This window comes from Papaver somniferum, chromosome 3, assembly GCF_003573695.1.
Source record: "Papaver somniferum cultivar HN1 chromosome 3, ASM357369v1, whole genome shotgun sequence".
NCBI lineage: Eukaryota > Viridiplantae > Streptophyta > Magnoliopsida > Ranunculales > Papaveraceae > Papaver > Papaver somniferum.
This window is the reverse complement of record NC_039360.1, coordinates 66,395,852-66,467,940: the sequence shown is the minus strand read 5'-3', so window position 1 is coordinate 66,467,940 and position 72,089 is coordinate 66,395,852. Positions and strand designations below refer to the sequence as shown.

At 38.8% G+C, this 72,089-nt stretch overlaps 1 protein-coding gene and 1 pseudogene across 1 annotated transcript; both read right to left on the bottom strand.

Moving 5' to 3' along the window:
* Positions 1-43,922: 43,922 nt before the first annotated feature.
* Positions 43,923-45,477, bottom strand: LOC113359534 (protein trichome birefringence-like 42). Its single transcript, XM_026603148.1, has 5 exons — positions 45,200-45,477; positions 44,930-45,101; positions 44,592-44,770; positions 44,340-44,501; positions 43,923-44,226 (listed from the first exon to the last, which is right to left on the bottom strand). The coding sequence occupies exons 1-5, from the start codon at positions 45,475-45,477 to the stop codon at positions 43,923-43,925; spliced, it is 1,095 nt and encodes a 364-aa protein (XP_026458933.1).
* A 2,455-nt stretch (positions 45,478-47,932) lies between these two features.
* On the bottom strand, positions 47,933-49,468 carry LOC113356372 (annotated as a pseudogene).
* Between the last annotated feature and the right edge of the window lie 22,621 nt (positions 49,469-72,089).

Genomic DNA, 72,089 nt, shown 5'->3' with positions numbered 1-72,089 from the left:
TCAATTTTCCTTTTCTGAAAAGCTTGCCGGTTCCTTACTCTAACAAGTAAGTAAACAACTTAGGCCAATATCCATATTAGTCTCAGAGGTCATGAGAATGTTAAATTCCGTGGGTGGCATAGCTACTGAAATCAATGTTGATGGATCACTATCTAGATATCACAAAGATAGAGATCAAAGAAATTTATGCACTTCTGCAGGATCAAAAACAATAGATGCACGGAGTACGGTAGAATTCCCCGGTACGGTCATTCGGGAAGTCCCTCACTCTAGGCATCCAATGGAGAAACGATCTCTAGAAAAGGTTCCTCACAATCGCTCTTTCTGATGTTGCGGAACCATGACACAATCTAGGTGCTTCAAGCCTATCATCAAGTAGTGAAAGCTGCGAGTCTTGGCCTCAACGGAACTTCACTCAATTAGGATGAGACAAGGCGAACTAGAATAGGCTGATTGATCCAGGTAGTTCTCCCAAAATCAGCATTCCCTAGAAGCAAAAGATTGATAGTCCATGCGGAAAAGGGGTTTGTGCACCTGATTCGCTAGCTCATCTCCTCCCTCAAAGTAAAGGTAAGACCCTACAGTTATAATAAGCAAGCATATCCTTTTTTCCAAGGTTGGATTACCCGAAGCATCGGATCAATGATCATCCATTCCTTACCTTAAAAGGCAAGAAATGCGGAACTTCAATTGTTCCCTGCCTTTCCAACTGGCAACGGGATAAGTTTTAGCTAAAATTGGCCCCTTATTCACATTGGCTGCTTCATTTCGTCTAGTGAGAACGCTTTCTCTTTATTAGCGCTCCGTGGCTAAAGTACTCGACTTAAAAGAAAAGGACAAAGAAGGGATGAAAAAACCTACGAGCCCTTTGCCCCACGCATCTAACCAGCTCGTGTGGTTCACCGGTTCCACCTTTTTCGAGACTTCAACAGTTAGAAAGTCTAACAGTCACCTATCGGCATATCTTTTCTCGCGTTTCGTAGTATAGACTGGCAAGAAAGACCTCCGACCATGAAATAAAGGATTTTGAGCTTAGATTTGACTGTGGCTACTTCACTCAGCGGTTAGAGCGGGGCTAGACATCGCTCTTGGAGTTGTTCGGATGGGTGTTCGCCCTAAAGTGTTCTCGGACCGCATGCATACATATTCCAGTAGTTGCCGCAAGGAATGACGTCGTAGCTTCTGCAGAAGTAATCACAATCAAAACCATAGGGCCGAAAGGAACTAAGAGGACTTGTAGCTGAGTTCATAAGAACGAAGGTTGCTTTTTGGCTCGCAATAAAGCTAGGGTCCTGATCGAGCCTGCTACACTAGTATACCTCTTCCTATCTATCTACCTCTCCCCAGCTAAACAAAAAAGTATAGGTGAGAGCGGGTCTCCCTGCCTATTCTTTGTGATGATGTTCCATATTCAAATAGCGGAGATTCACGAAGAGGTCTTGTGCTATTTACCAGGGCGAGGGCCCGTGAAGACGCTGAGATTGTTGGAGTGGAACGATAGTTATAAACAACTGACGGTATACGGCTCAAAAATGCGGGGTGTTAGTGTCGCACACTGATTGGGTCCTTTTCAGTCCCGCCACCCATTCGCAGGAACTTCCTTAGTGCGCCTTCTGTTGAAACTCCCGTCTCTTAGCGAAAAGACGCCTCTCTTGTGCTCTTCTAAAGAAAGTCATTAGCGACCTTACCTACGATTAATCACCTACTAAGGGCACCCTGTAGAGATTAGTGCGTGAGACCGCGATCCACAACATGGCAGCCAACCCCAAGGAAAAAAGGAAGCTTAATGAGGAGGACAACAGATCACCTTAAGGTGTACGCAGTCTGGTCACTTAAAAGCTACGCTTTGATAGTCTCTTTCTTTATCGAGGAAAGAAGGAACTCCCGCGAAAGGCTACCCCTTAGATTCAGCTAGTCAGCAAACAATATCTCTTTCTGGTTGTTTTCTCCAAGTCTCTTGCTCCTATTAAGCTCATCCTTAGTCGAACGTTCACTATCTCTTGCTCAATCACCTAGCTTAAATCCAAAACCTCTTGATTCAAGGCTCCTGGTTAGCTATTTACTACTCTCGTTTTCAGCTAAGCAAGAAAGTCCGGGGTTGTATCGCCCTGCCTTTCAGTCGATACACAGTTGAGGAGTTGGTCATCTAACCAAAGAGCATCATGTTGGATTTGAAGCAGCTGCATCCCGTGGGAGGCTGCCATACCGATGGAATCTCTAATGGAAACCTTGTATTGTGTTGTACCAGCGGACCTATTGGAAATGATTGAATTGATCAGATCGCATCAATCGCCTCGTCCATCTTTCTATATTCAGTTCTTTAGCAGCTACCTCTTACCACTCTCTTCCTCATTGATCTGAGACACCAAGATGGGAAAAGGAAATGTGATAGAGCTGGGTGGAGAGGCGAGACCAGTTATCAAGTCAGAGATTGTGGAACTGATCTTTGAAGGTCTGAAAAGACAGGGATGAAGTCACTCAACCAGCGGGAGAGGCGAGAGTTAAAAAATCTACCTCCTGTAAATGGTCCTGGGATGGAAAGTCGGATGGACAATTTAGATTAACAGTGTTAGAAGCATCCCATGAAGATAGAGGTAGAAGTCAGCTGGGAATTGGGTACGAGAATTACCACCCAGAGGATGATGTGGACTATCACATGTACTACCCTCTGAGCTATCCTTGTCTCTCTTTCATCGTATATAGAATAAAGATTCTTTTGACGCCCGGTTCACCAGGTTCTACCAATATCATATAGGGATAAGGCTGACACCTACCTTTGGCAGAGTATCTCACTAAGTTTTGAAAAAGACTTTTCATGTCATTCCCATTTAGGTTCGATTCGGATCCCTCTGTTGTTTCCAAGTGTTTGTAGAGAATATTCTTGGCAAGGAGTTGTGGAAGTGGTCTTGATTAAAGGAGAAAGATCTCTGGACTGATTGGTTGGGCAAGAGATGATGAATGTCGAGAAATTTTAGATCTAGAGAAGCCTGGGAATACTGTGCCTATTGGGTTTGAACTCGCTACATCCTTGATTCACGATCCCGTCTTGGGTCCTGGACCAACAAATGCCGGGAAAACGCCTCAGTTGAAAGAGCAGGCTTCTACACTTCTAAGCAGAAAAAGTCTGAGCGGCTGAAAGAGTAGGTATTGAAAACCGAAGTCTTGCATAGTAAGACCGGGGGTTCGAATCCCTATCCATCTGGTGCTTTAGCGGGGTAGAGGAATTGGTAAACTCATCAGGCTCATGGACACTGGGACTGAGACACGGTCCGGACTCCCACGGGGGGAAGCAGTGGGGAATCTTGGACAATGGGCGCAAGCCTGATATAGCAATATGGCATGAGTGCAGAAGGGAAATTTCGCTTGTCAAGCTCTTTCGTCGAGTGCGCAATCATGACATGACTCGAGGAAGAAGCCTCGGCTAACTCCGTGCCAGCAGCCGCGGTAATATGCTCGTGGAAAATTTGCTTTATTGTGTACTATTCCTGGGAATGCTAGACCTCGAAACCACCAGCCACTCCAACCTAATTCATGATGATCCCACCAACTTCCTGGTAATCTTTTGCATGATGGGTCAGCGAGAAAATGGGGAGAGCAGCTTAAGCTAAGGTAGACCAACACGATCTAGCCCCATATTACCACGCAGAAAAGGAGGAGGACACCAAACAGTAGTAAGTGATCTTGAAATAGCAGGTTATACTGGAAATACTAAAGAAGATAGGTCAAGTGGTCTTGATTCAAAGCAAATAAAGCAAAAACGGCTCCCATAGGCAGTACATAATGGAAATGTGCAACGACATACTAAGTATCATGTAGAGCGATGTCTAGCCCCGAATTTGCCAAGAAAATTCCAGTGAGTCCTCCTACGGTGAACAAGAAGATAAACCCTAGCTAAAAGGAAGCTATCTACCTGCTTTACCCATATCGAAGCCGTTCCTTTCATATCCCTCCTGCCTTCCATACCTTTGTTATACCAATGCCCTATCTCATCCCGACGGTAGTAGAAGGTAATCTGGTAACCCCCCTCCTGCAGGAATTTCCTCTGCAGGTGCCTTGTGCACCGTCGTCGTAAAGTAGTACCGCGAAGCTTTCTGCTTCTACAACAATAGGCATAAAGGCAGTATTAGTTCCACGAATCTCACTGCACTAATCGTCCCAGCATCACTAGGAACTTCACATTCCCCACCAGCAGATTCAAGGCACATATCTGAATCGCGAAATTCTGTCACGTTCCAACTCAAGTAGAAGAACGTCACACTATTATTCGTCGAAAGAAAGAAAACTACATTACATAAGTCAAATCTCATTTTGATTACATAAGACAATTCGATACTCGGATGTGTTTCAAGATCGAAGAAAGGCCCAGGAGGTTGGCCGCCTATCCTAGATCTTCCCATTTCAAATAAGATCCCGGGATCTATCTGGTTTATTCTTCACGGGAATTCAATTTCACCGAGTCCATGTCGGAGACAGCGGGGCATGCGAGTCCTCCAACTACCGCTTCAAAGCAGCGAGTGTAGCATCCCAAGTATACAGTAGTGTGTCGATAGATTTTAATTGACCAAGCCTTCTGGACGCCCCTCTCGCTATGCTCGAACTCCTCCTCTTGGTGCATGTAAAATTCTTCCCTAAAGGACATTCTTGGACAGTCAACTCGTTAGAAGGGAAGGCCTCTCCTAGAAGGTCCACTTGTTCCTAGATCCATTCCGTCTGGTAACGGCCCTGAATTCACCAGATCCTGTACCTTGGGCTTGTTCCTGGAATGAGATAGATCCCATTATAACCCCCACCCGGCTGCTCAATTCCAACCTCACCAACGGCCCTTTACTTTACGTAGACTCGACCAGGAATACATATTACTCCAAATACCGAGCGATCACTCAGCAATGAAACCGCTGGCCGGGGATGAGTACCTATCCCTTACGGGAGGCTAAGTGTTTCAGCCCCTACTTCTTAATCCATTTCTCTACCTTCTACTCTTCCTTGCCACGGGGAAGCTGGTTGTACTTGTCAGTTCGTTCAATTCATACAGGCAGGGTGATTGAGGTGCGTGCTTCGCAAGTTTTTAATCATCCGGTAACTTACAGTTAGTTAGATTCACTATATAAACAAATAGAACACAAGCTCTACCGTCCACTTTTAGCTCTCGGTAGAGTATAGATCCGCTCAAGGTGTAGCGCAGTCTGGTCAATCACACTGATATCTTTAATAGGTCTAAGCCTTGGTTGGGAAGTCTTTAGTCCAGAGGTGGTGGTCCAAGACATTCCCCCAGCTACCGTAGACTTTTCTGTGTGATACATATTTGTTTATTAAACTCTTTGACTTTGGGTCGTAGCAAGTCTTAGTTGTGGGTGAGATCATCTAAGGGAATCAAGTGCGTAGTATCCTGCTGGGATCAGAGACGTAGGAGCGCAACTTTACCTTGGATCAGTGTGAGATTGATTGGGGTTCAACCATAGTCCATATCAAAGTTAGTTTGTAGTAGGCTAGTGTCTGTAGCGGCTTAATACAGTGTGTGTTCAATCTGGACTAGGTCCCAGAGGTTTTCTGCATTAGCGGTTTCCTCGTTAACAAAACTTCTGGTGTCTGTGTTATTTCTTTTCCGCATTATATTTTGTTATATAATTGAAATATCACAGGTTGTGCGTTTGAATCAATCAATTGGGAAATCCAACCTTTGGTTATTGATTGATACTTGAACATTGGTCTTTGGTACCGTTCAAGTGATTTCTCTCGTATTCAACTAGACTCGCAGATTTCTATTTGCTTGAGTAAGTATTGAATCGAGAAAGAGAGATATAACTCTTTGATATACTTTTATTAAGATTGAGTCTGACTGTCTAGTTGATTCTCTTAAAAGTATATTGGAGTTAGTCCATACAGATTATTAATCGAAATATTGGGTGTGGTTGTTAGACCCTCACTTTTTCAATTGGTATCAGAGCAGGAAAACACGTTTAAAGACCTTAAAGTATGTGTTTGTAGCGATATGACTCTATGGACAAGAGTGCGATCTCAATAAATACACCACCAGATCCATGGATTCCAGAATTATCTTCAGAGAAGATCCTATGGATAGTCTCCATTTGGAGACTAACTAGTTCATATGAAAGACTACTCGCCCATATGAACGAGTGAAGCTACTATGGGCAAATACAAAAAAAGACACTATACGGGAGACAATCTCCCGTTTAGTTAAAAAAGATTTGGATTTTGGACCAGACGGGGGACTGTCCCCCGTCCAAAAAAATAAAATCTTCTTAGACGGGGGACAATCCCCCGTCAAACAAAAAAACCTAAAAAAGATACATAGACGAGGGATAGTCCCCCGTCAAAAAAAAAAAACGAAAAAAAAAAAGTTTTTAACGGGGAACTGTCCCCTGTTTTGTACTAAAAGCTTTATTTTTCCTGGCGGGGGTTAGTCCCCCGTCTAGTGTGAAACTCCCAACCACTCATTCATATGAACGAGTGTCTGAAAGGATTTGGGGGAAAAGTGGGTCGAAGCCTACCCATTGGAGACCCTAATTTGCTCAAATTGGTAGTGCACTCTTTCAAATGAAATAGTGACACTACCCATAGGATTTGCTCTCAATGACTGACCTAATAAAATCTGTTGAAGAAATGCTGTCAAAACCTCCACCAGGTTTAAAATCCCTTGAAGTTTTTTCAGGAATTGAAAAGAAACTTGAAAGCCAATCTTCTGATGTTGAGTCATACCTCCAGAACAGGCTAAATCAAGTTATGATGAATATTATTTATGTTGAGGTTGATATTGATTTACTAATCAATGAGTGCAATACTCCTTCTCTGGGTAATCCAATTAGTCATAACAAACTAAACAAATTAAAAGAGGAGTTTAAATCTCAGTTATCTGAGTACATTATCTCAAAGGATAAATTGATTCATTGCTCAATCCCCGATACTTCGTATCAAGATAGTAGTATTATCTTCCTTCATGATGAAGCTAGGAAGTCTCTTTTTACCAAAAGAGTTTCCCTTTGCAGAAATAAAAACTATTTGAAGGAACTGTTGTTTGTAAGTTGGAAAATGAGAAAACATAAAAATAGTCTTTGGAATTTTCTTGAAGTTCTTTGATAAACTTATAAAATAATTTCCTGGGTGTTTTTCAACACGATGAGATGTAACAGTTGATTAATTGTTGGAAAGAAATTATCTCTTGGTTTCATGGTGTAATATAATCCTATGAGCATAATTGATTACATGTGGCTGCTCATAATCATATTTGTTGAGTTTTACTCCAAATAGGATGTTCCTTGTTGTTCACATAAACAAACGAGTCCTTAACAGCTCACGTGTGACTCACACAATATTATCCTAACCTGTCCGTTTTGGAACCTTGTTCCAGAACGTGTTCAATCGGTTCAGGTTCCACTGTTTGACACTTAAAAAAAGGATAACGGATTCTCTTCGTTCACCACGTCCTCTTTGTTAGAGCATTGCTCGGTCGAACTCGCATGCGTTGCTATCTCAAGCATGTTTGTCAATGTTAGTGATCAAAACTATAAGTCTTGATTTCTAGTCTACTATAGCTAAGTCTCGGACTAGGATAAAAAGTGTACTTGAGCACAAGAACTCCATGGCGATCATCATACAAGACGAAGGACTACTCAAGGAACTGGTGGATCTTCATCGACTAAAAGGTATGTGGACACTTGAACTTATCTATCACTCAAAAGTCTATCTACTCTATCTCCTATCTTGAGACAAAAGTCGTTTTGCTATATAGACTTTGATTATACACATTTATTATTTCGATTCGAGTTTATCTCGCCTATCTATTTCTCGAAATATGTGCTGGTAAGCTTTTTCTTTGGCCAAGTTTATCTTTACCTAGTGACGAAAATCATGTTATGTTTCAATCACTTTGAAAATTGCTCTGACGAAAAATGGTTTATGAATAACAACTATATAACGTCCTCTGAGAATGTTTCAATGATTGAAATGAGAGTTTAGATTATATAACCAATGATGGATATAAGCATTGTGTGGTACACATATATGTATAAGTCATTTTTCCTTGAACCGAAGTTTGCGAACTTTGTTGATCAAGAGAACCCGAATAGTGGCGTGGGCTAAGTCCGCGAACTGGCGGAAGTTCTCGACCCGAGAATATCTGCTGGAGTTTGTGAACTCCTTCCGGGAACTTAAGTCCGCGAACTAAGTTTGCGAACTTGAGTTGGTTATATCTAAAAACTATTGTTTGTGAACTTATTCATATTAACTAAGGAATGCTAAATGAAAACCGTGGCTATATAGTTCATGAACCGATTCGAGTGCATCAAATAGTTTTTGCTTCGATTGTGTCTTGTGTAGTTACATAATATTTCCTTGCAATTGAACAACTCTCTAACTGGTTCATTTGAGTCTTTGAACTAGTTATGGTGAAGAAGAACATGGTTGATATGAAAGTGCTCATAAGGCTAACCACTGTATAACTATTGTTGAACCAACAAATGTTCATGTTTGGGTACGGTTACATAAACCCAAAATAGTTCATTTCATTTGTGTGTAACAAGCTAAGTTTTCGATCTAACGGTTGAAAGATATTAGCTTGAATCTAATCAGGTTTTCATCTAACGGTGAATATTGAATGCTTTGTTACCAAGCTAACATTAATTGCAAACCCTGATTTGAAAGACTATATAAGGGAGAACTCTAGCGACTGAGAAACCTAATCCCCACACCTCTTGTTTGATACTAGTTGTATTATCTAGAGTCGATTCTCCTTTAAACTTAGGTTTTCTTCTTAAACCAGGTTAAGAACTTAAAGACTTCATTGGGATTGTGAAGCCAGACCGATACTACTTTCTCGTAGTTGTGTGATCTGAGCTTGGTAATTCTATCGTGTTGAATACAATCATAACGATTGGCTTGAGATCTTTATCTCCGATAGGAAAAATAGAAAAGTAATCACAAACATCTTCGTCTCATCGTTTGTGATTCCACAATATGTTCTTTCGTCGCGTCGATTAAGATTGTTGTGAGGTGATTGATAATACTAGGATGTTCTTCGGGAATATAAATCCGGGTTATCAATTAGTTTCTGTTCACCTTGATTTATCAAAAGACGGAACAAAAACTTGTAGGTTTATCTGTGGGAGACAGATTTATCTATTATGTAGACTTTTCCGTGTGATACAGATTTGTTTATTAAAGTCTTCGACTTTGGGTCGTAGAAACTCTTAGTCGTGGGTGAGATCATCTAAGGGAGTCAAGTGCGTAGTATCCTGCTGGGATCAGAGACGTAAGGAGCGCAACTGTACCTTGAATCAGTATGAGATTGATTGGGGTTCAACTACAGTCCAGACCGAAGTTAGTTTGTAGTAGGCTAGTGTCTGTAGCGGCTTAATACAGTGTGGTGTTTAATCTGGACTAGGTCCCGGGGTTTTTCTGCATTTGCGGTTTCCTCATTAACAAAATTCTGGTGTCTGTGTTATTTCTATTCCGCATTATATTTTGTTATATAATTGAAATATCACATGTTGTGCGTTTGAATCAATCAATTGGAAATTCGACCTTTGGTTGTTGATTAAATTGATTGATCCTTGAACGTTGGTCTTTGGTACCTTTCAAGTGATTTCTCTTGTATTCAATTAGACTCGCAGATTTCTATTTGCTTGAGTAAGAATTGAATCGAGAAAGAGAGATATAACTCTTTGATATACTTTATTAAGATTGAGTCTTATTGATTGTCTTGAAAGTATATTGGAGTTTGTCCATACAGATTGCTAAGCGAAATATTGGGTGTGGTTGTTGTACCCCCGCTTTTTCAATTGGTATCAGAGCAGGAAAACACGTTCAAGACCTTACAAGTCTGTGTTTGTAGCGATCTGACTCTATGAACATAGGTGTTATCTCTATCAACGTACCACCAGTCTTCGATGGCTCTAATTACTTATGGTGGAAAATTGTTATGCGAGCTTTTCTTCGAGCACACGATTTTGAATCATGGGTATATGTTATTAATGGCTATAATGCTCCCGTTGTGGCAGTTGGAGATGTAAACGTTCCCAAGGATATTGGTGAATACAGCCCTGCCGAGATGTTTGCTGCAAAACAAAATTCCGACGGTTTGAATGCCATTATACATGCCATTACCCCGAATCTTCAGCACCATGTGTCAAATTGCACTAAGTCTAAAGAAGCGTGGGATATATTAGAAACCGTATTCGAAGGTAATACCAGTGAAAAGGAAGCTAGGATTCAAAACCTTAATTCTGATTGGGAAAACCTTCGTATGGCAGATGAAGAAACATTTGATGAGTTTAATCACAAAGTGTCTAAAATTGTTAATGTATCTTTTGCATTGGGTAAGACTATTCCTGAAAAGGACATTGTGATGAATATTCTCAGATCGCTACCATCTAGATACGATTCTAAAAAGAATGCCATCGTAGAGGGAAATAACATAGATAATATCTCCCGAAATACACTGGTTTGGAAGCTTAAGATCTTTGATCATGAGCATTCATCCAAATCTAAGGATGTTGAGTTCAAAGCACAAAAGGACACTAAATTACTTGATAAAAGTAAGAAAATGTATATCTCTGAAGACGATCACTCTGAGACTGATTCTTCAGATGAAAATCTTGGCAAATCGGTCTCGATGATCACAAGACAGTTTAGAGATCTTCTGTTGAAAAGAAGTAAACGGTTTTCCAGAGATAAGCCTAAAGCATCAGTCAAACCTCATAATCGTGTTCCTCCTAAAAATAGGGATATTGATGAAACTGATGACGAGTATATGCCTTAGTGCTTTAAGTGTAAAGGATTTGGCCATTTTGCAAACGAGTGTCCAAATTGTAGAAAATACACTGGGAACAAAGGTCTTGCTGCAACTCTTGATGAAATATCTGACAGCTATGATTCTAATGAAGACGAAAAATCAAGTGTTGCACTTCTTGGTGAAAATGTTGATTTTGATAATTGTAGCAATACATACATCAATCTTGATATTCTTTCAGAAGAAAACCCAACTAATCTGGAAGAAAAAATTGACCCATTCTTTGGAAACTCTATATGTATTCAGGTTCCACCATGTGTCTAGCTGCTTGCACATTTCTGAAGCCTGATTTTTATCCAAGATTGACGTGCTCATATTGTTCTCTAAAGGGTCATGAACTTTCAAAGTGTTACAAGTACAAACACCAATTGAGGCACGTCAACAAACTTCAACGAAGAGCAAATCAATTAGTAAACAAGCTTAAACTTGCTCAGAAGACCGCTGAGGTTGAGGTATGTAGGATTTTATCTTCGTTCTAAGAAGTTAGTTTCCAAAGGTCTGTGGATTCCTCTCAAGAGGAAAATGGTGGACTCGTTTTTTACCGTAGCACAACTTGATTGTGTTGATTGGTAAATCCTGTCTCATGTGCCTGATCAAAAGAGACAAGATTGTATACCTCTCAGGCTTTGAAGAAAAGTTTTTTTCCTTCTTCTTTTTTTAGTTTTGTGTCTATCAATTAAGGAGGATTATTCTAGACAATTATACTCTCTTCAGGGTTCAGAATTGTGCGTGCATGAACCTGTTAAAGGTTAACCCTACATTCCTTTTTCCTTCCTTGAAACTTCTTTTTATCTCAAGACCACTTGTTTTGATTGTGATTTCCTCTCACAAACCCATACGCCTATGGAAGCTCCAAGTACCATGTCTTCTGATGGAAAGGATGTTAATATGATTGTCAAGCCACCAATCATGAAGGAAAAATAGAAATCTTTGTTAGCTCCGACATTGAAAAGAAAAAGAAGGACTGTGAGGAAGCCTAGAGTTGTTCCTTCAAATTCTCAGAAGTTTTCTGACGTTCTTGAAGTGTTGAAGGAGATGCAAAAGGAGATTCATCAAATAAAGGCTTTTGTGTTTAAGACTCATGAGATTCAGAAGGCCCTGGTTCGACATCAGTCAAGAAGGTTTATTGATATTAACTCCTATATTCATGAACCTTATGTACCAATGGCTATTGACGACAAGGAGTTCGGGGACGATAAAGAGTTCTTCAAATGTCTTAACGTCTAGTAAATCTTCTATTTTTCTGTTTTGGTTAGAAGAATAACTAGAGTTTGTAATATCCATTATTATGATTACATATAGCTATGTCCAACATTTTCATCTTCATGTTTTTAGATTTATTGATTTAAATTCTAAAATTGTTTGGAAGATGATTTTTGCAGTATTAATCTTTATGGTTTTATATATTGCAAATTATTATGGGATATGTGTGTTTACGTCCGTGAAATGTGATTGTCCCATACCTTGTCAAAAGTTAAGTCTTTTATATGTCGATATGCGCATGTGTTGACAAAAGAAGGAATGAACTTTTGACAAATACAAAAGTTAAGCCTATTATGTCAATTATTGATGGAAGATAGGTTAAAATCTTTTGTTTTCAAGGATTATGTCTATTGTATGCCATTGTGCAAATGGTGATGGAAAATAGAATGAATCCTTGCTTATTCCACGGTATAAGGTCGATCTCCGATCCACAATTTTTGTGTACATACTGTGTTGTTCCATAAGGTGTCTTATGTTGAGCTTTATCGACTGAGTTATTTTTTAGCTTAGTTATCGCTCCGTGAGGTACTTTATGTCGAGAATGTTCAACTAAATTAATCATTCTCGTTTGGTTATTTAGTTGTTGCTCCGTAAGTTCTCTTATGTCGAGCATTACCAATTAAATTGAGTACTTTTCGTGGTTAATTTGGTTGTGTATTCCGATTATATTAATTATGGGTTCTCTTGTGATTAATCTAATTGTGTTCTTTTGATTCCCCATAAGTTCACTTATGTTGAGCATTTCCGATTAAATTAATCATGGGATTTCTTGTGGTTAATTTAATTGAGTATTTTGGATTCAAATTCATACTTGTATGTGATTTGTTATGTCCAAAGAAATCCTTCTTTTCTTTTCAAATTAAGGTCGCTCTTGTAGTTCTTTCGGGAATGACATATTATGGGGGAGAGTTCTTAATTGAACTTGTGCTTAATTTCCAAATCTTTGTGGGGAGTGCGGCTGTGGAATATTATAGGGGTTATCTTGTATCTTTATAAACTCCTCGATGAATGCATTTAGCTTCGGCTATATGATTGCATCAAAATAAGATGATATGTGCTTTCTTTTGGTTATGAAATGTCTCTTTCGGAAATTTCATTAGGATCTCGTTTTCGTACCTTTGCCAATTTTAGTGACCAAAAGGGGGAGAATTAATATGTAGTTCACACTACAAATACATATGGTTTTCGGATCATTATGTAAGGGGGAGTGGTTTCCATGTGAGATGGAGTATTGACTAAGGGGGAGTGATACATATTACCATAGTATTGTTGTCAAAGTTGTGATGCCATTGAACTTTGATACTATATAATGATACTATGACACTATATAACAATGATTGAGAACTGTTGTTTTCTCGTTGTTATAGCTACGGATTTTCAACAACGATGAATGCTAAATGCAAACCGTGGCTATATGGTTCATGAACCGATTCGAGTGAATCGAATCGTTTTTGCTTCGATTGTGTCTTGTGTAATTACATAAGATTTCCTTGTAATTGAACAACTTTCTAACTAGTTCATTTGAGTCATTTGAACTAGTTATAGTGAAGAAGAACATGGTTGATTTTAAAATGCTCATATGGCTAACCATTGGTTAACTATTGTTGAACCAACAAATGTTCATGTTTGGGTACGGTTACATAAACCCAAAATAGTTAATTTAATTTGTGTGTAACAAGTTAAGTTTTCGATCTAACGGTTGAAAGATATTAGCTTGAATCTAATCAGGTTTTCATCTAACGGTGAATATTGAATGCTTTGTTACCAAGCTAACATTGATTGCAAAACCTGATTTGAAAGACTATATAAGGGAGAACTCTAGCAACTGGGAAACCTAATCCCCACACCTCCTGTGTGATACTAGTTGTATTATCTAGAGTCTATTCTCCTTTAACCTTAGGTTTTCTTCTTTAACCAGGTTAACGACTTAAAGATTTCATTGGGATTGTGAAGCTAGACCGATACTACTTTCTCGTAGTTGTGTGATCTGATCTTGATGATTCTATTGTGTTGAATACAATCGTAACGATTGCCTTGAGATCTTTATCTCCGATAGGAAAGATAGAAAAGTAATCAAAAACATATTTGTCCCATCGTTTGTGATTCCACAATATCTTCTTTCGCCGCGTCGATTAAGATTATTGTGAGGTGATTGATAATACTAGGTTGTTCTTCAGGAATATAAGTCCGGGTTATCAATTAGTTCTTGTTCACCTTGATTTATCAAAAGACGGAACAAAAACTTGTAGGTTTATCTGTGGGAGACAGATTTATCTATTCTGTAGACTTTTCTGTGTGATACAGATTTGTTTATTAAAGTATTCGACTTTGGGTCGTAGCAACTCTTAGTTGTGGGTGAGATCAGCTAAGGCAATCAAGTGCATAGTATCCTGCTGGGATCGCGTAAGGAGCGCAACTGTATCTTGAGTCAGTGTGAGATTTATTAGGGTTCAATTACAGTCCAGACCGAAGTTAGTTTGTAGTAGGCTAGTGTCTGTAGCGGCTTAATACAGTGTGGTGTTCAATCTGGACTAGGTCCCGGGGTTTTTCTGCATTTGCGGTTTCCTCTCTAACAAAATTCTGGTGTCTGTGTTATTTCTATTCCGCATTATATTTTGTTATATAATTGAAATATCACAGGTTGTGTGTTTGAATCAATCAATTGGAAATCCGACCTTTGGTTGTTGATTGAAATTGATTGATCCTTGAACATTGGTCTTTGGTACCATTCAAGTGAGTTCTCTTGTATTCAATTAGACTCGCAGATTTCTATTTGCTTGAGTAAGAGTTGAATCGAAAAAGAGAGATATAACTCTTTGATATACTTTATTAAGATTGAGTCTTATTGATTCTCTTGAAAGTATGTTGGAGTTTGTCCGTACAGATTGCTAAGCGAAATATTGGGTGTGGTTGTTGTGTCCCCGCCTATTCACTATTCTTCTTCTTCTTCTTCAACTCGTGTACGAAAAAGAAAAACAACAGTTCTGTTTCTCTCGATTCCCATCAACTACTTTGCTCAATCTTTTTGAGTCTTCCTGGGTTCTTTAGAATCGCAACGAAAAACTACTTTAGGGGTTGGTATCAGCTCTTCTTCTTTTTGCAGTTCCGGTACTTTACCATTAATATCAGTTCACGAACCAAGTAAGTTTCTCAAACCTCTCGTTCACATACTTTACCAAGAATGTTTTAAAGGAAGAGAGCTAATCGTGGAGAGAGTTTGGGTACCCAAAATGGTGATGACTCCTTTTATGATTCAAGTTTATGAATTAGGTTCGTGAACACTAAGGCTTGTGATTACTATGTGGAGTATAATACTAAGAAGCCTATTATTGAAAAAATTTATAATCCTGTTGAACTTAGAGTAGAAGGTCTTCCTAGGTTCTTTGAGAATCATGATTGGGGAATTATTCACCGTCCCATGGGTATTGCCTATATGGGACTGACATCTCAATTTTATGCTAACTTGTACGAGCCCGATTGTGTAAACTTCACCTTCAAGACTATTGTTGAAGAAAAAGTGTTTGTTGTGGATCGTTGATAGACACATCTTTGTGTCTAATTTGTCCTCAATGTCCGTATTGTTGGAACTCTATTTTTGTACTAATATTGTGTTTTTATGTATTTTTAGGAAATAAACATTTTTGGAAAATTCGGCTCGAAAAGTTAATTTTGGCACCCCCGGAGGACAAGTGTTATTCGGACTCTCGCTTTTGGATAAGGGGTAACCTAATTACTAAGGGACACCCCCAGGTCACCCCCAAGGCAGCTGCTATTCGCATCCCAGTTCTGGTTAGGGGGAGGATATCTTCTTCCCAAATTCAAAAACTAAAAATTGGCGGGAAAAATTGTTTTTGAAGTGCCATGACTAAGGTTGAGGATTTTAAGGTGTTCCAGTGAGATTCAATGGCCCAAATTAAATGGGTTTGTTCCTAGGGCCTAGATAGAGCTGGTATGGGTGTTGGATTCGGTCAAAATTGGTTAGATAACCGGTGGTAATCAAATCAGGGAAGATATTCTAAAATAGGAAAAATATTCTATTCTTGGAATTCTTGGATGGAAGAGACGTGCATGGGTTGATTCTATTGGCTGGAAACAATCCCTACAGCTCAAGGATGACGCTTAAGAAGAGATAAAACAGGGAACAATCCGTAAAAAATCAGAGAATTAAAGAAAAAAAATATCGGGAATATTTTCATTCACTGCCGAGTAATGGGAAGATTTTTTGGATTAATGAGAAGTTATTCTTGGTCCAAAGGTGTATAAATATAACTCTTGGGTTAGCATAGAGGGGTGTCGAGAGTTTGGGGTCGAGAGGAGGTCCAGAGAAGCAGAAATCAAGAGTTGATGAAACTCTGTTGTTGTTGCTGCTGCTGATGAAGAACACCAAGAACACGAAGAACGGACCTGCAACAACATTCGTTTTTCTACAGTAATAACGAATCACACCTGTGGGTCGTACATCAGGCAGTCTTATTTTCCACAGCGTTTGCGACACAGCGGCAACAGTCTTATTTTGTCACTGAGGGTCGTAGTTCTCTGGTTTTATTGTATTTCTCATATTCTCATCATTTGTAAACCATTTTTGAGCCATAATAAATTATTTTGAGAGCATTTTTACTATGATGAGTTAAACCGCAACACTGGGACGACGGAGGAGGCCGATCTTCATACATGGGTAATTTTATTAATTCTTTTTAAGACTTTTGCATTGAAAATTAATTGAAATATGATTTGATTAAATTGGGTGTTATTTGATTAGATGGGTCATGCTTAGCTTAGGTGATTTGATGTTCCATGCTTAACATTTACAATCAATGTTTTGAGAATCTACTTTGGCAAAATAAGAGTCCATATATGTTCTTAGCGATTATTGTTGAGAATAAATCATTGAGCCCTATATTATGAAGATTGGCCGAGTCATTAGTCCCAGTACCTCTCTACCAATTTGTCAATATTTTTGTATATAATTTTTATAAATCTAAAAATCCTTCACCTTCACAAGTCTTAGAGTTCGAACCTTCATTACTACAACCCACGAAAAATTATTAATCATTTTGGCGCCGCCGCCGCGGATTTATGCTTAGGTAGAATTTTTAGGTTTTTTTTTTTTTATTATTATTCCATTTGTTCTTTTTTACGTCTCTTTGTATTACAGGTTCGAAGTGTAGCACTAAGGACTTGGAGAGGAAAAAGATTAAAGCGAAAAGCGAAAAGAGAAGAAAAAATGACAATTTTATGATTTAATTTTTAATTTTTAATTTTTAATTTTTTTGTAGAGTGTGTGAGGAAAACTGTAATTTTTTATTTATTTATTTTGGACTTTGGACTTTAAACAATTGGACTTTATTCTTTTTTTTACCCTACGGAAGGGTATTATTAAAAAAAAAATTTTACATAAATTGTGTGCAGGGAAGGACGACGATTACTATATCGTCTCGGCCCCTCAGGTTCGTACATGACATAGGATTCGTGGCCCGAGTAGACTTCAACGGTTCATCCCCCGTCTGGTACGGGAGGTAAGTCCATCGAAACACTCGCGAATCTCCTGTAAGCGAGTTACTGTATTCCTTAAGGTGATTCATTGATTGAGGACGAATTTGGACTGTTTTTAAATTCCTAGTAAAGGGCAAGGCCTGTCCAATACAAGATAAGGGTTCGGATTTCATCACCGCTCCCTTCTTGCCCGCCTTAGGAAAACGAAACCTAACGCGAACCCAAGCTTTAAAATTTAGAATAGAACGAAACCGATAGGGTAACGAGCTAATAGGAAACTCGTTCAAAAAATATTGGTTGCTCTTTAAGCACACTTCAAAGTTCATGATGGTTTCTGTGAGTTGAATGCGTGACTGCGCCGCCTTCTAATGCGGTGAGGCCTTGGGTATCAAAGCTCTACTAAGCTTCCCTCGCCTCGATTCAACTTACATTAGCTCGGATTGATTCCAGAGGGGTTTGCTCAAATTGCAACGAATTCCCTTTCGTAAGATAGAAGCTGGTCTAGAAACAATCTAAGTGGAGCCATCATGCTTTTTGTTTGCTAGATTTTATAGGTTTGATTTGGTCGAGTCATCCTTGTTTGTGATTGTGTAGAATTCCTTTACAATTAAGAATGTCGAACTGGTATGATAGAAGCCAATACAATGAGTATCGACCTGAATTTGAATATGGACATCATCAATTTTATTACCATGGTGGGAATAGTGGTTGGGAACGCCAAACTTTTCAAGGTTATGGTTCATACCGTGGTGAGCCCAATCACTATCCTCACAACCATCAGTCATACGAGAAAAATTCTGCTAATTCCTCTTTACTTGAGTCGACATGTAAGTTAGCTGAGACAGCACGTAAGTTCGCTGAAATGAATAACTTAGTTATGGAAGAAAATAATGCAATGAGTGAACTTTCTTTACCTGATTTCCTAGATTACGTCAGGAATTCATGTGAGTCGGCCCAAAAGCTTTTGTTAGAGACCCAGAATAGAACTTCTCTAAAAGATCTAAATTTCCAAAATAGTGTTTCCAATTTTAACCTTGATGTAAATAGTGAATATTTGCCTAATCTAGAGGACGAGGTTAGAATAAAAGACACTAGTTATTTAGATAAGGTTCAATCATCTTCGTACTATGATGATGAGGATAGCAGTAATGAAGAATCTGAAATATGTAGGCATAGTGATCAGGAGTCTAGTAATCCAATTGAGCTGTATAGTGATTATATTATTTCTAGTTCAAATCCAAATAATTTTTATGATTATTCACCTATTCAAAAGGACGAGGATTTGATTAGGGATACCACCGTTTTAGACGATGTAGTTTTTCCTTTTGATTACGAAGCCGATAGTGGTTTAGAGGAACGGGTTCATTTCGAAAATACTGTTTTAGAGTCTAGCGACTTAGAAACAATAGTCTTGGAAGAAGAAGATAGACCCGTAGAGATGAGTAAAGATGCACTACCTGATAATAACTTAGAAGAATCTCTTGAATATTTTAAGGACTCTGAAGATACGGAAATTCAAGAAATAATTAGAGGTCTATCTAGAGACACTGAAAACTCTAAGTTTGGGGGTGATTATCACTTTCCTAGTGCCTTACCTTTAACTCTCAGAAAGTCCCCACACTTAGGACTTGATATCTCTGCCTCGACCATTTTGCAAGATTACCTTCATACTCGTTTTCCCGAACCTAATGATGTCCAGGAAGAAGTTCAGTCGTTAGAAACCCATCCTCTGGTTGATGTGGTTTTCCCAGGCTATGATACCCAGATTGACTTTGTTTTCCCACCAAATAGTTTTCTTCCAAATGTGGGAACGTTTATATTTCAAATGTGTCGAATATTAAGTTGTGAGACTAAACCTAAATGCTTTAGGAAATTAGAATCGACACATTTGCTTATGAATGACCACTACTCTCATTTTGGTCAATATTGTAAGTCAAATCTTATTGACTTAGAGGATCCTCGGTTATTTAGGTTATTATTGTGCGCTTCTAAGATCATATCTGAGTTTTTCCAGACTCTAGGACCTAATGATTCGGATCCCACCTATGAAGAAACGCAACCTATGAAAATATTTTATTTAGACCCTTTCTTAGAACCTGAACCACAATTAGATATAAATATCTTAATCAGGAAACTAGATAAGGGCATGTTATCCTTGTTCACTTTCTTGGGTTATTGTAGTTTCCTTTGGTCAGCTCTTTTTGGTTTTGAAGACCCACAATTATTTCGGCTGTTTCTTTTTGATTCTATGAGGTGACTAATTCCTTCCGATGTCTGGCTGAAGACTTTAAGCTTAGCACTTCTTGGGAGGTAACCCAATCTCATGCAACACGGTAATATCTTTCCTTATCTCTTTTGCTTCAAATGGTAACAGTTTCTCCTTGTTCATGCTTTTAATTTCATCTTTAGAACATTGAGGACAATGTTAGATTTAAGTTTGGGGGTATGGGAGAAACTTTTTAGTTGCAGTATGAATAAATAAACTCCAGAGCCTAGAAATTTATGCGTATTTAGGATGGCACTAACCAATCTAAGTGGATGGAAGCATTTTGGTTGTAGGAGTTGAGGAACCAATCTGAATAGATGGAAACATCTAAAGAGTCTATTCATAAAAGCACAGAGCTCAGGTGTTAGAAATAACATGATAGTTTCACCATATCTCGTTGAGTCCTTTTCACTTCTATTTTTATTTTATTTTGTTTTTAAACCATATTTCTCTAAGTGATAGGTGGGGCCCACGATTCAAGTTGTTACCAATGTTAGGGTGAATTAGAGTGATTGAGATACCATGAAAAAAAAAAGAAAAAAAAATGGTAGTTACCAAAAAGTTGAGAAAAAATTTTTAAAAAAAAAAAATAAATAAAAAATATTGAGACCAGACCATTTGACCAAAAGGAATAAATTCAATAAAGTCGACCACTGGTACCCTTGTATATGCCAGTTGTGTTGAACTAGAGTTAGGTTATCGACCACTAGTACCCTTGTATATGCCAGTGTGTTGATATTAGTCAGACTAGTATCTCAATCCATTAGGATAGGTTCATTTTGGCGGAGGCCTTCAGACAGATATGGGAAACGCCGTTCACTTAGTAAACATCAAAACCATCTATGTTTTTCTATATCCATCTCTTAATCTTTCCATGTGATTAGTTTGACTCCGAATATGATGTCCATAGTGCAACTATCTGAGTAGAGCTCTGTCACTTATATATGAATTTTAGTATGCTTGAGTGCAAACTCGTGTACATCAATTGGAATTTCGCATCAGGGTACTTCCTCTTGTAGTCAATAAGTATGCCAACCAAGGAGATTCTTTAGTGCCTTCCAAGGTTCGTTGTAGATAGCTAGGGTCTTGAGTATAAAGGTTTTGTGGGTACACCTCTGGTAAACCCTCCGGAGACAACACTCCGCCACTAGGGCCACCTAGTGGTTTAACGGCTTGCTGCACGTGCTAAGTGTAGTCATTTTACTTTCTAGATTAGATTTACTCGAGGACTAGCAAATAATAAGTTTGGGGGTATTTGATAGACACATTTTTGTGTCTAATTTGTCCTCAATGTTCGTATTGTTGGAACTCTATTTTTGTACTAATATTGTGTTTTTATGTATTTTTAGGAAATAAACATTTTTGGAAAATTCGGCTCGAAAAGTTAATTTTGGCACCCCCGGAGGACAAGTGTTATTCGGACTCTCGCTTTTGGATAAGGGGTAACCTAATTACTAAGGGACACCCCCAGGTCACCCCCAAGGCAGCTGCTATTCGCATCCCAGTTCTGGTTAGGGGGAGGACATTTTCTTCCCGAATTCAAAAACTAAAAATTGGCGGGAAAAATTGTTTTTGAAGTGCCATGACTAGGGTTGAGGATTTGAAGGTGTTCCAGTGAGATTCAATGTCCCAAATTAAATGGGTTTGTTCCTAGGGCCTAGATAGAGCTGGTATGGGTGTTGGATTCGGTCAAAATTGGTTAGATAACCGGTGGTAATCAAATCAGGGAAGATATTCTAAAATAGGAAAAATATTCTATTCTTGGAATTCTTGGATGGAAGAGACGTGCATGGGTTGATTCTATTGGCTGGAAACAATCCCTACAGCTCAAGGATGACGCGTGAGAAGAGATAAAACAGGGAACAATCCGTAACAAATCAGAGAATTAAAGAAAAAAAATATCGGGAATATTTTCATTCACTGCCGAGTAATGGGAAGATTTTTTGGATTAATGAGAAGTTATTCTTGGTCCAAAGGTGTATAAATATAACTCTTGGGTTAGCATAGAGGGGTGTCGAGAGTTTGGGGTCGAGAGGAGGTCCAGAGAAGCAGAAATCAAGAGTTGATGAAACTCTGTTGCTGTTGCTGCTGCTGATGAAGAACACCAAGAACACGAAGAACGGACCTGCAAAAACAGTCGTTTTTCTACAGTAATAACGACTCACACCTGTGGGTCGTACATCAGGCAGTCTTATTTTCCACAGCGTTTGCGACACAGCGGAAGCAGTCTTATTTTGTCACTGAGGGTCGTAGTTCTCTGGTTTTATTGTATTTCTCATATTCTCATCATTTGTAAACCATTTTTGAGCCATAATAAATTATTTTGAGAGCATTTTTACTATGATGAGTTAAACCCCAACACTGGGACGACGGAGGAGGCCGAGCTTCATACATGGGTAATTTTATTAATTCTTTTTAAGACTTTTGCATTAAAAATTAATTGAAATATGATTTGATTAAATTGGGTGTTATTTGATTAGATGGGTCATGCTTAGCTTAGGTGATTTGATGTTCCATGCTTAACATTTACAATCAATGTTTTGAGAATCTACTTTGGAAAAATAAGAGTCCATATATGTTTTGAGCGATTATTGTTGAGAATAAATCATTGAGCCCTATGTTATGAAGATTGGCCGAATCATTAGTCCCAGTACCTCTCTACCAATTTGTCAATATTTTTGTATATAATTTTTATAAATCTAAAAATCCGTCACCTTCACAAGTCTTAGAGTCCGAACCTTCATTACTACAACCCACGAAAAATTATTAATCAATCGTCAAGTTATTGCTCATCTCCTGGACTTGACTCATGTTGGTGACTTTCTTTTACCTCCTCCTGAGCACCTGAGACCTTCTCCAAATGTGCTCTCAAATTTACTTCTTGCAAGGGATGTTTCCTGGAGTGAAGGTAAGATTGATGCACATGATGTTGCATTGTTCCTCAGAGCTGCTGGAATATTACTAGTAGCTAAACTGATGCCCAACACACTTGACAGACAGCTATGGACCAAGCCGCTTACATAATTGGTTTATTATGTCGTTGAAGGGAGAAATATTGACTTCTGCGGCCTCATTATTCGTCAGATGATAAGTGTCAGACATATTTCAAGAAAGACTCCTGGATTTCGTTGTCTTATTTCAAGGATCTGCAGTCAATTTGGCATCGTTGCTATTGGGACTAATCTTGGAGTACCAAAAGTCTTAACCATGAAAAATATTGCAAAAATGTCTAGAGCTCCAGCAGCTTCCAATTCTGAACTCCTTCTTCTCCAACATAAAAATGAAGTCTTGAAAGAGCAGCTGGACTATGCTCAGACAACTTATCATGAACTGGCGGAGAAGTTTTATGAAATTGCTAGGGATATGAGATGATTAACTAATATATGTTCTTTCTTTTTATGGTTTGATGGAATTCTTGTGGTCCCTATCCACTGGTACCTGTTTAATCTTCTTATGTTGAACTTAAGTTAATACTTTTGCTTGTAATAACTTTAATGGCACCTTAGCTTTGAATGATCCTTTTTCTTTAATTAAAGTGCTAAATTTGTTAAATCCATAAGGAGTACAGATGAGCAGTTTCAAAAGTTAAGTCTTTCATATGTCGATATGCATGTATTGATAAAAGAATGAATGAGCTTTTGACATTACAAAAGTTTTAAGATTATTATGTCATTATGCAAATATTGATGGAAGATAGGATGAACTTTTGTTTACAAGGGTTATGTCTATTGTATGTCATTGTGCAAATAATGATGGTAAATAGAATGAATCCTTATCTATTCCCCAGTATTGATCTTCCCTAATCCATATTTTATGTATATACTGTGTGGCTCCGTAAGTTCTCTTATGTTGAGCATGAACAATTGAATTGATCACACTCTTGTGGTAATTTAGTTTTGTATTCCGATTGAATTAATCATGGGTTTTCTTGTGGTTAATTTAATGGAGTATTTTTGGATTCAAATTCATATTCGTATGTGATTTGTTATGTCCAAAGAAATCCTTCTTTTCTTGTGAAAGTAAGGTCGCTCTTGTTGTTCTTTCGGGAATGGCATTTTATGGGGGATAGTTCTTAAGTGAACTTGTGCTTAATTGTAAAATCTTTGTGTGGAGTACGGCTTTGAAATATTATAGGGGTTATCTTGTATCTTTATAAACTCCTTGATGAATGCATTTAACTTTGACTATATGATGGCATCTAAAAAGTTGAAATGTACTTGCTTTTGGTCATGAAATGTCTCTATGGAAATTTCATTAGGATCCCACTAGTTTTCGTACCTTTGCCAATTTTATTGACAAAAAGGGGGGGAATTAATGTGTAGTTCACACTACAAATACATATGGTTTTCAGATCATTATGTAAGGGGAGTGGTTTCCATGTGAGATGGAGTATTGACTAAGGGGGAGTAATATATATCACCATAGTATTGTTGTCGAAGTTGTGATAGAATTGAACTTTGATGCTGTATAATAATACTATGAAACTGTATAACAATGATTTAGAATTCTTGTTTTCTCATTGTTATGACTACGGATTTCAACAACGGTGATACTAAACTTACAACCTTTGGGATCATTGGAGTACTTGGAAGTGACGAAGATTTCGGGTAATGTTGAAGAACCAAGAAGATCAGGCATGTAGAAGAGAAGCTACAAAAGTTTGTTTGTTTATTTATGTATTCCATATGTATTGATAGTTTTAACACTAAAATTGACAAAGGGGGAGATTGTTAGAGAAAAGCTTGGTCGAACTCGCATGCGTTGCTATCTCAAGCATGTTTGTCAATGTTAATGATCAAAACTATAAGTCTTGATTTCTAGTATACTATTAGCTAAGTATCATACTAGGATAGAAAGTGTAGTTGAGCTCAATACTCCATGGCGATCATCATACAAAGACGAAGAACTATACAAGGAACTGGTGGAACTTCATCGACTAAAAGGTATGTGGAGACTTGAATTTATCTATCACTAAAAAGTCTATCTACTCTATCTCCTATCTTGAGACAAAATTCGTTTTGCTATATAGAATTTGATTATACACATTTGCTATTTCAAGCAGAGTTTATCTCGCTGATCTATTTCTCGAAATATGTGTTGGTAAGCTTTCGCTTTGGCCAAGTTCATCTTTACTAGTAACGAAAGTCATGTTAAGTTTCAATCACTTGAAAATGGCATTGACGAAAAATGGTTTGTGAACAAAAACTATATAACGTCCTCTAAGAATGTTTCAATGATTGAAATGAGAGTTTAGATTATATAACCATTGTTGGATATAAGCATTGTGTGATAACTCATACATGTATAAGTCCTTATTCCTTGAACCAAAGTATGCGTACTTTGTTGATCAGGAAAACCGGAACAGAGTCCCCGAACCCAGTCCGCGTACTGTCGGAGGTTCTCTTCCCGAGAAAATATGTTGGAGTTTGTGAACTATTTACAAACTTATTCCGGGTACTTAAGTCCGTGTACCATTCCGCGTACTTAAGTTGGTTATTTTCTAAAACCGATTATCGTGAACTTAAACTTATATAAACTAAGGAATGCAAGTTTGCAAACCGTGGCTATAAAGTTCATGAATCGATTCGAGTGAATCAAATCGTTTTTGTTTCAACTGTGTCTATTATAAATATCTAAGCAATTGAACAACTCTCTAACTAGTTCATTTGAGTCATTTGAACTAGTTGTGGTAAAGAAGAATATGGTTGATATGAAAGTGCTCATATGGCTAACCATTGGTTAACTATTGTTGAACCAACAAATGTTCATGTTTGGGTACGGTTACATAAACCCAAAATAGTTCATTTCATTTGTGTGTAACAAGCTAAGTTTTTGATCTAACGGTTGAAAGATATTAGCTTGAATCTAATCAGGTTTTCATCTAACGGTGAATATTGAATGCTTTGTTACCAAGCTAACATTAATTGCAAACCCTGATTTGAAAGACTATATAAGGGATAACTCTAGCAACTGAGAAACCTAATCCCCACACCTCTTGTTTGATACTAGTTGTATTAGATAGAGTCGATTCTCCTTTAACCTTAGGTTTTCTTCTTAAACCAGGTTAACAACTTAAAGACTTCATTGGGATTGTGAAGCCAGACCGATACTACTTTCTCGTAGTTGTGTGATCTGAGCTTCCTAATTCTATCGTGTTGAATACAATCATAACGATTGGCTTGAGATCTTTATCTCCGATAGGCAAATTAGAAAAGTAATCACAAACATCTTCGTCTCATCGTTTGTGATTCCACAATATATTCTTTCGTCGCGTCGATTAAGATTGTTGTGAGGTGATTGATAATACTAGGCTGTTCTTCGGGAATATAAATCCGGGTTATCAATTAGTTTCTGTTCACCTTGATTTATCAAAAGACGGAACAAAAACTTGTAGGTTTATCTGTGGGAGACAGATTTATCTATTATGTAGACTTTTCAGTGTGATACAGATTTGTTTATTAAAGTCTTCGACTTTGGGTCGTAGCAACTCTTAGTCGTGGGTGAGATCAGCTAAGGGAATCAAGTGCGTAGTATCCTGCTGGGATCAGAGACGTAAGGAGCGCAACTATACCTTGAACCAACTAGATGTACATGTTGGGGTACGGTTACACAAACCTAAATAAGTTTGCATTTCATGTGTGTGTAACAAGCTAAGTTTCGATCTAACGGTTGAAAGATATTTGCTTGAATCTAATCATGTTTTCATCTAACTGTGAATATTGAATGCTTTGTTACTAAGCTAACATTGATTGCAAAACATGATTTGAAAGATTATATAAAGGAGAACTCTAGCAACTGGGAAACCTAATCCCCACACCTCCTGTGTGATACTAGTTGTATTAGCTAGATTCGATTCTACTTTAACCTTAGGTTTCTACAGAGACCATGTAGGTTAACGACTTGAAGACTTCATTGGGGTTGTGAAGCCAGACCGATACTACGTTCTCGTAGTTGTGTGATTTGATCTTGCTGTTTCTATCGTACTAAGTACAATCGTAAGGATTGACTTGAGATTGATTTCTCCGATAGGCAAGATATAAAAGTAGTCACAAACATCTTCGTCTCATCATTTGTAATTCCACAATATCTAGTTTCGCCATCATACGATTCAGATTATTTCGAGGTGATTGATAATACTAAGTTGTTCTTCGGGAATATAAGTTTGGTTATTAATTGGTTCCTGTTCACCTTGATTTATCAAAAGACGGAACAAAAACTCGTAGGTATTTCTGTGGGAGACAGGTTTATCTATTACCGTATACTTTTTTGTGTGATACATATTTGTTTATTAAAGTCTTCGACTTTGGGTCGTAGCAACTCTTAGTTGTGGGTGAGATCATCTAAGGGAATCAAGTGCGTAGTATCCAGCTGGGATCAGAGAAGTAGGAGCGCAACTGTACCTTGGATCAGTGTGAGATTGATTGGGGTTCAACTACAGTCCAGACCGAAGTTAGTTTGTAGTAGGCTAGTGTCTGTAGCGGCTTAATACAGTGTGTGTTCAATCTGGACTAGGTCCCGGGGTTTTTCTGCATTTGCGGTTTCCTCGTTAACAAAACTTCTGGTGTCTTTGTTATTTCTTTTCCGCATTATATTTTGTTATATAATTGAAATATCACAGGTTATGCGTTTGAATCAATCAATTGGGAAATCCAACCTTTGGTTGTTGATTGAAATTGATTGATACTTGAGCATTGGTCTTTGGTACCGTTCAAGTGATTTCTCTCGTATTCAATTAGACTCGCAGATTTATATTTGCTTGAGTAAGTATTGAATCGAGAAAGAGAGATATAACTCTTTGATATACTTTTATTAAGATTGAGTTTGACTGTCTAGTTGATTCTCTTAAAAGTATATTGGAGTTAGTCCATACAGATTGTTAATCGAAATATTGGGTGTGGTTGTTAGACCCCCTCTTTTTCACCTTCCTTGTATGAGATGTTTTCTTCCTTTGTACGTATTTAGGTTTAGTAGTTTTTCTTTTTCTTGTAGCCCAAAAATCCAAATATCTCTGAATTTCCACAACTAGGTTAATAGCAGATTTATATTTATCTTCAAAAATCCTATCACATCTTTCTTTCCAAAAAACTCCACATTTTAGTAAGAAGTAATTCAACAGATATATCTATTCTAGGGTTAGCAATCCATTTTTTACATAGATCCAAAATTGGTTTTGAGTTATTCAATGATAATGAGACAGGGTTAGGAGATTGGTTCCAAACTTCTTTAGCATAAGGACAGTGAAAAAGAAGATGTTTAGCTGTTTCAAGTTCTACTTTACACAAAGTAAAATTATGAATGGCATCATTAACCTTTCCAAAAAGTTTAACATTAGTGTGTAGTGCATTTTGAAAGCATTTCCATAAAAAGAGCTTGATTTTTTCTGAGATGTTTAGGCTCCATAAAGATTTCCAGAATGACTCTGGCATAGATAAGCTAACAATCTCAAGTCTGGTTTCATTCAATTTATTGTACATTGATTTAAATGTAAAGTCCCCTGATCTAATTAATGTCCAACAGATTTGGTCTTTCCTAAGAATTTGGTCTTTATCCTTAAATAGGTTTATCTGACTAATTTTAAGCACGATATATGCTGGCAAAATAGATCTGAGTAATAGAAGATTCCATGAGCAAGTTTCTAGGTTCATTAAGTCCGAGACCCAAACTAGATGACTATTGTTAGTTTTACTAAGGTTGCTAATAGTGTCTTCTAGTCCTGGTATCCATTTATCGTTCCAAATATTAATGTTCTGACCATTTCCTACTTCCCATATACTGCATTTTTGAACAAGCTCTAAACCTTGCGTAATGCAGTTCCAAGTCCAAGAGCTCCTTGTTGAGTGTTTAATTCTAAATGGAGATTTATTTCTAAAATACTTTGTTCCCATTGTTTTTTCCACAGTGAATTAGGTTCCTTAATCAATCTCCCTGCTACTTTTGCTAACATTGTGATGTTATACTTAAGCGCATCCCTGAATCTTAATCCTCCTCTAATGATTGGTTTACAAAGGTTTGGTCAGGCCTTTGGGTTATAGCCTTTTCCTCCTGTATTTTCCCCCACCAAAAATCTCTCTGAATTGCGTTAATCTTATTGGTTATTTGTTTAGGAAAAAGAAAACATCCCATTTGATAAGTTGGGATACTAGAGAGAACAACTCTATCTAGAACTGATCTACTTGGTCGCGAGATGACTACTCCTTTCCAATTTTTAGATTTAGTTTTCATTATTTCAAGGATGGGGGCGGAAGTTTTAATCTTTGACTTTTCCATGAAAAGTGGTGTCCTAAATAAGGATCTCTATGGTTTATATGCTTTATTTTTAACATTTTAGACATCATTCTTTGGTGTTTTGATTCCACCTTCTTACTAAAGAAAACATCTGACTTATTAAAATTTATTTGTTGGCTCGAGGCCTTGTTGAAAATTGCTATAGTGTTTAGTAAATTCTTACATTCTATTAGATCAGCTTTAAAGAAAGCAAACAATCGTCTACAAAGAATATATGGTAATGGGTTCACTTTTAGGTGTTATCTTAACACCATACAAAAGTTTTTCGTGTTCTTGAGAGAGAAGCAGCCTAGAAAAGATTTACATACATATTATAAATAAGTACGGTGAAAGTGGATCACCCTGACATAATCCCCTAGAAGATTTGAAAGAGTCACTAGGTGTTCCATTTAATAAAACAGAGATTGAGGTTATACGTTGTTCTATAAGCTGGAAAACTTCAATATCAAAGCCAAAGGTTTTTAAGGCAGTTAGCAAGAAATTCCAGTTTACTCTATCAAAAATTTAGACATATCTATTTTTATTCCTAACCCTTATGTTCTAGCTTTTTTCTTCCAAAAAGAGTGAATGATTTCGTGTGCCACTATTATTATCAGAGAGTTGTCTAGAGGATAGAGAAGTTGATTAAATGGATAAATTCGTTTTTATAAGAAAGGTTTAATTCTATTGGTTAAGATTTTTGTTATTACCTTATCAACTGTGTTACAGAGTCCTATAGGTCTAAATTAACTAGGTTGTTTCATCTTAGTGATAAAAAGAAGATGAGTCTTGTTTAAGTCAGGGTTCAAAGATTTATTTTTAAAGAAGTTTTGCACTGTGTCGGTTACTTGAGATCCCACCAATTCCCAGTTATGTAAAAAGAAACTAACTAGAAATCCATCTGGTCCAGAAGATTTGTTGTGTTTCAGATTTTTTAGAACTAAGTAGATCTCCCCCTAGAAGGTATTTTCAGAATACTGGAGTTATCAACAAAAATAATGACAGGAGAAATATTTTCAAAAATAGGATCTGAAATATTTTGATCGGTAGAGGATTCAGTAAAGAGAGATTGAAAATAAGAGGTTAAAATATTTCTTTTTTCCTTTCTATCTCTGGTTGCTACATTCAGATCATTTATCATACTTTCTATATTTTTCCATTTCCTTCTTCTTAGAGTAACGGTAAAAAAGTATTTGGCATTACTTCACCTAATTCAATTATATTGTCTCTGGATTGTTGTTTAGCTATGGCTTCCTGTTTGAGGGTGAAAACGGTTTCTGCTGATTTTGGTAATTTTGGGTGTATGGGTGAGAAACGAATTTAAACCCTAAACAATGTACTGCAAGGGAGTACTTTAGATTCGAGAGATAAATCTGTATAAATCCGGCCTAAACCAAGAAATGGTCGTTCCATACTTGCTTCGGTCACAAAGTGAAGAAGAAGGGTTGGTTTTGGGGAGAGAAGCGAAGAAAGTGTTGAGACCAGAATAGTTGATTCTGGAAGAGTAGTTGTTTTCTACGACTTGTATCAGAAAGTGGGAAGCTAACAAATGGAAAGCTAGCAAATGTTTTCTGAGTGTTGTATGCTCCTGACCTAAACTTGTTTTTCGGTGGAAATAGGTAATGCCTATTTATATAAGTCGAAGTGAAACGTACTATGGTCTCATTAAGAAATGGAAAACGGGTGAGTAAATAGGAGGAGGTGGTAACCGGTAACGCCTGGAATTGATATTCCATAAAATAAAGTGTTTCACCATTACTCCCTGTATTTACTAACCGCCTCATCCTTATGATACTTTCTTATAACGGGCGTAGTGTACGCCGCACGCTGCAAACAACCAAACCAATACCCAATGAGCATCCCCAAGTTTGTGACATGCGTTGATGTCTAGAGTGTTCTCATTGAAAACATGTAGCATGTTGTTGTCGTCTGGCAAGTCGAGCTTGGGAGACTTGCCGGCTCGGTGACCTTCGACGGTCGGGATTTTGCATCTTAAGAGGAAAGGTAGCCGTTGATTATTGGAACCCTTCGTTTGGTAGCCACTGGTATAAAAGCATGATCGGTATGGCTTTTATATGGCCTGGTTTAGGCGCGGCCAAAAGTTAGGGTTTTGGCTTTGTTTAGGCGCAACCAAACTAGGGCCAAAAGTTGTCATGCGTTAGTTGGTAACCTTGGACGGCTAAGATCTGCATCTTAGATGAAAAGGTGGTCGTTGATCATTGCATGCCTTCATTTTGGCATCCGCATAGGGAAGGCCGGTGTGGCGCGACAAGGTGGTTGGCATGCCATTGGAACATGTGGCATGGCATGCCTTGGCACGGTTTGGCGTGGCCAAAACTAGGGTTTTGGGACAAAGGTTAACATCCGTTGTCTGGCGACCTTGGACGGCTAGGATTTGCATCTAGGATTGAAGGGTGGTCGTTGATCGTCGCACGCCTTCGTTTTGGTAGCCGCATAGGGAAGGTAGGCATGGTATGGCGCGGAAAGGTGGTTGGCATACCATTGGCACATGTGGCATGGCATGCCTTAGCGCGGTTTGGCGTGGCCAAAACTAGGTTTTTGGGCCAAAGGTTACCATGTGTTGTCTGGCGACCTTGGACGGTTAGGATTTGCATCAAGGATTGAAGGGTGGTCGTTGATCGTCGCACGCCTTTGTTTTTTTATCCGCATAGGGAAGGCCGGTATGGCGTGGCGCGGCAAGGTGGTTGGCATGCCATTGGCACATGTGGCATGGCATGCCTTGGCAGGTTTGGCGTGGCCAAAACTAGGGTTTTGGGCCAAAAGTTACCATGAGTTTTATGGCAACCTTGGACGGCTAAGATTTGCATCTAGGATTGAAGGGTGGTTGTTGATCATCGCACGCCTTCGTTTTGGTAGCCGCATAAGGAAGGTCGGCATGATACGGCGCGGCAAAGTGGTTGGCATGCCATTGGCACATGTGGCATGGCATGCCTTGGCGCGGTTTGGCGTGGCCAAAACTAGGGTTTTAGGCCAAAGGTTACCATGCATTGTCTGGCGACCTTGGACGGCTAGGATTTGCATCTAGGATTGAAGGGTGGCCGTTGATCGTCGCACGCCTTCGTTTTGGTAGCCGCAGAAGGAAGGCCGGCATGGTATAGTAAGGCAGAATGGTGCGGACGGCTTGGCATAGTGGGGCCAAGGAAGAATGGTGCGGGCGGCTAGGCATAGTGGGGCCAAGGCAGAATGGTGCGGACGGCTTGGCATAGTGGGGCCAAGGCAGAATGGTGCGGATGGCTTGGCATAGTGGGGCCAAGGCAGAATGGTGCGGATGGCTTGGCATAGTGGGGCCAAGGCAGAATGGTGCGGGCGGCTTGGCATGGTGGGGCCAAGGCAGATTGGTGCGGACGGCTTGGCATAGTGGGGCCAAGGCATAATGGTGCGGATGGCTTGGCATAGTGGGGCTAAGGGTTTGGCATGCCATTGGCGCATGGTGCGGCCAGCATGGCGAGGGCGAAGGCAAGGTACGGTTGGCTTGGCATGGTGGGGCCAAGGGCCTGACATGCCATTGGCGCATGGTGCAGCTAGCATGACTAGGGCCAAGGGTCTGGCATGCCATTGGAGCATGGTGCGACCAGTATGGCTAGGTCCAAGGGTTTAGCATGCCATTGGCGCATGGTGCGGCCAGCATGGCTGTCATGCCATGGCGCGGTAAACGTGGCTGGCATGGTTTGCCATTGGCACAGTAGCGCGGCTGGCATGGTTTGCATGCCTTGGCGCGAAGATGTGGATGGCATGGTTTTCCATTGGCACAGTGGTGCGGCTGGCATGGTTGGCATGCCTTGGCGCGGTGATGTGGCTGGCATGGTTTGTCATTGGCACATTGGTGCGGCTGGTATGGTTGGCATGCCTTGGCGCGAAGATGTGGCTGGCATGGTTTGCCATTGGCATAGTGGTGCGGCTGGCATGGTTGGCATGCCTTGGCGCGGAGAGGTGGCTGGCATGGTTTTCCATTGGCACGGTGGTGCGGCTGGCATGGTTGGCATGCCTTGGCGCCAAAAACTTGGTGGGCCCCGGAAAGGCGTGAAAATTAAAGCGAAATGAAAACGCGGGCCTACAGTAATACCGCAAGTGCACGGTCGTCAGTTGTAGCTCGTGCAAGTACGGGTCGATCCACAGAGATTGGGAGTGTTTTGTTGTTTCTAACTATTTTAGGTTCTAGCTGTTATTGGGCTATGAAGCCTTTTGGCTTAAATTGGGCTTTGAGTACTAATGGGTTTGATAACAATAAAATGAACTGAGCTTGGGCTCAGTTAGTCTTTGAAGTGTAAATGGGCTTTGGCCTTAAACTTAGGCTTTTGATTAAGCCCACAGTTGACTGAATTGGGCTTTTAGCCTTAATGAAATGGGCTTCAGTTTGTACAAACAATGGACAGTGGGCTTAGAACTGAGCTTGGGCTTTTGGGATTGTTGTGAGCCAAGCTCAGTTGCAGCAGCAGGGGAAGGGGAGCAGCAGCAGCAACAGGGTTGCAGCAGCAGCAGCACAAGGCAAGGAAGAAAACAGTGGGAAAACAAGGCAATAAAGCAAAGGCAATGCAGTAAATAAAACAAGACAATGAAGACAATGAAGAAAACAACAACAATGGAAGTGAACCAAGGCCTAAGCCAAGGGCAGGGGAGATGGTGAAGCTAACAGTGGTGACAAAACAAGGCCAAGGCAGTGGCTCTATGCATACAAATGGAATGAGAAGAGAATTAGCTTGCTATGAGCACTAATTTCTCCCAATGCTCAATCAACACAATGCATCCTAAGCATACAAATGGAATGGGAAAGAGAATTAGCTTGCTATGAGCACTAATTTCTCCCATTGCTCAATCAAAACAATGCTTCAAAGCTTCTAGCCTAACATTCCATCACTTCTTGACAATGAATTGAAACACAATTGAGCATTTAAACTAACATTAACATTAAACAGAATTAACACTAACAGGATTATGCACTAGAAATTAACTAGAATTGAAGAAACTAAACATCACAGCATAAAACTAAAATTGACTTCACACACATTAACAGAAATGAAATTGAACTCAAAACAACATACAACATCCAACTGTCAACTGTGATAAAGAACTGGAATTGAAATTGCAAGTGGAACATGAACATAAAACAAAGCATCAAATTGAACTAAAACATGACAGTTGAGGTCCTGGCTAGTCCAGGCCTCTTAAGTATGAAACTGGCTAACCCAGTCTATCTTTCTACACCACACCCATTCTCTATTTATAGTTACAAGCTTCAATTTCCCTAAATACCTAATTCCCCCAAAATTAGGGTTTGTTCTTCCCCAAATTACACAAAATAGAAATTAGGTTGTCTCAATTACCTAATCCATCGTGATAGTCGCAACCCATGATGCCAATTCTCTTTCTCTACCTCTCCATAGCCTTGTTGTCCTCGATTGATGACATGCAATCACTCTCACCAATTCCACACGTCACTGAGGTCGTGTGATGTTGATGAAGGGATTGAAAATCATCATGGATAGTTGGTGGTGAAGGTGGGTTGCGTTTGTAAGGTGATTTGGTGGCGACAGGGAGTGGTGGTGGTGATGGAGTTGGTGGTGAAGGTGATGGTGGTTGCAGAGTATGGTGGTTGCAGAGGGTGAGGGAGAAAGAAGTCGATGGAAAGAAGGAGGGGAGTGTTTGGCGATGGATATAGGGTTAGGTTGCTCGGGTGTGAGGCGGGTGCAGCGAGGTTTGATGATCTGCGACAAGGAGCGATGGATGGGAAGATGGTAGGTGGATCTGACGGCGATGCGGAGGCAGGCGATGAGAGACTGTCGGATGAAGAGATACAACGAAACGAACGGTACTTGATGGAGTTAGGTACTGTAGTGTAAGGCGGAGATATCAAACTTCGATGAACAGCAAGGGAGAGACCGTTGGATTCAACTACCATCTAATCTGAAGGCTTGGAATTTCCGCGCTGTGGTGCTTGGCAGAGACTTCAGATTTTGATGCTCTATGAAGGAGCGACCATCGGATGCTTCTGAGAACTGATCTGATGGCTGAGAACGGAGGCGTTTTTGTGTGTAGAAAATGAGGTTGTGCGCACCATTCTTCGCGGCTTCCTTGCGTGATTTCTCCCGGCTTTTCACTACTTTTCTGCTCTTTTTGCTCCGCAAGTCATCCAGACTTTATTTATTACCTAAAAATGCAAAATTAATTAATAAAAATATTTATTCTTTAAAACAATGAAAACACAGAATATGGGATAAAATGTATAATTAATGCATAAAAGATGAGTTAAATGCCAACAAAAAGGGATAAATATATACAATATTTGGCACTCATCAGCGCGGAGATGTGGCTGGCATGGTTTGCCATTGGCACGGTGGTGCGTATGGCATGGTTGGCATGCCTTGGTGGCATGGTTTGTCATTGGAACGGTGGTGCGGCTGGCATGGTTAGCATGCCTTGGCGCGGAGACGTGGCTGGCATGGTTTGCCATTGGCACGGTGGCGTGAGAATTAGGGTTTGGTATGTACGAAGATGATGTCGGTCAATACTAAGGGTTATGCCGTGGAACATGACACATGTATAAAAAAAAGGTACCTTGGTAATTCTTACGTAGGCATGCTGATTGATTCAATAAATGCGTTAGTGGTCATAGTGACGTCATGTCAGATGTATGGTTTTACGATTTTAATCCTAAGCTAAAAACCACCATCAACATTAAGTCCCCTGCTTAGCTCGGAACAGGAGCATTGTTGCGAGGTAAGCATAAGATGGTGACAGGCGAGGACAAAATCAAAATGAAAGGTCGTGAAAAGATGTTCAGGAAGACCCGGATAACCTTTTTCGAGAGGTAAGGAGAGTTCATGATTCTCGTGTTGGAGGCCTTGCATAGATTCTACTTGTGGTGTTGCTGGCTAGACCGTGAAGTGGTGATATATAGATTGCCAGCTTGGAATGGGAGCCGCAGGCGTCGGTCGGCTTGGAATGGGAGCCGCACGCGTTGGTCGGGCTTGGAATGGGAGCCGCACGCGTTGGCCGGGCTTGGAATGGGAGCCGCACACGTTGGTTGACTTGGAATGGGAGCCGCAGGCGTCGGTCGGCATGGAATGAGAGTCGTACGCGTTGGTCGTCTTGGAATGGGAGTCGTAGGCTTCGGTCGGCTTGGAATGGGAGACGCACACGTTGGTCGGCTTGGAATGGGAGCCGCAGGCGTCGGTCGGCTTGGAATGGGAGGAAACTGGCTTCGGTCCGCGAAATGGTGGAAACTGTCTTCAGTCCACAGAATGGTGTAAACTGGTTTCGGAACTTCGGCTACCAAAAGATGGTGATGATGATGGAACTTCGATTATCAAATGGTAGTGATGGTGCCTGGCAACTTTGTCTAAATTTGGGTTTGGCATGCCGAAACCCTAATTAGCGCCCCTTACTAGAATCGTTGTAGAATTCTCGTACAAACTCGGATTTTGACGTTTCTCCCCTCCATCTAGCCGGAAAAGAATTTCATATCTTCAGACGAGGGAATATTTAGGTTTTGAGCTCGTTTAGGAGGTGAAAACGTCCCGACAGTGAAACTCAAGAGGGATGTTGCGGGCCCGGGGTAACATAGTCGCGACGAGTCATTTATTCCCGTTCATGGGGCAAGAAGGAAACTTTATTTTATGCAAACTCTAGAAACTTCTTCCATATGAAAAGAGGTATTGACCTTCTTCTTTTTTCCGTCGCTCGTCCGGATCCGTGCTTTCGTCTGCAGTGTCTCTCCAGTGGATTCCAAAATTTACCAAACTCCATTGCATTCTTGGGACTGATGGATGTGGTTGCGTTGTCGGTCCATCCTTGATTTTTTGTTGTTCAGTCCTGGACATTCTGATCGCGATGACAGTATGTTGTGGATTCTTTTATGGTCGAAATCTTCCGGAGCCACTGAATGAAATAGATGAGTTGGGAGACGTTTCGTTACCGACATGATGTTATCAAGTCTTTAAGGACTTTGTTCCAAGAGACATCCTTCGAACCATCTTCTGAATCTTGGACTATCGTGTGGAATGAGATGCGGCGAGCAGTCCCCAGTTATATTTCTGTTAGATCCGATGGAACGGCCGAACATGTGAATGTATCTCTGTGGCGTGCTTTTGGAGTCTTCGATGCACATGTACGGCTTTGTGTTGAGAAATTCCCGTAGCTCGTAAAACTTCGACAGTGATGATGTTGGAATCAGAAATAACCTGGTTGAGGGGAGTGAAAGCGTCCCATGCTGGTAGTCCCCATGTGTAGCCTACTTTCATTGCATCGTCTTGACTCCACGTCCACGAGGTTTGATACAAGCTTATTGTATTCTTTTGGATGCGATGCTGGGATGCTCAGAATATCCATGGACGAAATATTCTGGATGGCGAAGAGGTAGAAATGAGAGAGTTATGTTTTTTATCGTGGCTTCCTCTATTTCTTCAAGAAAATGTTTCAGCCGCGTCTCTGGAGTTATCTCATGAGTTTTTGATAGTCTTCGAGTGCGATGAGCAGTCCCCAGTCGCATTTTTCTTTAGTTTCTGAAGTTATTTTCCTCTAAGCAGGCTTGGGATCCTCCGCGGCCTCGCAAAGTGTTGAAGGCGTCTTCTAGACAGAGCAGTGATGATATTCTTGCGCTGCACCCTTGAAGAGTAGATGACCTTGTTGTGGCTATGGCCTTTTGGTTGACTGTGTCTTCTGAGCTTTGACAGTGAAGGGATTCCGTGTATATCCTCAGTCCCCAAGTATGGTTTACATGTTTTCATCTTTGTAGTGATTGCTGCTGTGGTGAAGCTCTGGCTGGTATCAACAAATGAGTGGTAACAGTTCTTGGTAGCAGATGTAATCAGAAGAGACTACATTGTCGTGGTAACAAAGTAGGTTGGATGGAATTGTATGGGCATCCATGGAAGTAAAAGGATTAGCTGGATGCGTAAGCGAGCAAACTGTCCATGATCATGAGTTTTGGCGGGATGGTTCAAAAGGCGGTCATGACTACGAAGATTGGCTGGCTGCGATCATGATCCTTGACATGAGGAGCGTGGATGTACGACCGTTTGCAGGAAGGAGTGGAGGCCCCGGTACGATCCTTGGAAGGAGGAAGCGGCGTTGAGGCGACTTCGTCTCTTGGAGAGGATGTTGAAACTTAAGAAGACAAACGCTGAAGCTTCGGCTTCGATCCTGGAGCAGCTTATGGAGAGAATGCTGAAGCGGAGCGGCTGCTGAAGTGAACAATGAAGCGGAGCCGCTGCTGGAGGACGTTGAAGCGGAGAGGCTGTTTCAATCAGTGTGCTGTCAAACTGGACACCCTTCAAGTGAATAGTGGTTAGGAGTCCCCAGTTCCATCTATCGTGCTTTCCAAGAGAGGTATGGGTTTGGGAACGACTTCTTGGCTGGAAATAGATGTTTTTGGGAACAGCTTCTTGGCTGGAAATAGATGTTTTCCTTACACAGCGCGGTTGAGGGCTGCAAATATGTCTTGACGTTGCGCCTTGGTAAAATATAAAATCTCTCATAAATGTTCCACCATAGACTGCACAATTTTTTGGGCGAAGTCCCCTGAAATCACGCATCTCCTGATGGGAAGAGAGTCTTTGTGAACTCAGGGGGGTTGTCGATCTCCTTGCCTCGATTTTGGAGAAGTCGTTCCTGATCTCTATGTGTGATGAAATTGGATTGTTGATTCCCTTCTACTGAGCGTTCAAGAGCAATGCTGGAAGGATGCAAGCTGCTTGCGCTGGGAAGATGTAAGTTGTTAGCCTTGGAAGAATGCAAGCTGTCAGCGCTGGAAGAGATGCAAGCTGATGGCGCTGGAGAGATGAAAGATGTTAGCGCTGGATGGATGCAAGCTGTTAGCGCTAGATCGGCTTGGAATGGTCGCTGGCTTGGCGTGGACGCTGGATTGGAAAGGCGCTAACTTGGCATGGCGCTGGCTTGGCGTGGCGCGGTAGCAATAAAGTGGGAAAGCATATTTCAGGTATGTGCTCCAGCGTTTCTCTTTCAATTTGTTTTCTTGTTTTTCTTGTGTTGGTGCAAACCTTAGCCATAGGTATGCCTTCCATAAATCTGTATAAATATTGTTCTTTTGAACTGGTGTAAACCCTATCCGTAGGGATTCCTTTCATAAAATTGAAGAAATAATTCATCGTAAACAATTCCTCTTCGAATATCATCGTAGTAGCGTCGGCTACCTCATGAATAGTGACGGGTAATCATTATTATGCAAAGTGGGTACGTACGGGTAGATGATTGATTCCACGAAGAACCGGGCGTTAGGGTTCTCCTCTTTTTTCTTTTTTTTTTGTAAGTCAAACAACGCGCCTGGTTTATGGTTTGATTTTCTGGATTTTTGGGTTGATATACAAGTGTTACCTAAGAGGGTTTTGGATTATTATTTGGGATGAACTGTTTTAGGATGATGCTGTTTTTGGTTATGATTGTAATTGACACAAACATCTCAGGGAAAATATGGAACCTTGAACGTTGTGTGTCGATAGATGACATGGGATGAAACATAACATGGCTATCGGTTTATCATTCCCGTGAAAACTTGAAATAGTAAACCATGTATTTTGTCTAGGAAAGACTTACTCGGTTTTTTGGATATGCTGACGAAAAATGAGTTAGGTGCAAGTATGAGTTTTGTGGGAAGTACCGCGATTGTGGAAAGTCCCCATTCATCCCTGGGTCACTTGATAATCGAGTCGCCGATCCCTGGGCGGATCGTTTGCTTTTAACCTCTGGGAAGTCCCCAGTCGCCCCTTACGGTGTCACGACTGGTAATCGGGTCGTCTGGTAACTGAGTCGTCGATCCCTGAGCGGATCGTATCGGGCCTTCTGGTAGCTGAGTCGTCGATCCCTGAGCGGATCGTTTTCCTCAACCGTCCTGACGTCTGGGTCGAAGTATGAGATCGAGGATTGAAAATTGACATTGTAACCGAAAGACCAATCTCCCACTATGGTCGCCAATTGTTTGAGGGTGAAAACGGTTTCTGCTGATTTTGGTAATTTCGGGTGTGTGGGTGAGAAACGAATTTAAACCCTAAACAATGTACTGCAAGGGAGTACTTTAGATTCGAGAGATCAATCTGTACAAATCCGGCCTAAACTAAGAAATGGCCGTTCCATACTTGCTTCGGTCACAAAGTGAAGGAGAAGGGTTGGTTTTGGGGAGGGAAGCGAAGAAAGTGTTGAGACCAGAATATTTGATTCTGGAAGAGTATTTGTTTTCTACGACTTGTATCATAAAGTGGGAAGCTAGCAAATGTTTTCTGAGTGTTGTATGCTCCTGACCTGAACTTGTTGTTCGGTGGAAATAGGTAATGCATATTTATATAAGTCGAAGTGAAACGTACTCTGGTCTCATTAAGAAATGGAAAACGGGTGAGTAAATGGGAGGAGGAGGTAACCGGTAATGCCTGGAATTGATGTTCCATAAAAGAAAGTATTTCACCGTTACTCCCTGTATTTACTAACCGCCTCATCCTTATGATACTTTCTTATAACGGGTGTAGTGTACGCCGCACGCTGTAAACCGCCAAACCAATACCCAATGAGCATCCCCCAATTTGTGACATACGTTGATGTCTCGAGTGTTTTCATGGAAAACATGTAGCATGTTGTTGTCGTCTGGCAAGTCGAGCTTGGGAGACTTTCCAGCTCGGTGACCTTCGACGGTCGATATTTTGCATATTAAGAGGAAAGGTAGCCGTTGATTATTGCAACCCTTCGTTTGGTAGCCAATGACATGAAAGCATGCTCGGTATGGCTTTTATATGGCCTGGTTTAGGCGCGGCCAAAATTTAGGGTTTTGGCTTTGTTTAGGCGCGACCAAACTAGGGCCAAAAGTTTCCATGCGTTAGCTGGTAACCTTGGATGGCTAAGATCTGCATCTTAGATGAAAAGATGGTCGTTGATCGTTGCAGGCCTTCGTTTTGGCATCCGCATAGGGAAGGACGGTGTGGCGCGGCAAGGTGGTTGGCACGACATTGGCACATGTGGCATGGCATGCTTTGGCACGGTTTGGCGTGGCCAAAACTAGGGTTTTGAGCCAAAGGTTACCATGTTGTCCGGCGACCTTGGACGGCTAGGATTTGCATCTAGGATTGAAGGGTGGCCATTGATCGCGCACGTCTTCGTTTTGGTAGCCGCATAGGAAGGTCGGCATGGTATGGCGCGGCAAGCTGGTTGGCATGCCATTGGAACATGTGGCATGGCATGCCTTGGCGCGGTTTGGCGTGGCCAAAACTAGGATTTTGGGCCAAAGGTTACCATGCGTTGTCTGGCGACCTTGGAAGACTAGGATTTGCATCTAGGATTGAAGGGTGGCCGTTGATCGTCGCACGCCTTCGTTTTTGTAGCCGCATAGGGAAGGCCGATATGGCGTGGCGCGGCAAGGTGGTTGGCATGCCATTGGCACATGTGGCATGGAATGCCTTGGCATGGTTTGGCGTGGTCAAAACTAGGGTTTTGGGCCAAAAGTTACCATGCGTTTTCTGGCGACCTTGGACGGCTAGGATTTGCATCTAGGATTGAAGGGTGGCCTTTGATCGTCGCACGCGTTCATTTTGGTAGCCGCATGGGGAAGGCCGGCATGGTATGGCGCGGCTAGGTGGTTGGCATGCCATTGGCACATGTGGCATGGCATGCCTTGGCGCGGTTTGGCGTGGCCAAAACTAGGGTTTTGGGCCAAAGGTTACCATGCGTTGTCTGGCGACCTTGGACAGCTAGGATTTGCATCTAGGATTGAAGGGTGGTCGTTGATCGTCGCACGCCTTCGTTTTTGTAGCCGCATAGGGAAGGCCGGTATGGCGTGGCGCGGCAAGGTGGTTGGCACGCCATTGGCACATGTGGCATGGCATGCCTTGGCGCGGTTTGGCGTGGACAAAACTAGGGTTTTGGGTCAAAGGTTACCATGCGTTGTCTGGCGACCTTGGACGGCTAGGATTTGCATATAGGATTGAAGGGTGGTCGTTGATCGTCACACGCCTTCGTTTTAGTTGCCGCATAGGGAAGGCCGACATGGTATAGTAAGGTAGAATGGTGCGGACGGCTTGACATAGTGGGGCCAAGGCAGAATGGTGCGTGCGGCTTGGCATAGTGGGGCCAAGGCAGAATGGTGCGGACGGATTGGCATAGTGGGGCCAAGGCAGAATGATGCGGGCGGCTTGGCATAGTGGGCCAAGGAATATTGGTGCGGACGTCTTGGCATAGTGGCGCCAAGGCAGAATGGTGCGGATGGCTTGGCATAGTGGGGCCAAGGGTTTGGCATGCCATTGGCGCATGGTGCGGCCAGCATGGCTAGGTCTAAGGCAAGGTGTGGTTGGCTTGGCATGGTAGGGCTAAGGGTTTGGACGTCTTGGTATGGTAGGGCCAAGACAAGGTGAGGTTGGCTTGGCATGGTGGGGACAAGGGTCTGGCATGCCATTGGCGCATGGTGAGGCTAGCATGGCTAGGGCCAAGGGTTTGGCATGCCATTGGCGCATGGTGCGGCCAGCATGGCTAGGGCCAAGGGCTTGGCATGTCATTGGCTCATGGTGCCGCCAGCATGGCTGGCATGCCTTGGCGCCGTAAACGTGGCTGGCATGGTTTGTCATTGGCATAGTGGTGTGGCTGGCATGATTGGCATGCCTTGGCGCGAAGATGTGGATGGCATGGTTTGCCATTGGCACAGTGGTGCAGCTGGCATGGTTGGCATGCCTTGGCGCGGTGATGTGGCTGGCATGGTTTGCCATTGGCACAGTGGTGCGGCTGGTATGGTTGGCATGCCTTGACGCGAAGATGTGGATGGTATGGTTTTCCATTGGCACAGTGGTGCGGCTGACATGGTTGGCATGCCTTGGCGGGAAGATGCGGCTGGAATGGTTTTCCATTGGCATAGTGGTGCGGCTGGTATGGTTGGCGTGCCTTGGCGCGAAGATGTGGATGGAATGGTTTGTCATTGGCACAGTGGTGTGGCTGGCATGGTTGGCATGCCTTGGCGCGGAGACGTGGCTGACATGGTTTCCATTGGCACGGTGGTGCGGATGGCATGGTTGGCATGCCTTGGCGCAGAGACGTGGCTGGCATGGTTTGCCATTGGCACGGTGGTGCGGATGGCATGGTTGGCATGCCTTGGCGCGGAGACGTGGCTGGTATGGTTTGCCATTGGCACGGTGGCGTGAGAATTAGGGTTTGGTATGTACGAAGATGATGTCGGTCAATATTAAGGGTTTTGCCGTGGAACATGACACATGTATAAAAAAAAGGTACCCTGATAATTCTTACGTAGGCATGCTGATTGATTCAATAAATGCGCTAGTGGTCATAGTGACGTCATGTCAGATGTATGGTTTTACGATTTTAACCCTAAACTAAAAACCACCATCAACACTTCCTGAGTGTCATAAATTTTCTCTAATTCTTATAATTTTCCTTCAGTTTTTCTATTGATAGTCAGCTTTCAATGTTTCTATTTCTTTTAAAAGCCTATTAATCCTTTTAAAAGGAAAACCAAATATATTCTTGTTCAATCTAATAAGTTCAGTCCCAGAGATTTTAAGTTCCGCAGTAGACTAGTAGAAGCTTCTTCTTCAGAGGAAGATTTCCAGGTTTCTTTTATAATTCGAATACAAGATAGGTAAAACAAATTAACTAATGTTCGGTTCATCGTGAAAATGGAACATATTCGTGCTGCTAATTACAATGAGCTCTCCCAAATTCAACTATCATAACAACTCTTACAGGCGTTTGCATTCCTATAAAGGAATTCGCAATACTCATCCGAGGTTGAAGAAAAATAAGTAAAAACAAAAGAAGAAGAAAAAAACCAAAAAGAAGCATATGTAAGTGCATTCTTATGGTTACTATGAAATTTTATTTCGCTGCCGGAGCAAGTGACGCATAAAGAAGAGTATTCCAAGTATCTGATACACCACCCACACACCAATGGCCGCAATCGTGAGCCGTTCCAGCTTTATTCGCGTATTTTGATGGATGAGCATCTATTCTTAGCTGCGACATGGTTGTCACGTCCAATAAAGTAACAGGAGTCGACATCTTACTTAATAATTCCTTGAGTACAGGCACTCCAGGTTCCGGAGCTCCAGGAAATTTGCTACCAGTAATTGGCGTTGTGTGGTCTGCGCAAGTCGTTTTTGGAAAACCCCACTCGTCTCCACTGCAAAAGAGAAAAGAAATAGTCGCAATTAGATATAGCCTTCCATCTTATAAAAAATCTAAAGGAAAATGTAAGATTAAATTCAGCTCTCAGTTAAATCGCGGCAAACTCACTTGAGATGAGCAAGAGAAATTCCTTGATAGAAAACTTGAGTCTTCTTGGGGTCAATATTTTTGTCAACCCATGTTGACCATGTAGTTAATCCTTTTTTAAAATCTTCCATACGATCACCAATATCTTTGTATGTCTGGGCTCCTTCCTGGATTTTATCCCAACTTCAAACAAAACCACAAGAAAAACTGGTAAGAAATCTCAATCTAACCTCTGATGATAACGAATGAAATATTTCCATGGAGATTTCTTACTGTTGTAATTTTCCAGTGTGATGCCACCAATGCCAACTGTTGAAGACCAGAATATCTATTTCTTTCCATACATCACTAGTGCTAATGGTGTCGATCTTTAGAACCCGTTCAGGTTTTTCCTCAAACTCGACAAAGAATGGTTTTTGATTAAAAACTGAAGATATGTCATATTCAGGATCCTGATCAAATTCAAAAAGAAGAGGAGAGGAGATATAATCATGCATCATAGGTTTGAGCTAGCCACCAGAGATTCAGACTTGTCTCAGACAGAGTACGAGTAAAGCTAATTAACAAATGTGGTATAGGATGTTTTCAGAGAAGGGTCTCTATCTACTAACCGTAAAATTGACGGACGAATACTTTTCTCCATAGTTAATGGCATATTTTGCATTCGGGATAGCTGCATGAATCAGACAACTAAAAGACTGCCACTGGTTTTGACTGACCGAGTCACCAACAAACATGATCTTCTTACCCTTAACTCTCTTGACTAAATCTTGGCCATCAAACCTGTATCATTCAAAACTCCAGCATTATTGAACTATTTATATGTGACGTGAAAACATACACAAAAAAGAAAAGAATAGATAGAGAGGTTATATATATACTTAGGTGCAGGACATCCAGTAGGGATCCATTTGTACTTCAGGTAATCTTTGTTAAGTCGACCATTATCTACACAATCGAATCCTTCAGAGATGAATGGACATTTAGATGAATCATAAAGAGGATATGATGGATCAACAACCCAACTTCCTTGAGAATAATCGCAGGTGCCTACCTTGATAATTCTATCATGTACGTGATCAAGTAATGAAGAATTGATAAGTATAAACAAACTGATTAGAAGAAATGCATTATGGCAGCTTCTCAAGGATAAACCCATTTTTGAAACAAGCGGAAAAAGAATTTGTTAGGAACATCTTTTCCAAGTTCCATCTTTATAAGGAATTCGATTTTGGCTATGGAGGTTGTTAGAAATTTACTGTGAACCAAACAGTTTCTATTGTTACGGGTATCTTGCTCTATTTTTATTTTATTTTACCTCTTTTATGGGATTAACGTTTGACCTGTTGAATGTTTTCCATACAAAGTCATATCGAGTTTGACGGATGTCAAATGTGGGTACTAATTCAGTTGTTGTCCGGGCAAATCATATCATAAGATTCATAACTCCAACTTGAAAACAAGTTTAATTGTTACATACAAAGGAGAAGTAGTTCAGAAGACTGATCCTGCAGTTTCAACCAAATATTAACAAGTAGAAGAGTTCATCTAGTCCTACTTCTTCTCTCCCAGTACGAGCGACTTTACGATGGCATCATTTCTTAGATTTCTAGATTTCTATGTGGAATAGTCACACAATGGTGTCGACTGTATCTTTTCATTGGGTATTTATATGAGTACAAATACAGAGAATAGCAGAAAGAATCAATCCTAATCTAAACAACTTATGACGAGAATACAGATAAGTTATAACTAGATACAACAACAATGACTGCACATGACTCGGACTTTGCTGAAGACTTGCACATTGTTATGACTGTTGTGACCTGCCTGGTTGGTGTACCACTGCTGTGGCACATCGTATGTACACGTCCAATACCCCCCCTCAAGTTGGAGCGGGAGGATTATGAGGCTGAACGCTCAACTTGCTGACAAGACGGTTGAAGTGATCCACGCCAAGTGGTTTGGTGAAGAGATCAGCCAATTGAGCTGCAGAGGGAATGTGAGTTGGCTTTATAAGACCAGATAATAGTTTTTCGCGAACAAAATAACAATCGATTTCGATATGTTTAGTCCGTTCGTGAAAAACCGGATTTTCAGAGATGTGAATAGCAGCCTGATTGTCACAATAGACTGGAATGGGCTTCGGAATATTAACACGAAGATCAGTGAATAAATAATGTAACCATTGTAACTCAGAAGTTACCCTGGCTAGAGCTCGATATTCTGCCTCAGCAGAAGATAGGGAAATAGTTGGTTGTTTCTTGGATTTCCAAGAGATAGGACTATCTCCCAACATTGTGAAATATCCTGTCGTGGAACGACGAGTGGTTGGACAACCTGCCCAATCCGAACCAGTGTAACCAGCGAGAGAAAGTGAGCTAGTTGCAGAGAGAAAAATTCCATGACTAACGGTTCCTTTGAGATAACGAATCACACGATGAGCAACATCCAAGTGACCAGAGCAAGGTTGTTGCATAAATTGACTTAAATAATTCACAGAATAAGTGATATCAGGGCGAGTTACCTGGAGATATAGTATTCGGCCAATTAATCGTCGATAAATACTTGGATCAAGTAGAGCATCTCCTGAGGTTGGTAGTAATTTAAGGTTTTGTTCCATATGAGAAGCAGCAGTTTTAGCTCCTAAAAGACCAGAATCCTGAACAATGTCTAGAATATATTTACGTTGTCCAAGAAAAATACCTTTTGGAGAACGAGAAACTTCAATGCCCAGAAAATATTGCAAACGCCCAAGATTTTTGAACGAGAATTTGGCTTCCAGTTTATGTTTTAGTTCTTGAATAGTCAAGTCATTATTACCTGTAATAATAATATCGTCGACATAAACCAAAACATAAATAGAAACTGCTCCTGAGTGAAAAAAGAAAAGTGAATAATCAGCACGAGACTGTATAAAACCTTCCTCAAGTAAGGCATTAGAAAATTTAGCAAACCATTGACGAGATGCTTGCTTAAGACCATATAGAGATTTATTGAGTTTATAAACACGAGTATCTCCCTTTTTCTGAAATCCGGGAGGAAGTTTCATGTAGATATCTTCATTAAGATCGCCTTGTAAAAAAGTATTGTTGACATCCAGTTGATGGAGAGGCAAATTGAAAATGGCAGCAATAGACAATGAAACACGGACAGTAACTAATTTAGCAACAGGAGCAAAAGTATCATGATAATCAATACCTTCCTGTTGTGTGTATCCTTTGGCAACCAGACGTGCCTTATGACGTTCAATTTCACCATTCGGCTTATATTTAATCTTGAATACCCATTTTCAGCCAATGGCAGTTTTTCCGGGGGAAAGAGTAGTCATAGTGAAAGTATCATTATCTTGTAGAGCAGTATGCTCTCTAACTATGGCATCATCGCCCTTCTCACTTGAAAGATTACATTTGCTCCGTTAACAAAGGTACATCTAATTCACTTTATCCTCTTACAAATTACATTTCTTTTGATAAATTTACTCCGCCTTCTTAGATTTCTATGTGGAATAGTCACACAATGGTGTCGACTGTCTCTTTTCATTGGGTATTTATATGAGTACAAATACAGAGAATAGCAGAAAGAATCAATCCTAATCTAAACAACTTATGACGAGAATACAGGTAAGTTATAACTAGATACAACAACAATGACTGCACAGGACTCGGACTTTGCTGAAGACTTGCACATTGTTATGACTGTTGTGACCTGCGCCTGGTTAGTGTACCACTACTGTGGCACATCGTATGTACACGTCCAATATCATTCATACCATCAGCGTAGGGGAACAAGTGTCCTGCACCTGCTAATTCGTGGTACTGGATCCATGGGAGCTTTTCTACAATATAGCGTTGCAGACAAACTTGTACAAGTAAATCTTCATCTCCATGCCATAGGTGGACTGTACCTTCATTGTTACTAAAGGGGTTCTCAAGATCCATGGGATCAAACGTATAACCTCCGAAAGCAACGTTCATGTCGCTGAAAAGTGACACGGATTCACCTTGCTGCGTTATTTGTGTCTGAGGAAACAAGTAATCAAAATGTAAGAACACACATTCTATGCATTAGATTCTGACATGATTGGAAGGTTTCATGGGAAGTACATACCCTGCCTCCCGCTAAAAGCCTGGGAATAAGCTCTATATCCTGCTTGGAAAATATATCAATGACGCGAGATACAACACTTGAACCAGGAAACCACTTCTGAGTATTCCACCAATAGGTGAGGAACGGGGCATAGTGAGACACTCGAAGAGTCCACTGGTCTTGTACACGTTGCAATGCATAGCCTTCTTTAGCTAACTTGGCAGGAAACCCAGGCCACCAGTAATTCACTGCTGGAGCAATCAGTGCTGCTCCTGCTCCTGAAACCCAGGCCACCAGTATCTAGACCCAACTGGTCAGCAAGCTCTTCCACATCTAAAGCAGTACTCTTATCTGTACGTTTTGGATTCGGATCACTTTCTCCATAGCCAGCTCTATCAAAAGACACCATATATATCCCCAATTCTTCAGCCAATTCCTGTTATTACTCACACCCTTAGTCAACCAAACAAATCGAACTAGAAAAATCAACCAAACAAAGAGCTGAACTGAAAAGACAACAAAAAAAAACAAAACAAAACAAAACAGAAAAGTACTTGAGATAGGGGCATTGGATTGAGTCTGAAGGAATCAAATCCATGAATGTAAACAATCTTGTATTTGGCTTCATCTTTTGGAACTCCATGTTCTTTGTAGGCTAAATGTCTCCCATCACTGAGTTTGACTCTAGGTGCCGTAATCGGCGGACCATCTGGAGATCCACAAATCTTTGGTGCTGGAGGTTGAATTGCTTGATAAGCAAATGCAACAAACACCATCAACCCGACTAGTGATATCGTCTTACACATCCCTGAACATTACAGATCAGTACAAAAAATTCAGTTCAAGTCGTATTTCACAGAAAAATTAATAGCTAGAGCAGAGCATACACTTTGTCAAGAATTACTTCTGATTCGATCTACATTGCAAGAAACCGTTTAAGAAGAAAAATCTCAAAGAGATGAAAGACCCACCCATTGGAAGTTGGAGTCCACTGTTCTGCTTCCTTTTTCTTGTGTGAGCTCTAGCTGATGCTGCAGAAACTTTCTTATTTATTCCTACCATTGCTGCAACCAAAAAAGCTTCCCTTATTTATGGATTCAGCAAAATGGTAATGAACCCCACAGAAAACGATTGCTACCAATTGCCAAAGATAATAGACAAACTTGGTGAAGGTGAGGTATATAGACTTAGAGGGATGGATGGGAATGGTGAAGGTGAGGTTTATAGACTTATGAGATGGATGGGAATTAATTTGACTTCACGTCCAACTAGTTTATGAGAATTAATATTATTATATTAATAATTTAATAACATACTTTTACATTAGATACCGTGATTTGATGGGAAGTCAAGAAGTTAAAATCACCATATAAAACAAGATTTAGATTCTCCATTAGATACCTGTTTAACTTGAGAAACGACGAGACAGACTCTGCAAAGTGGAAAAGATAGGAATTGACTATAATTAATTCTGGTCTAAGAAAAGAAAAGCATAAAAGACGAGAATTGAAGTCTGCTGGTCTGTGATTGCGACAACATAAAATGAGACCAAAGGGCAAAATACATGCATCAACGTGAATCATTTTATTTGCATTTCCATTCATGTGGTTTAACCGTCTTACCGCTGTTTCCAGGTGTCATGGGGATGTATGGAAAAAATATAAAGGGATGCAAGCCAAACTCATTGGACGCATGACATTATGCAAGCAGGTACAACTAAAAATATTGAATTTCAATTTCAAGATTTAAGCCTCCAAGTAGAGCAACCCCAACTTGCTTTCAACCCACTAACATTCTAGCAAGGTTGGAATAAATATTGGGTATTCCTACTTTGTAACACTTTAAAAACCAAGATCATCGATGTTAATAACACCAGATATCTAAAACGGATTTTCCGTATGTTTCCAAATAAGCTGATGTCATTTTAGTATAATGATAAAATTATTGGATGGTGATACAAATGATCTTAGTTCGAAATTGTTATAAATACCAAATTTTCTTCTTCTTCATTTTCTAAAGCTTTTAGTCCATACAAATTGAGGTAGGTTAAAAAGGAAATACAAAGACTTCCCAAACAGTAATCCATCTTGGTACTGGTCCCGCTCTTTTCTAAGGAATTGGATGGTTTCAACCAAAGAAAGATACACGAGAACTTCTTGAACAATCACCTATCTTTATATTGCTCTAGCCCTCCCTATCGCGATCCTATTTCCATAGGGAAATGGTTGAGGTTTACCGTTGCCTCGCCAAGCCCATCATGGATGTTCCTCTTTTACCTTGGCTTACTGCAAAAAAACTACACAAGCGGAGTTTAATATCAAATTCTTTATCAATCAAAAATCAAAAAGTAGCATATTACATTTTTGTTACACTCTGAGGTAGCTGGGTTATTTTTTGTAATTGGTCCATGTGCCTTAAGAGTATAGGTCTATAAAGCGGAAGTTGTTATAAGTCGTTGTTTTCTCTCTATCTCTCATCTGTTTGTATAATTTATTTTCTCACTGTAGTTACCTAAAATCGGTGAGAGGCTAAAAGTGGGATTCTAGGGTTTCTGAAAGTGAGTTATGGGAGGTTGAGCACAAACAGTCTTCACCTAAACCGCGCACAGTGGCCGTTCAAAGGTTGCTTCAGTCACAGGGAAGAGGCTTAGGATTGATCTTAGGGAGGGAAGCAGATGAAGAGAGATCAGGGAATTCAAGGGTTTGAAGAAGAATTGCTCTGAGAGTTTATGAGAAAGTTAATCATAGCTTGGAGAAATAGAGGACCTATTTATAGCTGAATTCTCTAATCTCAGGTCGGTGAAGATAAGGATTGCTTTCCTTGCCGTGCGGAGCAATTCTCCCGTCTCTTCAGGAATAGATAGAGATAAACTAGGTTGAGTTTATCTCATTATTCCACCGCCTTTACTCTCTTATGCGGTGAGAAATAAGCCGGGTATTTCTCACACATGTCGTAAACTGCCAGACCAAAACCCTAATTGTCATCCCCCCATTTGTGTGAATCTAAGTCAGCCTTTGTGATGATATGTAGAGACATAAAAATATCCTCTTTAGCCGAGTTGGCCAAGATAGAGAGATATTCTCTGATCTATAAGAATGACTAGGATGAGTCACGTGAAAAGGCATGAGATGCCTCATAATTCGTGTGGAGAGTCTGAAAAGGAGACTCGATTTCTACATGAGGCTCGTGCCTATCAGGGGGAATATTCAGCCTAGTCTGAGATTTTTCGAGAGATTTGAATCTCTCTGAGAGTTTGTGGAGAGATGTGAATCTCTCTGGGATTTCGAGAAGAGATGTGAATCTCTCCGAGATTTGTAAGAGAGATTTGAATCTCTCCGAGATTTTGCAAAGAGGTGTAAATCTCTCCGAAATTTTAAGGACGGATCAAAATCTCTACAAGGATATTCTTAACGAATCTGAATCTCTCTGTGGTCATCTGGGACTCGTCCTGAAGAGAGAGAAAAGGCTTTGTACGCCCGATTAATGTCTTTGCGAGACTTTGTCTTACTTGTCTTTGACCAGCGTATATTGCAGAGATGTGCTAGGAATCAACTGTGTGTCCGTATGATGGGGCCAACAAGACCAGTGTATCTCGAGAGGATGTTCTATAAGTCTGTCGAAAGGGCCCAGAGGCAGAATAACCAGTGTATCTTGCAGGGATGTCCTATGAATTATTCGGAAACCTCAATAAGTCGAGTCAGAGCCTAGAGAATACATGACCAGTGTATCTCGCGATGATGTATCAAGAATCGGTCCTTTATCTCAAATAGGGTGAGTCTTGCTTACAGAAGACATGCATATCTCCGCTCTGGGTCATAAGTCCGTCGGGGGAGTTTTTACGCATCTTAAAAACCTACATGACCAGCAGTATCTTGTCGAGGATGTATACTAGGAATCATAGCATCACAATCAGCTGCATCTCGCGAAGACATGCTGAAATTGTGGTTGTTCTTGTTCATAAGTATGTCGGGGACGTTTTACGCTCTACAGAACCTACGTGACCAGCAGTATCTCGCGGGGATGTGTGCTAGGAATCACGGCATCACGACCAGTAGTGTCTCGCGGGGACGTATACGAGAAATCGTGGCTAAAGGTTCCTTGGGGGCCAAGGGCTTAATCTCTCCTGTGAGAGCCAAATTTTGTCTATGATCTTGAAATGACAAGTTTACCCCTTATCCAAATTTCACCATCTACATTAAGTCCCCTACTCAGAATGGAACCTTGATTGTTCTATGATGAGGATATAAATGGTTACGAATGGTTCAGGCGCCAAATTACAATCCACTTAAGAAGAAAAAACTCAAAAAGATGAAAGACCCATCCATTGGAAGTTTGAGTTCAATGTTCTGCTTACTTTTTCTTGTGTGACCTCTAGCTGATGCTGCAGAAATTTTCTTGTTTATTCCTGCCATTACTGCAACTTCCTTTATAAATGGATTTTTACAAAAAGGTAATAAACCCCACAGAAGACAAGTTCTACCAATTGACAAAGATAATATGTATACAAACTTTGTGAAGGTGAGGTTTACAGAGATGGATGGGGATTAATGTTATTCGACGTGCAATTACTTAATTAGAATTATTATTATTATGTTAATAAACTATTACATGAGATACCGTGATTTAACGGGAAGATAAGAAGTTAAATCACCATATAAAACAAGATTTAGATTCCATTATATTACCCTGAAATTTAGTTTATAAATGGGAAATGACGAGAAAGACTCTGAAAAGTGGAGAAGATGGGAATTGACTAGCATTAATTCTGGTTTAAAGAAAGAAGAAAAAAGACGATAATTGAAGTATGCTTGTGTGTGCTTGCGGAAACAGAAAACGAGAACAAAGGGAAAAATACATGCATCAACGAATATCATTTAATTCGCATTTCCAGTCGTGGTTTACACGATTGCATTAACTGAGGACGGTATTGTTTCATTTAAGGCAAAAACACTTATTATCGATCACTCAAATAGTATCAGCCATGCTAATGCTGGTACGCATTACATAGAAAATGACTTAGGGGTGCCTGTAGGGCTGCACAGGAATCGAGCCGAACCGCCAAACCGAGCCGAAACCGATAGAACCGGACCGAAACTGAGCCGAACCGTCCATCCAACGATTGGTCACAGTTTGAGGAATCATAACCGTTAGATCTTCAGCTCGGTCCACGGTTTCAGCTTGAAAACTGACTGAGCCGAACCGATAAACCGGCTATACTACCAACCATTGATTTTATACTTTGTTTTTAATCATAGCCTCTATTTCATCACATATATATAACCTAATCTAAACCCTAAACTAAGAGAGCACTCATCTTGTCCTCTCTTTTTTCTTCTTCTTTGTTTCACGGCTCTCTCCTTATCTTCTTCTTCTTATAGTTACGGCGGATTTCTTCTCTGCTTCACAGACTCGCCTCTCTTTCTCTTTTTTTCTTTTTATTCTTACAGCAGAATCACATGTTCTTTTTCTTTTTTATTGATTACTTTCTTTCTTTCTTTTTTCTCCTCTGCACCAAGTATAATCCCATATAGATCTAGAGATCCTAAAGCCATAAATCAAGTATCATATCAGTAGAAACAGTGATGAAATTATGGAAACTGATTTAGTAAGAAATCTAATGTTTTCCGAGAGTACGAAGATGTTGTTAGGGTCTATTACATCAGGGGGTTTAATTTGAAGGTTGTAAGATCAAAAAGGGGTTTCATAGTTCACTGTAATGGCTAGATTAATTGTGTTTTTTATTTTATTTTTGGATAAGAAAATCGATTGTAATTACAACTTGTGATTTCTTTTTCTTTTCCTGATCGGAAGTGATAACCGGGATTAAAATCGTAACCGACCGATCTGATACGGATCGGGTTCAAACCGAACCGACTATGGATCGAATCTGTTATAGTTTGGCAACTGAAAACTGGGAGGTGGATGGTTTGGTGGTCGGTTTCGGCTGATAACCGGACCAATCGACCGACCGTTGTGAAGCCCTAGATGCATGGGTGATATACAACGACACATGGACTTATTCCTACTATAGTCGAACCTCGAAAAACGAATCTTCCATAAATGAATAACCTCGTTAAATGAATAATTTTTTCCGGTCCCGATTTAGGCCAAGGTGATAAATGAATAACCTCGCTTTATGCATTAATGAATAAAAAAAATCCAATCCTTAAAGGGCCCTATGGAAATATAAACCAATAATCACTAAATTATATATATATATATATATAAACCAAAATATATAATCAGTAAATCTTACATAAAAATATATGTGGAAATAAACTCAAAAAAATTCATCTATGATTGATTGTCCTTTTCTTCCACCCAAACCAAAATGCAGCGCATTCTTAATTTTATCCAATGCTCGCACAATTTTTGGAATATTTTGCTCGTGTTGCAACAACTATTTTTTAAAGTGACCATCGCTTGAAAGGCATCTTTAGATGACACATTTGGTACGAAGCTACTATCATTTGGTTCAGGATCATTCTCATCATTCATTACTAACTCATTAATTTATTTGTCTGTTGGAGATTCCATAACTGCATCATTCTCGTTAGGATAGTAAATTAGAAATGACACCAGTTAATCATTGGATATCTTCTTCTAATTGAACATTTTGTGGTTCGGGAACATCAATATCTTCAGGCCGAATTTTACAATGCCGAATACAATTTGCAATTGTTTTTGTTGTCACATCAAATCTCCAAGCCATAGTAGCAAAATTAATAGTATCCAAAATGTTAATCTTTTTAAGATTTTGGTGGATCAACTTCAAGGCTTTGCAAGATGCTTGAATAAAAACAACGCCTATAATGAACTTTGAAGGATCGAATAATCCCAGCATCACATGGTTGGCAAGATTTTTCACCAATACCCTCGAGGTACATTTGTACATCTTCTCTTATACAATTGTACTTCCTAATTAAGAAAATGTTGTCTAAATGAATAAATATTCCTTTATCGATAAATGAATACTATTTATCGATAAATAAATAATCCCGCTAAACGAATATTTTTTCTTGGTACTGAGGACATTTATTTATCGAGGTTAGACTGTACTCATTTAACTTGGCCCTACAGAATCATCAGTAGTGTAGTAGTACAAAGAAACAAGAAGAAGAGTCCATTTTTAATTTTATATATCAGAACAAAAAAAATTTTATAAAAGAAACATTTTATATAAGTAAGAAACAGAGGATACATTGTTTAGCTTACATAGCTTAAGGATCCACGCATCCTTTCTAGACTTATCCCAGTACCTAGAATTAATATACATGTTTTTATGTCTATTAAGGATTCTAGCTTATTTATCCGCAAAGAAATTACATTTCCGTTTGATAAAAACGAAAGAAGAACTAACAAGAAACTGGTTATAATTTAAGCCTTGCTGCAGAACTGCTTTGGACCTCCAATCAACCGCAAAATTGTTCTTCATTTCCATACTTCTTATAACGTTCTTGTTATCATTAAGGAAGATTATTCTTTCATCTCTGAATCCTTACATCCACTTGATAGCTTCTCTACATGCTCTGGACTCTGCTTCTTCTGAGCTTGAACACCATCATGTGGCTTCTAAAAAGTCAAGAATGTAACCTGAATTATCAGTTTTAACAATTCCATAAGCAAATTTTTTATAGTGTTTTGAAATGCAGCATCAAAGAAAATATAAGAAACATCCTGCTCCAAGTTATGTCCTGCAAAGGAACAATTAGGATGAGGCTTATCACAAGTACTGGCATCATTTCTTATTGTTTCAGAATACTTCTTGTTTTTTGTGTAGTTCGGCGAGTCTTTTCTGATGAACTCAACCAAATCAATTGGATTAACACTGACATTATCAAAAACGACTCTGCATCTGTACTTCCAAATATACCAGAGAACATATGCAATAAAATCATGATTACTATCATCTTTTAGCCAAGAAATACACCAATATTTGAAACTTAAATTAGCAGCATCAAAGAAGACTTGAGAAAAAGATAGGCCTCTCCAAATAGCTTCAGATAAAACACATTCTGTAAAAAGATGCTTGATATTTTCTCTAGCATTACTGTTACACAAGGGACAAGTGACATCAATTGGAGTGTAGAAACCTAAAATTTCTCTAACTGGTAAACATTTACTTAGAGCTTTCCACATAAAAGTTTTAACTCTAGGCATAACATTAGGTTTCCAAATTCCAACCCATTCAACTTTCTGGTTTAAGTGTTTCTTATTGCATGAATAATTATAAGCAGATTTTACAGAAATTGTACCATCTTTGGTTCCCAACCTTGAACACTAGACACCGGAGAAATTAAAGTAGTTCTTCCCTCTTGTGAAAGAAACTTAGCCTTCCAACCTTGAACCCTACTATAAACTTTATCTAGAATATTTTGATAGTTAAAACTTTTTGGTCTATTAAAGAATAAGGGAGTTCCTAAATATGTGTCATTCTTTGTTATTCTGCCTACTTTAAGAATCCTAGCCAGCAATTTACAATGTTTATTTTCAACTTTTTTGCTAAAATAAACACCCGATTTTAGATAGTTGATAACTTATCCCGAAGAATCACTAAAAGTTTTAAGCACATCCAGTAAATTTCTAGCCTGAGTTATACTAGCTGTTGTGAATAAGAAGGAATCGTCAGCGGAAAAAAGATGAGTAATCGAAGGACAATCTTTCGTAACTTTTATTCATGTTATTTTACCTGACTCTTCAGCAAAATTCAACAATTTGGACAAGGCTTCCAAACAGATGATGAAAATTTAGGGGGATAGAGGGGCTCCCTTCCTAATACCTCTAGTAGGTGAGAAAGAATCATCCGGAGATCCATTCACCAGAACAAAGTAAGTAACCGAGGAGATACAAGCGAAAACAAGATCACAGAAATCTTCAGAAAAACCTAATTGCCTTAAAACAAATAATATGAAGTTTCATTCAAGCCTATCGAAAGCTTTTGATAGGTCTAATTTGATTGCCATATGACCATTTTTCTTTTTACTAGTCTTCATAGTGTGAAGAGTCTCATGAGCAACGACAATATTGTCCGTTATCTGTCCCCCTGAGATAAAAGCCGACTGATTATGGGAAATTAAATTTCCAAGAACCGGTTTAATTCTATTGGCAATTATCTTAGCGATCTTATAGAGAGCATTACTCAGACTGATTGGCCGAAAGTCACTAGGTGTTTTTGGATTTTTTATTTTGGGTATTAGAGATATAAAAGTATGATTTATCTTCTTGTTAAACGTTTTTTCCTTGAAAACTTTTTGGACCCAGCTAACAATGTCTTCTTTAAATAATTCTCAGTGTTGTTGATAAAAACCTGGGGGAAAACCATCGGGTCCAGGAGCCCCCCAAGCGTTCATCATAAAAAGAGCTTCTTTTATTTCATCTTCACATGGGATTTTACTAAGTTTTTCATTGTCATTTGCTTCAATAACTGGTTTTAAAATCTCTTTGAAAATAGGATCAATATCCATTCCACTTGTGTTTGCCACACTATTAAAATATTTAGTTAATATAGAACTTAACTGAATTTGCTCTTCTATCCAAACACTTGTACCATCTCTAAGAGTGTATATACTATTAATTCTCTTTTTTTCAGAAGCATTTTGGTGAAAAAACCTAGTGTTGTTGTCATTTTCCTTAATCCATTTATCCTTAACATGTTGACTCCAGTAAATTTTTTCTATTTCATACCATGAGCTAAGATCATTCTGAAGTTTTTTATTTTCAATTTCATCTCCAAACTGTATGGTTTTCGATTTTCTTCTTCAATGGCAGTGAGAATAGTGGAAATATTCCTAAAAATATTGCCAAAATCCTTCTTATTCCAAGTTCTGAGATCATATTCGACATGTTTAAGCATCCCTAGCAGATATTTTTGTTTACATTTACTCTTGTTAATTGAATTATTTATAGTATCATTGCAGTTCTTTTGCTCAGACCAGCATCTCATGTATCTGTAAGGTCTAGAAATTTTCTCTGTTGGTGGAATTGTTTCTAAAAGAATAGGAGCATGATCTGAGGCTACTCTTGTAAGGTGATTATTCCTAGAATTTGGAAAGTATTCTAGCATTTATGATTAACAAAAACCCTATCTATTCTTTCTTGAATGTTTTGATTTCCTATGCGCCTGTTTGTCCAAGTGAAAGGAAGTCCAGTAAAATTCAAATCAACCAAACCCAGAGTTTGAATACAGTGAAACACATATGCAAAACTACTAGTAGAAGGATTATTACCTCCCTCTTTCTCATCTTTATGCATTATGAGGTTCATGCCTCCTATAATAGCCCAGGGAATATCAATCTCACTAATACTGCTTAAGAAATCCCATTGTTCATTCCTGTTATGATTGTCTAAAGCTCCATACACAAAAGACATGTTCATACTAATGTTGTTTTTAATTAGTTGAAAATGAAACACATTACTTTTAAAGGATAACAACCTAGCTGAAACCCCATGATTCCAAGCAATTGCAAACCCTCCTGATCTACCAATGGATGGTATGATGAACCAATCTTTTAATTTCATTTTTTTAAAATTTGCTCTACTAATGTCATTCCAACCTTTGTCTCAGATAGAAATATAACATCTAAATCCTTAGATTTATTTAAGTGATTAAGGTGGTCCTGTTTTAGATTAGATCTAATGCCTTGAAGATTCCAGGAAAGGACTTTAAATTCATGACCCTTGACATCATCTCCATCAATGACATATCTAACTAATAAGTTGTATTGTAGAGGAAATAAAGTTACATATAAATTGCATAGGAAGACAATTAAATATTTATAGCCCCAATACATGCAATCAGTACAGACACCACACTTCATTTTGCCATATAAGTGAAATAAAAGAGCATACATATTAGATTGCCAATAAAACACTCTTTTATAAAAAATTATGTCAAGAAAAGAGGAGATCTCATCCGCAATAAAAATCATATTATAACCATAAGCCACAACCTTATTATTTCTGAAGAGAGTATTTTTTATGCTCCTATATTTAAAGAAAGCATTTTCAGACAAAGAATTTATGAAAGCTATGTTTTTTCTTATTTTAAATTGTGATATGATTTTGAGAATATGTATAGAGTAATTAAAATATTCTGTGTTGAGAAGATTCACAACAGATATGCTAAGAGAATAATATGTACCAAACATATAAAAAATATAGATTATCATGCAAAAACATAAAGAAAAAAGTTTTAAAGTTACCTCATTAGTTTCAGCTGAGGAAAGAGGTTCAGAGCCATGTTCAGTTTTGTCCATGTCAGTGTCAGCAACTTGCTCTCTACTTTCTGGGAGAAATACAACCCAATTAATGTCTTGTGCTCTCTTACTACATTCAGCATCTTCATTCCCTTTATCATACAATTCAGGTGTATCAGAGCTGTTGACATTTATTTCACCCATTTGTTGCATATTTTCACCTTCCTCTTCTTGTAGAACTTCTTCTTACACAGCTATTGGAATAAAACTCTTATCCCCTTCAATTCCACCCAAGCAACATTAAGCTCATCTTCTTTTTTATCTCCCTCATCATTTGTTACAATACCAGTTCTTGTTCCCAACATAAAATAGTTGTTTAGGAGTCTGAACCAATCAGATTCCTTTTTCTTCTGCCTGTCATCTTTGAAATTGTTTTTAACTGCCTTACCTTTTAGAGCTGCCTTTAGATCATCAACAGTAATTGCCTTTCCTTTTAGAGCTGTGTTAAAATCATCAGCAGTAATTGATGACCTTATGTCTCCAATAATACCCACTTCTTTAGCTTTGCCTTTTTCTTGCATGCAAGTCCTTTCTGCACCTCCACTACTTTCCCCAGTAAATTCCTCAACATACTTTCTTCTTCTTTTGCTTCCTCTGTTTAGATAATCCACCTTGTCTATCTCACTGTCATAAATCCTCAGGCCTGCTGCAACATCAGTGATGAGATCAACTCTTTCATTACTTTGGACATTCTCTTGTTGATTGACTGGAAAATCTTCACCTTCACCTTCTTCATAGATGAAATTTTTTGGGAAGTTTCTTTGATAATCCAAATACCTAGCTCTACACTTCTCTTCTGAGTGTTCAGAATCAACATGCCAGCAGTCTCTACATGTTCCATGAGGTATCTCCATAAAGAAAATCTTCATCTTGATTGTTTCTCTATCAGTGCCTTCAAATATAATAATCTTGATTTGATGAACTAGAACTTTAGTTATATTAATTAGAACATGAGCTTGGTACTCTCCTTCTTCACTTGGCCCCCTGAGGCTTAGAACTCTACCAACTTTTTCAGCCACCAGTTCTGCTACAAACCCTTTTGCTACTAAATCACCTCTCAAAGTAAATTTGATCCAGTAATCCTGAGCATTAAAATCAATATCTTCAAGTCTTGTATCTCCACCCCAGTGTCTCATAGTAAGCAACTTTCCATGTACCCTATTTGGTATAGAATAGATTGCAGCAGCATAGTCACCAGCATTTGAGAATCTTATGATGAAAACTCTAGGATCAACAGTTTTCTTGATAATGATCTTCCCAGTTGGAGTCCACGCCATGTTCAAAGCATAAGACAATTCTCCTACTCTTAGGCCTCTTGGGTCATCTCCTTGTTTTATTTCCTTGAATAATTTGACAACTATTCTAGGAAATTTTCTCTGTTGTATCTGCCTAGTTGCATAGCGAAGAAACTCAAGGTAGAATTTAAAAGAGGAAGATAATGGGTTCTCTTGATCTTCTATGATTCTAGTGAGATGGGATATGTAATTGTTTGTGGGAATATCAGACATGTTTCTTGGTAGCTTAAGAAACCAATAATGGAAGCTATTTTGTGTTTTAGAAAAGCAGAAGTTGTATGAAAGATTGTGTTGGTTACTTTTAAAAACCTTAATATTGTAATGCAGATTGCTTCTATATATAGAGAAGAGTTTTTGCATGCTAATAGTGCGATAGTTCTTCTGAAAGTTTTTGCCATTTGTTGCAAAACGATATTTCCAAAGTTGCACGTATTTAAAGAAGCTGACATGAGAACAGTTCCTGTCATAATCCTCTACTTTTGTATACACAATATATTTGCTGATGTAATGGGATCAATGTAATGATTATAGTTGTCTTCTCCCAAAGATAGTGTCTTATTAAAAAATTATTATTCTTACTTGCATTTTGGGAAACTCCACCGCCTAAGGAAGAAACTGACCAGTAGCACTGTAGCTTCTCCTCTGTTCTCTCAACTGAGATATTGACCTGACATGGCCTCAACCGAGCATTAGCTCCTACCAATCTTTCCCTGCAAAACAGATAGAAGAATAAACAACTGATAATAAGTGTAATTATAATTTTATTCATAATGAAACTGGCAAAGTAAAGTAATTGATTAAGAAAAAACCTCCGGCAGTAAGGATCAGTTGAAAAATAAAAAAACCAATCCCAGTGAAATTAAAAAGACAGATTACGAGATCGAAAACTAGATTTTATAAAATTAGATCGGAAATATTTGAAAATCCAACTAGAGGAAAACGAAGTAGAACATAATAAGATGATTTGATAACTAATTAAAGAATACAGGAATTGATAAATCGAAACAAATCTGCAACATAAAAAGAAATCTTAATGGAAGATGATGAAAGTGGTGACTGAGTCAACTCCGATTTTTATCGCCGATTTGCAGAGCGTCTCTCTCCCCAATCGCTCAATTTTGCCGGTACCCATATCAAAACAAAATAAATGTTTGTCTAGCCCCACCGTATGCTTCAAAGAAAACAAAAAGAATCCAGCCCTAGCAGTTGTCTCTCAGAAGTCCGAACTAATTATTTTTCGGTTAAAGTTAAATAATTTTTTGGAAATGCTATTTGACTCCCTATTTACCTCCCTACAATCTCAACCACACATCCAGATTTAGATTCACATTCAGTTTGGTGGGGTTCACCATTCCCCAGATGTGGGGTTTAGATTGTAGGGAGGTGGAAAAGATGGAGTCAAATAGCACTGTCGATAATTTTTCTATGGAAATTTTCTTTTAATCTGTAAATTTTTTAAAAATGATGTATTTCATATCAGGTTTCTAATATCATCACCCAATGATTTTACCACTATAATACAGTGATATCAATACAATTGTTCTCTTGTATAATTTTGGATTGTTATTCACACATGCGAACAAGTATAAAATTACCCTATAAACCAGGATTATGATTACATTACTGCATAAGACTGTTTAAACCGATTCTGAATACGACAACTGCATTCCGTATACTTTCCGACCCTGGAAAACGGGAAAGGTGATATTGAAAAGGGTTAATTATTCTTATGACCCTAGAAAACATGGGTCTTACTCTTTTGGCCCTGAGGTCATAAAAATAATTATGTAAATTATTCTCTTAGCCCTGAAATAATTGTGAATATTTCTTGCACACATTCTAGCTGTGCATAATTCCTGCACGAATTATAGTCGTGGATATTTTCTACACAACTTCATATCAATGTGTTTGTTCATCTAAAAAATGGTTTTATAAACTAATTTAATGTACATATTATAGTATAAACCATTATGAAAGGTTAATTAACATTGTGGATAATAGCTGCACACTAGAAAAACACTGTGGATAATAACTGCACACCAAAATAAGTCGTGGATAATATCTGCACAATAAAAAAAAATACTTTGAAAAATAGTTGTACTTTAAAAAAAAAATTGTGGATAATATCTACACACAGATAAGAAAAATAAATAAAAATCATTTAAGGAATAAAAATCATGTGGGAGCGCAGATTATTGCTAGACTCCCAGCCAACCCTGTGTAAATACTTTCCGGTTTTTCAATAAATTGAGAATTATTTTATTTAAGGAATAAAAATTTCTAAAAATACGAATAATTTGATATTTGTATTTACGCTCATTGGATTGGTCTTTCAAAAACCTTTCTAAATATATAAAATTTGTCAAATTCCTACGTATCTTCAATAAAATAGGTTAAAGCATTTTTAATGGACTTTAAGCCCAAGTGAGGAGGGGGTCAAACACTTAATTCCCATTATTTGAAGATAGAGTCGTGCTGTGACGAGATCACCCTCGTGATAATTTCTATAAGGGTGCACTTTTTGACCCTTGGATATTCAATTTCAGATATCAATATATTTTGTTTTATTTTCTTATTTTTCAGGTCCTTTAATTTATCTTACTTCCTTCTTAGTCCCTGGTACAATCTTAATCGTCAAAATCCATCTTTATCCCTCTTCCTAGTTTTCTAAACCTAAAAACGAAAGTTCCATCCAAAGAAAGATGGTCAATCTGTATCCTATACGGTGAAGAAGACTAATTAATGGATAGATATCGTTTGCTATACAAGGTGAGACAAAACAAGGAGGCTGTAGTGGAGTTCTATGCAGATGATAAACAACGAGTGGTGTTTGCTTCCAGAATCAAGCTTAACTTAGCAGAGAACATTGATCTGCTCAAGCTTAAAATTGGACTGCGAATTAATTAATTGCATCTATGCTGCGGACCTGGTGGCTTGTTGTGCTATTCCAAGTTGACCTGCAAATTAATTAATTGCATCTTTATGAAGTTATAATGGTTCATATATCTTTGTTAGTGGTGATATTTGCTATTGATATGGAACAAATGGATTCCGCGACTAATTGGTATCTTTTGTTTGTTTCGGAAGCTCTTTGAAGATCACTACCGATTGATGTTTATGATGTAACTTTGAAATTGTTTCGACTGTGTAGTCCATGATCACTGTATTTTTTTAAAGAATTCTTTTTAAAACACAACCTTTTGAAAGAATATTACACACGGTGTATTTGATTTTAAAAGGACCGGGAAACAATTACAATTAAATATAAGAATGTATTAAAAAAATTGTGTATATATCTATTTTCTAAACAAAACTAGTAATAAAAACCAAGATGACCAAACTTGTGGTACAAAAACCCCACTCGAATGTTGGGATTCATTAAAACTCTATCTTAAACTAAATTATACAAAAATCCCAAATTTTTAAAAAATTGATACAAAAACCCCAAATTTCAAAATTGGTTTCATCAAATTTTATGATGAACCCAAAAATTGGTTTCGTCAAATTCTATGAGGTTTCATCAAATTTTATGATGAAACCAAATTTTGGTTTCATCAAAATTTTATTTTTTTGGGTTTTTGTGTTATTTTTGTTTTGAAGGGTTTTTTGTGGATGGATAGTGATTCCTTTGGGGTTATAACTCGCGGATCGTTTTCTAAATTCTACATCGAGATGTGTATACGTATATGATTTAATTTCCAAAGGTTAAAAAGTGCACCCTTATAAAAGCTGTCACAAGGATAACCTCGTCACAAAACAACTCATATAGAAAATAATCGAAGTCTACTACTAAACCAAAACCGTGTTTGGATGAAAACCAAAATCATACCAAAAGGCAACATACAATGCATCAGTACCATATACGCATGTCCACAGAATTTGTTCTATTTAACCCACTATTCTAGTGGTTGGTATAAATGACTTTTTTGGGGCTTCAGAAAGAATTGAAGACGAGCTGATGTTAAGAGAAAAAATGGTTGTTGTATTTAATCGGGTTAGTATACCTGAGAAACGGTAGTATAACGTACAATGTTAGAGAATGTCATTTATGAATGTAAAGATACAGTGCTTTCTCTTGTTACAACTAAAAATTTTGGCTTGCATCATTTTTGTCATTAACTCATGTTGCGTAGTGGCATACTAACTGGTATAAAATATGGAAAATTTGTTGGTTGGTCCTGGGCCCATATAGTTATTTATAGTAGGGTCCAATCGGAATTTTTTTTTATCTGGAGGTCCAAAATTAATTGAAAACATTGAAATGATCATAATACCCTCTACTACCAAACGTGTGCGTGTCTACACTCTTATTATATTGAGTACATATCTGCTGCACTGCTTACAAATTTGAGTACACATAGCTTATATACTTATAAATTCGAGTACATATCTTCTGCACTGTTAACTATCAAAATCAACGGCAAGAAGCTTCACTCTCTTAACTGGTTTTCCGTCCAAGTTTTACAAACCCAATCTTTGAATATTCGACCAATGTTTCCATGTTTATCTCAAGTTCTAAATCAAGCTTTTGCCTTTGCCAGACAGCCCTTGTGCACAGCCTCGAGCCAAGACTAGCAGCTACACAATACTTGGGCAGAACTGTTGCCCTCTTCACTGATTACTCGACTCAAACTCTTGTCGAAAGTCTGGTCGAACCCTTATACAACCAATGTAACCATGGCTGATAACTGCAAAAGACTTATTTGGATTTGTGAATACTGGTTGCACAAACCCTTGTCTTTTAACATCTCCTACATCTGACATACTAAGCTGGTCGCAGCTGATCTTGAAACTGTGAAAAAATGCTCTTTCCGGCCTTTCTACAAACAACCTGTGTGCAGTTTGCTTATATACAGTTCTGAGCTTGATGTTGAATCCTAAGCTCTTTCAATCTCCTTCCCTGCGACAATAATTAAATTACACAAGCATCCACATTTCTAATTCATTCAAAACTCAGAAACATTCATCATCACTTATCATCATAACGGCAGCAACTTGTCTTCTCTTCACTGCCTTCTCTTGGCAGCAAAACGACTTCAAAATCAAACCAAACTCTCCAAAATTGAATACCCAATCTTTATTTCCTTCTCAACTTCGAGATCCCAGTCCTGATCTCCCTTGATCTTCATTCCAATCAATGACAGACAACAACTCTTTTCCAACTGGTTTCTCGGTATTAATCTCTCACTCTGTCGTGTTGTTCTGAGCTTCTGGATCACGCCTTTCCTCCTCAAACACTACCACAAGAACCGTGACTAGCTGCTGGTCGACTTTGTTGGACAACGGTGAACTCTTGGCAGCAGCTCTTCGTATTTTGGTTGTAGACTGAGATGAAATGAGCGGAACTGGTCGAGTGTATTAGGACCTAGCTTTGTTGTTGCTGCGTATAAGACTGGCCCTTATCACAGCAGGTGGATACCCCGATTAATAAGTGTGACTGCCTTGGATTCAAATCCATTATCACCTAGCGTATCCAAAATGATGAATTATGCCTCTTCTCCTCTTCTTTCATGTAACATGACTCCAAAATTCCTGCAAAATAAAACAACCGTAATATACAAAAATACAAGAGAAATAACTAAGAAAAACATAAAAAATTGACATTCAAAAGATGTATTTAAGGCGCTTATCACCCATTACCAATGAAAACTCTTAAGACGTGTAGGCGTTTAGCAAACCATACCAACTAACGAAGAGTAATAATCCTGCAAAATGTTTTCCAGTCTATAAATGATGTACTCAATTTCTTAATAGTACATCTGCACTCAATTTATTCGGTCCTTTCTTTTTCGAAGGCAACAAATAACTATTTATTGACAGTACTATACACCCAATTTATTGACAGTATACCTACACTCAGTTCATGTTTTACATCTACAAAAATCATCCTTGAATAAACTCAATTCATACTGTATAATCCAAAAAAAAATCGTTCTCGAACCGACACATAAACTGCTTAATAAGACAATTCCATTACCAACCCAAAAAGATCATATAACCAATGGATAATGCTAAGAAACAAAATTCTTCCTTTCACACCATGACAGTGATTGCGTTGCAAAACACAACTAATTCTATTTAAACCTATGTGTAACGCTAAGAAAGGCAAGTCTTCGTTTCACAACTATCATTACATATTGGATGCACTCATATTTTCAGTGGATTTTAAACATAATAACACGGATTTAATGTTAAGAAAAATATGTACAAGATCCTATCAATGTCCCCATAATGAACAGTACTTCACTTAGTCCAACTTGGGTAATTATAGAGTGAATATACTTAAAAATTGAAACTAAAATCGTTATGGGTTGTCCAGCGGATAGACGACGGTGCTGGTATACTAAGAGAAAAAGGTATAGCAAGGAGATAAATTGTTTATTAGTTTGTTTGTTTTTGGTATTCCTCTATGCGAAAAAAGAAACTTAAGCAAGAGTCTTACGTAGTTGTGTTGATAAGGTGTACCAATCTCTGCTTGTAAGAATGACTTTATGCAACCATATCAACTAGCACGTCTTGTTGATCCCCCTGCTAAGTGACCAACTGAGATGATCAAAAAATGTATAAAAACTCCAAGCGGATTACTTGGTTATGCTTAGTGCAGAATAATAGTTATGGAGCAGAAAACCAGCAGCTACTGTAATGTTCTATGAAGTGTAGACTGTGATTTTTACAGAGTGCAACATTTATACACTGATTTCTCGTCAGTGTAGCGTATATAAACTGAATTTTCAGCAGTGCAGCATATACGCACTGCCAAATTATACCAAATGAAGTTGCAAAAACCTTCTACAATACTTATCTGGGAATAATACAGTACATTCATTATGGACTCCATCAAACTCACTAAAAATGCATGAGAATGCAATACATGCATTACACACTCTCATCAAAACACACTAAAAATGCATGAGAATGCAGTACATGCATTACACACTCTCATCAAAACACACTAAAAATGCATGAGAATGCAGTACATATATTACGCACACCCATTAAAACACACTTCATACTAAACAAGATTACATAAACAAGAATATCGAAACACTTACATGTTTGCATTATATCGTCCCAAGAACTTCACCGTAGTTTGATCCTTCAGAGAAAGGACGCAACCATCAGGAAATTCAGGAAATCCCATTATACGCCACGGCCATCACGATCCATTCCTACGCCTAACCCGAACTAAACTACCAACAGACAAATCGTTCTTCTTCGACCTATATCCACTAGACGGATTCAAAAACTAAAAATCAATTGCATATGAAAACAAGTAATGAATATAACAAAAGAAAAACAATTCTTTTTCAGTACGCCATATATGCACTGCTGGATTCTTTTGCAGCACTACATATATAGCATACTGATATAAACAGTACATCATATATGCAATGCTGGATCACACCCAAAATCAACTGAAAATAGAATCAACTATAAAAGAATAATCAGAATAAAAAACTTAAGAGCTACCTACCTGAATTATGTTAGTCTCTAGATCCGAATAAGAACAGAGCATGAATCCAACGACAAAGGCCTGCACCAAATTAAAAGAAAGACATATACCAATGCTGATTCATTAGATTATCAAACTGATACTTTTTTTTTTGCACAAAGCACACACATATACACAAAATTTAAATGTTACACATTTTATAGACATACAACGACCGTATTATATTCAGTACATCACATATGTACTCCTGATTATGAAATTAAAACAACAAGAAAAAGTATGATTTTAACTGGGAAAAAAAATAATCTACCAAAAACGGAAAATTATCTCAAATTGACAATCCACCCAATCAAAATAATATCAATTACAAAAACAGATTCATAAACAAGAAAAATTCAAAACAAAGAGATGGATTTTACACATCTTAAACATATACAACAATTATAATACCATCAGTACGACATATATGTACTACCGGATCCTGCAATTACGGATCTACAGTCAAACATCAACAACTCAGATCTATACAACCAATCTTTAGCTAAAATCACCGAGAAAGGAAATGAGATTACAGGTCTAAAAACTAATTGTGAATCGAGTTAGGAATTCAAAGTGAATTTAGTGCTATTTGGGTTTTTGAAACCATAGATTTTTCTGTAAATTCTTATCCAAACTGATAAATCAAGGATTACGACCGAATTAAACAATCAAAATAGATGAAACTTATCTTGTTTGTTGGATTTTATTGATGATTCATTCAATAAAACTTGTCGGTGATGCTTTCAAATGGAGTTTCTTCGATCTTCAACGCAGAGCTGGAGTCGTGGAAAGAGAAAATGAAAATAAAAATGAAAAACTCTGTGACTGATTTAGTCTTATCGTTATTATGTAGGAAGGGTAATCCAGACATTTATCGAAAATATTTTCCTAGTTTTGCACGTGTACAGGACCAAGTGATAAAAAATTGGGTCCATTTTTCTTTTTTCTTTTAATTATGGACCTCTGGTTATTGGGCTTTAGTGGGTGGACCTGCCACTAACTAAGAACACTATAATAGGATCTATAGGTAATTCCTACATAAAATATTCTTGGAGACGGTTGCGCAAATGACCCGTTGTAACATACTAACTAGTATGAGCAACCATTGATTGAAATAAATTGCCATCCTAAGTCATATGTGACGAATTACCGATAGTGGCATGGCTGATTTTAACTTAGTTCATTCAAAAAGATAACCCGATCTTAAATACAAAACACATTGGTTGTCAGAATTGATTACACGAGGAAGAAATTTAAACATCACAAACATGGACAAAGGGGATACCAGTTCTACTAAGTGCTGATACCGTTTCATATAGAACAAAAAGATCCCACCGATCCTGGCCGTTAGATCGATAAAATGATATCGGCACTTAGTAGGACTGGTATCCCCTTTATAAATCGTGAAATCAATATGCAAAGTCAAGGTACTTCTATTTCGCTCAAGTGGCGTCAATAAATTCCAAGGATAGTTATTACGCATGCCTATCCATATTACCCAACATGCTTCCTTCCAAACAAAATATTGATAGACTTGTCTCTTGCATGGTTGTCTCTCGTCCTCTCTGTATTCAAGATACTAAACCGTGGACCATATATCTATTACTTGTCTAATGTGTTTGGCTTAACGTTGATTTTTTTATATGCTTCATCATCAAATTATAGCAGGAGGAATTTTTATCTTTTTTCTTTTCTTTTCATCTTTTTTTCCCCTTTTGCTCATAAATCTAAAGGCTTAAAGGTCTAGATAAAAAAAGCTCCTACATTGAACAGCGAGGAAACTCTCGCTTCCTATTAGTCGAAATAAGTTTTTTCTGAGTTTTGTGAAACGAGTGTTCCTATAAAGACACTTGGCAACTTATGATTTGTTTAAAAAAAAATAAAAAAGGAAACCAAGTTACCGTGAGATTTTGGAATTCATGATGTGACCATGTTAGGAAATCAAATCCAGCTGAAAAGGGGAACCGAATAATGTATATAAAGGCTCTAAGCCTTTGGCTTTGACCGCCACTTACCACTAATCCTCTCTGTGGACCGACTAAATAACCTAGTTTAATTGGGGTCCCCAAAAAACAATTAGGGGTCTCCTACTAGAGGACAAAAAAGGTCATTAAAACTTAAATTGAGTCACCCCTTAACCAAAATATTTTTAAATGACTAAACTGCCCCTGAATGATTAGTATTAAAATTTAATTAAGTTAAGTTAATTAGTGTAGTTAGATTATGTTAGATTAAACTCAGATTTTAGAATCAATTTTTTTTTTTTTGTTGTTTGAGTTGAGAAGAAGAAGAGGAGGTTTCAGAGGAAAATTTAGGGTTTTTAGAAGTGAATAATTCAAGTAGGGGAAATGATGTTGGGGAAGGTTCAAGCAACAAAGATGATTGTGTTGATGGTAAGATTATCTTAAATTCTCCCATGGATTAGATGTATGTCACAACACAGAGAAAGAGTCGTCAATGTATTGACACCAAAAATGACGACTCAAACCTGCAACTTTTCCAGGTTTTGAAAAATCGTCAGGGTATTTTAAATTTTCATTGACGACCCTCAACAGTCGTTAATGTTTAGACTGTTTAAGTGACGACTCTACACTGTCGAAGATTCATTAATGGCGGAAATGTACGACAGTTTTGGGTTGTCATAAAAATGATCAATTGCCTGACGACCCTTTGGAAGGGTCGTTACTGTTTTGGTTACGCATTTGACCACTTAAATAATCGTTAATGTTTTAGAAATGTCGTTATAGACTATCGTTAATCTCTAAAAAGAGTCGTTAGTGTATGACAGTTTAGAGTCATTATTGTTTTGATCATGATGTATATGACGACCCTAAACTGTCGTTAATGTTGGTGAAGGGTCGTTAATGAGGGTCGTTACTTGAAAAAAAAAATATTAATCAAGGATAAAATAGTATATTCATCTTCCGATTTTTACACCCCTAAAAAATTTGGGGGCAAACAAAATTCCATGGTCCCAATTAGAAGTTATGACCCCAATTAAACTAGGCTAAATAAAGCTAACCATAAGTTGTCTCTCTCTCGCCCTTCTCTTTTTCTTGCGATAAACAGTCATAATCTTTACTTCTTAGTCAAATACTTTTTCTTTCTTTTGCCCTGGATATGAAACTGTTAGCTCCACTCGCCTCATTTTTTCTTGCTAAAGTCCATTAAGATTGATTAGACCCTGGATATGCAGGCTAAGAGCATGAACAACAGTAGAGATGAATCTAGAGGTGATTAGCTAATCACTAGCAGTAGAAATTTTAGAAAGCAACAGCAGTAGAGAGCTCATCAGCCAAACCACAAACAGCTCCATTTTATGTCGGTGATGATAGTTCATAGAAATTGATAATAGGTGGAGTCAGCTACGGTGCTAATATAACGTTCGGGAAGCTGTCCAGCAAAACCAGTTAACTTTCTTCCTATTATCCATCATCAGCCAAATCACAAACAGCACCAGCTCCAACTATAACATGATAAGGCGGCGATTATATTCTATACTAATAATCAATAAAAAGACTTGACTTTGTTCTAATTCCAAAACCATGGTACGTGTCTCGATTCCCAGGACTTTCCCCGTTTTGGTTCATAAGCATTGCTATCGGAATTATATGCAAAATCTCATATTTTGTACTGCCTA

Coding starts and splice junctions, on each gene's coding strand:
- LOC113359534 (XM_026603148.1), bottom strand. CDS start 45,477: ATGGGTTTATCCTTGAGAAGCTGCCATAATGCATTTCTTCTAATCAGT. Junction 44,771..44,929: donor ATTCGTCCGTCAATTTTACG/GTTAGTAGATAG, acceptor GAATTTGATCAG/GATCCTGAATATGACATATC. Junction 44,502..44,591: donor CACACTGGAAAATTACAACA/GTAAGAAATCTC, acceptor TTTTGTTTGAAG/TTGGGATAAAATCCAGGAAG.